Below are 72,089 nucleotides of genomic sequence, written 5' to 3'. Positions count from 1 at the left end.
GTTTGAGTTTGATTACCAAACTAAAGTGGATGGTGAGATTTTGCTCCATCTGTACGACCGCTTTGGCATCGGGAAGATGGCCTCTCTTCTGGATGGTGTGTTTGCTTTCATTTTACTGGACACTGCCAACAGAAAAGTCTTTTTGGGGAGGGATACATATGGTGTCCGTCCTCTGTTCAAACTCCTCACTGATGATGGATTCCTCGCGGTGTGTTCAGAGTCCAAAGGTACTAGGGTAGTCTATCACCCCTCAGTGAATCTGGGTCTGATTTTGTTAACAGAAATGTTCAGCATTGCTCATTTTGTCCTTCTGTCTGCAGGCCTTATAAACATTACCCATGCTATGAGCACTCCAGCCAACATTGTCCCCTTTCTCCCTGGACACTATGAGGTCTTTGACTTGAAGCAGAACGGCAAAGTTCAGTCTCTCACAATGGAGCAGTTCCACTGCTGCACACAGGAACCTGCCCACGCTACCTACGACACTATGGAGAGACTATCTACAAGTACCAAACTAAGCCAAGTTCATTCAGACATTTTCGTATGTTTTTGTATGGCATTTAAAAAAACACACACATCTCCACAGGTTTCGATGAAGAAACTGTAAAAAGCAACATAAGAACCCTGTTTGAGAACGCTGTGAGGAAGCGCCTCATGGCTCACAGGAGAATTGGCTGTCTGCTGTCAGGTAACTTGAAACTCTGTCGTCTGTGTACTGAAGCAGTTGTTGTGGTTGTTTGATACAGTGATAACAAACCCTGTCCAATGTAAAAGAAAATAACATTTCTTATTTTATAGCTTCAATATGTAACTACCGAACAACTCTAAAATAGAGAATTTTGAAGGTTTAAACCCCCTCCTCATCCAGTCAGCATTTGTGGTGCGAACACTGAAGTGGTTCCAGCCTACAAATATCTAGGTGTGAACCTGGACAATAAGTTGGACTGGTCACTGATGAACAATATAAAATAGGACAGAGGCGTCTTCTCCTCCTAACGTAGCTTAGGTCGTTAGGCATCTGCAGGAAGATGCTACCAATGTTTTATTAAACTACAGTAGCACATTTGCTGTTTATGCTGCAGTTTGCTTGGGAGGCAACAAACCACAATTTAGAATCACAGTTAAATATGTTTGATTGTACAGATATTAACAAACTAATTTTGGTCTGAATTGTCACTGAAATGCTGGTTGTTCAGTTGAATTAGTTGATCCCATCAAACACACACAGTAACCACAAGACAACTATTGAATGCGATACAGGGAGAGGATGATGCTAGGATCAAACAGTTTAGAACTATTTGTAGTTTGTGTCAGTGGTTCTCTTTGTGTCTGTTCTTCAGGTGGTCTGGACTCAAGCTTGGTTGCTGCTACACTGGTGAAACTGGCCAAAGAAGAGAAGCTGCAGTATCCCATCCAGACATTTGCAATCGGGTCAGATGACAGTCCAGACGTCATAGCTGCTCGCAAGGTCAGTTCAATTGAAATTCTTGTGACAGACGCCTCGTCATGTTATAACGTGTGGCAGCAGTGATTCTTGGTACAGTGTGAACTCATTTCAGCTTCTTAAAATGTAACTAGCCAAATAATGTTTGACTACGTTCTGGTACAGTGTGTAATATGAATAGTTTGTGTTGCTTCTTGGAAACATTGAGAATTTTCAGTGGTGGTTTGGTGTTTGTCAGGTTGCAGCACACATTGGCAGTGAACACCATGAGGTGAACTTCACTGCAGAAGAGGGCATCCAGGCAGTAGAGCAAGTCATCTTACACCTGGAGTCCTATGACATCACCACCATACGTGCCTCTGTTGGTGAGTCCAAAATGAAGTTGGAATAAACTACAAAAAGATGAGCTGTTGTTCAATGGTTTGAACAACAGTTTTGTTTCCTTTTGACATTTGGGGAAAAATAAATCTACAGTTTGCACTTTTTATTCTAATGGGTTTAATAAAAAGGCAAAACAGAGCCACAGTTGTACAGGTTGTAGCAACACTACACACTACTACACTACGCAAATGATTTAATTACTGGAAAACATTTATGAAGTTGTAATGTAATAAGATGGTGGAATTATTTAGCGCTGCTTTTTTAATTACTGTGGTTAAATTCTGATCAGGGCAGTTCAGTAGCCAGAGGCTCCCTGTTTCTCTCAGAATGGGTGCTCACCAGTAAGTGGTAAATGAGGTTTCCATGCAATCATCACGTAGACTGTCCATGTGAAACTTTGCATCCCTCCATTTATGCTAATGGATGTGCTCAGTGATGTTTCTCAGTGTGCTGAATCACTACATTCCTTTTCCTGCTCATCGGTCTGTGTCATTCACAGTGGAATCTATTGGGATTAGTGGTCAAAAAGGTCGCGGGGGCAACAGACCACATACTGACCCAATCAACCAGTGATCATGTCTAATAATACAAGTGAATCATTCCCTCAAATGATCGAGCATTTAGGAATTTTTCCTTATTCTGCTTAATTCTTATTTCTGCAGTAGTTTCCTTTTTGCTCCTCTGTAGGGATGTACTTGGTTTCAAAGTACATCAGGGAGAAGACAGACAGTGTGGTGATCTTCTCTGGAGAGGGTTCTGATGAGCTGACACAGGGATACATTTACTTCCACAAGGCAAGTCCCATCCTAGTAATGAGTCAGTCAAATAAAAGTTTGAATAATGATGCTGTTTTTATTTATATTTGGTTTCTCGCATTCTGGAGAGCATGAGATCTCAGAAACACCTGGAGAGAATATCTTCACATCTGGAACAAACATTGAAAAGCACAAACTAATAAGAATATGAGTCTGGAAATACATGAGTATCAAACTGATACTTGACTGGTTAGCAGAGGCAACCGACCGCGAGACAGTTTTTCAAGTCAAAATGTTCTAATTTACTTCATTGGCATTGGCTAATAGTTACTGCAGCAGCAGTAGTAGTAGCAGTAGCAGTAGCAGTAGTAGCAGCAGTAGTAGTAGTAGCAGTAGTAGTAGCAGCAGTAGTAGTAGCAGTAGCAGCAGCAGCAGCAGCAGTAGTAGTAGTAGCAGCAGTAGCAGTAGCAGCAGTAGTAGCAGCAGTAGTAGTAGCAGCAGTAGTAGTAGCAGCAGTAGTAGCAGCAGTAGTAGTAGTAGCAGCAGCAGTAGTAGCAGCAGCAGTAGTAGTAGCAGCAGCAGTAGTAGTAGCAGCAGCAGCAGTAGTAGTAGCAGCAGTAGTAGTAGCAGCAGTAGTAGCAGCAGTAGTAGTAGCAGCAGTAGTAGTAGCAGCAGCAGCAGCAGCAGTAGTAGCAGCAGCAGTAGTAGCAGCAGCAGTAGTAGTAGCAGCAGTAGTAGTAGCAGCAGCAGTAGTAGCAGTAGCAGTAGCAGTAGTAGCAGCAGCAGTAGCAGTAGCAGCAGTAGTAGTAGCAGCAGCAGCAGTAGCAGTAGTAGCAGCAGCAGTAGTAGCAGCAGTAGTAGTAGCAGTAGCAGTAGTAGCAGTAGCAGTAGTAGCAGCAGTAGTAGTAGTAGCAGCAGCAGTAGTAGCAGCAGTAGTAGTAGTAGCAGCAGCAGTAGTAGCAGCAGTAGTAGTAGTAGCAGCAGCAGTAGTAGCAGCAGTAGTAGTAGCAGCAGTAGCAGTAGCAGCAGTAGCAGCAGTAGTAGTAGCAGCAGTAGTAGCAGCAGCAGTAGTAGCAGCAGCAGTAGTAGCAGCAGTAGTAGTAGCAGCAGCAGTAGTAGCAGCAGTAGTAGCAGTAGCAGCAGCAGTGCTACCCTCTGCCGAGCCTTTCAGGTTTGACCTGTTTGCTGTAAATAAGAAAGCTCCAGTCCAGTTTAGTTCTGTATCTGTCATCATTTGTCTGCTTTCCCTTGTGTCGGTGTTTAATAGTTGTATTTCGCCACGTGGTGTTTTCAACAGGCACTCTGCATTATATGAACAGGTGTTTCTAATGTTTTGGCCACTCTATTAACATTAATGAGGCAGCCAGAACTTTTGAACTTCATATGACCCTCCAGGACTGCTCCACCACCCATTATGACCTCGATAATAAACCTGTAGTACGACTTTAAAAACAGACTTTGGCTTCCATTCAATTGTTCAGGTGTATCTAATGAAGTGTTCACTGAGTGTATGTATGTACTACTATGATTTTCATAGAGATGCATATTTAATCCTCATACATTTTTAACCTCGTGCTGCCGTGGTCTTCATGTTAAAGACTGCTGTGTGTTGAAGTTGATAGAGAACAGTTATTAGGTCCAAACCAGTAAGATCGTCTCTGCATTTAGTTTATTCAATAATTCTTTGTGCTAAATCAGATCTGTGTTTAACTTCCAGGCTCCAACTCCGAGAGCAGCAGCAGAGGACAGTGTTCGACTGATGAAGGAACTCTATATGTTTGATGTTCTCCGTGCTGATCGCACCACTGCTGCACATGGGTAACACCTTTTATTTCCTGAACTCCCACTGGCCTCACTACACCTCTGTTGTTAAAAACATTGATGAACGTCCAGAGCATCTCTTTAGGATTGTGGTCTTGGCCACATTTAACCACTTTGAAGAACAATGATGACACTTGTCCTGGTCCACAGGCAGCATAGGAGGAGATGATGATACTGCCACCGCTATGTTTCAAGTTGGGATCAGGTTGTTAAGCTGGACTGTTGAGTTTAATTATCTTCAAACATAACACATTAACATGTTCTGCTTTGGCCTCATTGATCCAAAGAACATTCTTCCAGTAACAGTCTGGTTTATCTACATACATACTTCCTCCTACAACTCTGCCATTAGTCCTGAGCGTTACCATAAGGTTACTTGAACTGTTACACATCTGCTCTTGGTACCATCTTTGTTGGATGACCACTCTTGAGGAGGTTTGAATGTGCTCCATTTGTGCTCCATCTTTCTTAGAGTTGTCCTTTTCTGTGTTTTGGTATGGACTTGGTGCACAGTGTTATAAATGAGGCCCCTCGTGTGCCTTTTTATTTTTCAGACTGGAGCTCAGAGTGCCGTTTCTGGACCACAGATTCACAGCATACTACCTCTCCCTGCCTGAGGAGATGAGGATTCCAAAGGTCCGTTAGGCCTGATGTTGTGTCGTCCGTCTCAGCACAGTTCAAATCATGTGCACTCATGTGTTGTATGTCCTGTGTAAGCAGCACGGAGTGGAGAAGCACCTGCTGAGGGAATCCTTTAAAGGTCTCAACTTGATCCCTGATGAGATTCTGTGGAGACGCAAGGAAGCCTTCAGTGATGGGGTGATGTCTGTGAAGAAGTCCTGGTACACGTGCCTGCAGGAGCATGTAGACTCTATGGTATGTAAAACCATATACTGTAATAACACAGTATAATACAGCAGCTGATACGAACGTTCGTACGAACGAAGGTTTGTTAGGACGAAAAAGACTTCTGAAAGATCTCTGAGGCAGTAGTGGGATATTGAAACCTGAAATCATTCACACCACTAGTGATACAGAGTTACAGTGTTGGTGAAAGTGAAAACAGGTCTTTACAAAGTCATCTAAAATAAATCCCTGTGAATTATGGGTAACGCAGTGAGCCACATCTGGAGTCAGCACATTTGCAACTGGGCCCTTTGACAAGTCCAAGTATGTGTTAGAGAAAAGCTAACAGCTGTAGCATTTTTTAACTAGACGTTAACACTATGCTTTAACGCTAATGCTACCTGTTGTTGAGTCTCCAAGTAGAGCAAAGTCCAGACCTTTAGATTCAGTGTCCACCCTCTGGATGTCATGTCCAGTCAGGGAGGCTGCTTATCAGGCTGTTGGGGGGAAAAGTGCAGAACAGTGCACTCTGTGAGACAGTAAGAGCAGGAGCGAGTCAAATGATGAGACATTAACTGAACAATTCAATTAGTCTGTTGGCTTCTTAAACAACAGACGCTGGAAAAAAGGGTTTCACACCTCACACATTTACATTCAGTCATTTATCAGACGCTTTTATCCAAAGCGACTTACAAAGGTAGGCAGGGTAAGCATAAGGAGGTCTTGCCTAAGGACCCCTACTGGAGGTAGACCACAGCTGGGATTCAAACCCCAGTCTCCCACATGGAAGGTGGTGATCTTACTACTACACTAACCAGCTGCTTACACCCCTAACCCTAACCTGCTCCTTGTGGACAGGACTGGGGATTTGAACTGCAGCAGGCATCCCAGACTAGATGGATATATCATCCTTAGATTTTTGTATCATGTTCAGTTTGGTAATTTAATGTGAAGGTCCTCTTATCACACGATCTTTAGTGTTGGGAGTTAAGTTCAGTTCTATATTGTTACCATTACGTTATTATTCTATTTATTCTGTTCTTTTTAACCTTTCATGTCAGTTTTACTCTGCTGCTGTGACTCGTGAATTTCCCTTTCAGTGGATCATTAAATATAGATATTTTTCTTAACTATCTAATCTAATCTAGTTGTTGCACCGTAGACCTCCAAATCTCAGTTCTAGACACTTTAAATGACTCATGGTCCGCTGGTCAAGATGTGATGTGGTGAGCTACTATTTGGACCATGTTTTCATACAGCGTACACTTGTTAGACAGTACAGTGCAGCCTTTCTGTTTAGAGGCTCCTGTGTATCCACAGTGTTTGACCTGCTCTGTCTTCTCTCAGGTGAATGATGACCAGATGGAGAAGGCTCATAAGACTTTCCCACACAACCCTCCACCCACCAAAGAGGGCTACTACTTCAGACAGGTGTTTGAGAAGCACTACCCGGGCCGAGCTCAGTGGATCTGCCATTACTGGATGCCGCGCTGGATTAACGCTGTCGACCCATCGGCCCGCACCCTGTCTATCTATAAGCCTGACAAAGACCAGTGATCGACTGGACCAGCATGTGTGTGACAGTAATACTGTTATTTGCCTTCTTGGTATATTTTCTACTGTATGTGTCAGGCTTTAGGATTGGTCTGGTAAATTTAAATGGAATTAGTTACAGTAATATAGAGAGAGAGAGAGAGAGTGTGTTTCTATCCAGTTCATCACTTATAATGTATGATCATGCTGTGAAAACAGTCCTCAGTACTAATATTAGTATTTGATAAAACCTAATACTGTTGAACCAAGACTTCTATTGTTTAGGTCAGTTAGCTTTTGAGAAGTAAAGTGTGTTAGATGGTCTTTATCTATTTAATCCAAATTTTAATAAGATTCGAATCTTATCTTTGGATCAGAATCTTTCTCACCACATACAAAACATTAAAGAGCTGATTTGTCTGATATGAATTTGACCAATTCCAGCTTCACAGTAAGTAGATATGTTACACACAGTGAAGGTGACCCATGGTAACCAAAAGAGCTTAAAACAGCGGCAGCTTCCTTCCAGTACTAAAAATAAAAGCACTCTTTAGGCAGCCTGGCTTACTTCAGAGCAGTATAAAGTATTATATTATTGAATAATTATGGTTGATTAATGATGTGTAGACACCATCATGTTGCAGTTGGTAGAGGCGGGGCAAGACACATTTAGTCCATGAGAATATAGCAGCGTTTATTATTAAGAATATGTGAAACCAAAGCTGTCAGATACATCCAACACCACCAGGTGGTGGTAATGTGGTGGCTGATGAGTGTGTTTCCTCAAAACTCTTTTTAAGTACAGTACTTTTATGTACTTCAAGTACCATACTTAGTTACTTTCCACCACTGAACTTAACAAGCACCTCTAAGGGCTGTTCTCAGTTTTCTGCAGGAGAATCTAACACATTCAGAGCTCATTTGTCTTTATTCTTATTTCTTTACTAGATTCCAGCTCTACTGGAAGCACTTGTGCAGTTTGTGTGTCTTTCCATTGATCTGTGAGAGTTGCCACCAAGGCCTATGTGGTCGCTAAAAGAATCAAGCTGAAGCTTTTGAGCTGAACTTAATATGTTGATGTGTCAAGTCTACATGTGCATTGTACTGAAACACTCTGCTGCTGTTTCTGTGTGTTACTGTCCAGAGAATTTATCACAACACAACACAAACCAACCTTTAATGTTGTGTCTGGATTAATGAGAATAATCCAGTACTGTAGTGATATCATTATGGTTAAAGTCTTGTACCACATTTGACTGCAGACTGTGATCTAACTACTGTTTCAGCTTCTCTTGTTCCGTGTTTCTGTGGTTTAGATGTTTGTGATGATCTGTTTTTTACTGGTGAACAACGGTGGTAGCTGCTGTGGCATCATATTTCATTTAAAAATCCCCATGGTGTGTAGGGCGTGTTTTCGCGGTGGTGGTTTGACCTGAAGCAGCACTTTACTTTCCTGCTGTTATTCCTCAGGCTTTATAAAGGAGCACGATGATAAAAGTATTTTTATAGCTTCACACTGTACCGACCTTTGCAACTGGGCCTTTTAATCCTGTCAGTGGATGACTGCAAAATAAACCTGTTTCACCTCTCAGCATTAAAATGTGTTGTTATCTGTATGAGTGTGTATTGACTCCGTGTCTACCACCAGAGTGCGCCCTTTCCTCACAGTTACTAATTCACCAGTAACTCATACTGTGTGTATCACAAGGAATCCACGACTTGCAAGCTGCACTTGAACCAGTAAAGAAAATAATTTTAATATTTGTCAAATGACTATTACACACATTTATCCTGTCATATCAAACCGTATGTGCAGGTGGACAACAAGACTGCTCCTCTGAACCCAAACTGAGGATCTGTCCAAGAGTGTTGTATTTACAGAACAATCTGTTGCAGTGAAACAGTTATGAGGCACTATAGAGTGACTTTGGCAGTGCAGTTTTCAGCATACCCGAGGGTATAAGCCTTGCTTTGATGGTCCACAACAACATTTAGTCTTTGTGGCATGGCAGATGGTTGAAAAGCTCACAGAAACAACTAACATTGATAAAGACTCCATTTGTCCCTCATCCTTCCCCAGTATAACCTTCTGGAGGGACAAATAAAAGTGGCAAAGGTACAGCACTGCTACATCATTACAATGTGGAAACTGAATCATTTTATTTTACTAACAACTATACACAGTTTGGAGAAAACAAAACCAGTGTCAGGTTCCCCTCCCAAGAATGAGGAATGGCTCAATGAGACACGAGGTGAAGGGGTGAGCGCTTAGCGGCGCTTGTCATACGTCTGTATTGTGCTCCACTCGTAGGACTCTGGAAATGAAGACACTGAGTTAGCTTCACTACACATTTTACTGTGGCTGCTACTTTTCAGTTAAATAAAACTTACCTGGCTCCTCCTGGCTTCTTTTCCCCATCAGTCCAACAAATGAGTTGACTTTATGCCCTTCAAAGAAAAGAGATTTGGGTTTGAAACACAGACCATGTGGGACCGAGCTGATCAGAATCAGGACCACAACCAGGATTTTATAAAGTCTAATCCTTTATTTTCTGACCAGATTTGATTTAGTTTATCTTTATTATTCATGGTTTTATTAATTACATGTGGTGTCTGTAAATTGTAACTTCCCACAATGATCAATAACCTGTTCACTTGAACAAACAAGTGATCAGGTTAACATCTACCACCCTGAACACGTGGGGACTAAGCCCTTCAGGTAACCCCCCTGACCGCCAGCGTGAAAACCAAATGGTACCAGAATCAGCCTCCCACAGCCACCACTCCTGGATATGCTGTCTGTCCTGTCTGTGCACATCACATTCGACAGCTTTTATTTTTCAGGTTTGCTCAAACCTAAACAGAACTCCAGGGAGACCCCCCCCCCCCCCCCCCCCTGTCAGGTTTGCTGTGTACATTTGATGGACAGTTGGGCTCCCATCAGTTATTGTAATGGACTGTAACACATGGTGGGGAAATCAGGACATAACACTATGGAGAGGACGGGGTACGAGTCAACACTTTGCTTCCATGATTGACAGGTGTAAGAACACCGCAGCACTGACATCACCAAGTGTTAGGTGGTCTTAATGTTGTGGCTTATGTGGCAGTGAATAACAAAATACTGTAAAACATAGCTGCGTCTTGGATCAGTGTTTGGGCCCCTGTGTTAATGTGTAGGAGTATACGGGTTGGAAACATCCTTGTTCTAAGTGAAGCGTGACATGTAAAGCTCCCACTATCCATCACAAGCGTAAACAATCCAATTTAACTCTCAGATGTCCTTGGGGTATTGATCCCGCCGCGCTCCCTCTCCCTAATGATGAGTGACTGAAAGTCATGCCTGCATAAGAGGAATAATTTAGGTGTGTACTTAATTATGCTGCCTCGCTGAGTGGGTGAATCATTTAGAAAAATAAAAAAGACAGAAAAGAAAACACAACAAAGAAAAGGGAAAATCCCTTCCTCCTCATTCCTTTTGCCTCTTTATCTATTTCCTCTCCACACAGACATCTGCTCTGCACCACCAACAAATTAATGTGGTCCACAGTTCAAAAGCACACTAAAAAAACACGGACGTCAAACAATCTGTTCTTGCTGTCAATTAATTAAAGCCTGGGAAACCGTTTGCTCCCTCAATGTGCCACGTTTTCTTAACTACGGACACAGAAATAAAAACAGCAGCTCCATTAGTTTTGTTCTCGTCGTGTTTACAATAATGAATCGAAATGACCCAGTCCACTCTAACTGTAACTTGGTGTCTACAGAGCATCCAGAGCTAAACAGCTGCTGGCTCCTGGTGTAGTGTTGCTGCCTTTAGTCTTACATTTACAACACAGATGAGACAGCAGAGCATCTACAGCATCACTCTCAGTCCTGGTTTCTGCTCTCATGTAACACAACAGCTGAGATTATTCAGTGGGTTTAACTGAAGCGTAGTTTTCACTGAGGACACTGACGTCACGTTTTAGCAGCCTACCGGGAGTTTGGATACGGACTCCAGCCCTGTTTTTTATTCCTTCTTCTGATAGGAAAGCATCATTTCCTAAATTCTTCTAGTTAATAGAAAATCTACAAATGAACAACATCACTTTCTACTGGACAGTGGGAAGATAAAAAATGAGGTGATACGGACAAGTAGTTCACACCAACGTGTTAGTCCTCCACCTGTCCCACTTACATTTGAATGATTTTCATGTGGCAGACATGGACACTCAGAGCTGGGGGGGGGGGATCCCATTCATAATGATCTAGGACTACAATGAAATCAATGAAAGATGTAACTTACTTTTGCGGGTGATCTGTGCGTTTGCTGTGGGAGGAACGACGGGACACAATTTTAAAAACAGGCAGACAGAAGGAGACAGGATCAGTGTGGTACCGAGAATGAGCTCTCACCCATGGAACGCTTCCCCATCAGGCCGATGAACTGATGCGGGCGTGGCTTTCTTGTCATCCTCAGGAGGATTTCTCTGAATGGGTCGTTGGAAAGCCAGCCGTCCTGAGGGGGACAAGGAATGTCAATGAATGTTCAGGCAGATGAATCACTGTACAAATGATTAAATCATCTCCATATAGAGACAGACACCTGGAGAATAACTGCAAAGTAGTGATGATGAGTCTTAATGTGGCATGTTTTACTATTGTTCCTTACTCTCCCTCCCCACCTACTGTACACCACCCCCCAGTCACCATCATACATGCTCATATAAGCCGCACTGACTAATAGGGCACACCGGCCTTAAATTTAGACCTTCCATTAAGTGATTCCATTTCAGGATCTAATTCTAAGTGTGCATTAGTCTGACGGACATGTGGTTCTGGAGGCCACTGCAGCCCGGCCGTCTCCTCATTCATCTGCAGGATGGCCCCAGCCCACAGTCTCCAGGGAACCTGGATCCTCTCCAGCTCACAGGACGTGATCTTCATGTCAATGGATCAGCGGCACACTTAAGAATTCATTTAAATCATTTAATTTAATTTCTCTGCAACCAGCTCCACCTTCATGATGGATGTTTCTTACTGTTTAAGCATTTACTAAAACCTACATTGAAAAAGAACTCATCAGTCAGGTATACAGATACAAACCAGATATGAGCATCAAGACAATCAAACGAACACTGAAGACAGTAAGCTCATATTTGAACCTACTGGTCCACGACAGGTTCAGCTTTAAGGTTATTTCTACCTGTCTGTGGTGAAGCAGTGCACACAGACAGCTGTCTCACCGTCTGTCTGTTCTCCACTAACCTGCTGCTCCAGCTAACTGTCAGCAGGTCAAACACTAAAACACCATCCTCCACCCTGAGTTAACGAGTTAACGAGTTAATGAGTTAATGAGTTAATGAGTTAATGAGTTAATGAGCCGGACTCACCTGGAGCTGCTGACTGCTGGTCCAGTAGTCCACTTCTTCTTTGGGGTCGTTTTCCTCGGAACAAACTCGGGCGACGGCACAAAAAGCCACTAAAAGTGGGAAAAGCAGGAGCTTCATGGCGCCACTCGAGCTTCTCTGGGCTTTTCTTCGATTCTCTGACTTTATTCGAACTCTTCAAACCTCCGTCGACAACTCACTAGTATGAAGGTGGAGGCGCGAGCTGCAGCTGTGGTGTGCGCGCTCTGCTGGTCTCGAGCTCAGCAGCTGTCCATAACGGGTGCGTGCTTCCCGCCACTGTCTCCAAAGCTCCGCGCGCTCTCCGTCTGCTGCAACTTGGTCGGTCTCGTGCGTCGTCCTGTCCGCGGCGGCTCGCTCGCGCTCCTATATAGCAGTGAGACAGCGTTGCTTAGTAACGGGATTACAGTAGTGGGATTACCTGTGTAGTGGAGTACTGGTGGTGCAGCGACAGGTGTGAAGCACGAGCTGTGACTTCGTGTGTGATTTAATGTAGTTTAATTTACTCAGTTACTCACTGTCGTTACATCCAGACTGGAGATTAACGAGAGTTATATATAAATAATAAATAAATGGAACAGAATATATAAATAATATGATAATAAAGTACACAGTATACTGCAGTGTACACAGTAGTACTCTAGTAATATAATAATACTGCAGTGTACACAGTAGTAATCTAGTAATATAATAATACTACAGTGTACACAGTAGTACTCTAGTAATATAATAAAGTACTCTAGTAATATAATAATACTGCAGTGTACACAGTAGTAATCTAGTAATATAATAATCTAGTAATATAATAATACTGCAGTGTACACAGTAGTAATCTAGTAATATAATAATACTGCAGTGTACACAGTAGTAATCTAGTAATATAATAATCTAGTAATATAATAATACTGCAGTGTACACAGTAGTACTCTAGTAATATAATAATACTGCAGTGTACACAGTAGTAATCTAGTAATATAATAAAGTAATCTAGTAATATAATAATACTGCAGTGTACACAGTAGTAATCTAGTAATATAGTAATCTAAGTAGTACTCTAGTAATATAATAATACTGCGGTGTACACTGTAGTAATCTAGTAATATAATAATACTGCAGTGTACACAGTAGTAATCTAGTAATATAATAAAGTAATCTAGTAATATAATAATACTGCAGTGTACACAGTAGTAATCTAGTAATATAGTAATCTAAGTAGTACTCTAGTAATATAATAATACTGCGGTGTACACTGTAGTACTCTAGTAATATAATAATACTGCAGTGTACACAGTAGTAATCTAGTAATATAATAAAGTACTCTAGTAATATAACAATACTGCGGTGTACACAGTAGTACTCTAGTAATATAATAATACTGCAGTGTACACAGTAGTAATCTAGTAATATAATAATACTGCGGTGTACACAGTAGTAATCTAGTAATATAATAATACTGCAGTGTACACAGTAGTAATCTAGTAATATAATAATACTGCAGTGTACACAGTAGTAATCTAGTAATATAATAATACTGCGGTGTACACAGTAGTACTCTAGTCTGGAGCTCGTGATTTCCAGTGACTTCCAGCTGTCCTCAGTGGACGCCCTGTTTCCTGGCTCACAGGTGACCTGTACATCTACATAATGACGTCAAATCTGAGATGACGCACTCAGTTGAACTTGTAAATCATTTTAACTGATAGAAATCTTTTGTAATTGTGTTATTTCATATTGACTTTGGTGATTTCTAATAGCAAAGAAATAATGAATAGAAACGAATCAGTGTGACTTTAAATAAGAGTCATTTGTCTTAAATGCTGTATGTTCAGGATGATCAGAGGATTCACTGTCACTAAACACCTTAGTGAGTGCGTCGTCTACAGTTCTTCCCATTAAACCACTGTGACAGTGGGTAAACTCTGTGTTTTCTGACCACTTTACATTAACCAGAGTATTATTTTAGTTAAGGATATTTTACATTGACTGACTCTAAATGAATCAACATGCTTCCTGTCATGGTTGTGAAATTCATGTTACACATCAAGTGTTGAGATTGTAGAATTTTTTGTTCCGATTTAGGGAATCTGGACACTAACGTTCATTATTTCTCTCATGGGGGGCGTGGGGGTTCCATGGTCAGAGCGCCACTTCGGACTGGAATTTAATCATCCTCACAACTGTGACAGCTCATCCAATTAACAGACGGAAGGGGGAGGTGAGGAGAGAGAGCTGGAGAGAGAGAGAGGTGACGGAGCCGTTGGAACCAAGGGAGGGAGTCACCACGGAGGAGGAGGATTGAAAAGGAAGACGTAGGAGGTAAAGAGAGCAGGGCGCCATTGAAGTTGGGACACAAAGATAAGCAGTTATGCAGATTATGTGGGGAAATGTGGACCGATGTGGCATCAGTCCACTGCCACTGAGAGGCACTTTCAGTCATTACTGCTGCATGGGTAAGGCATCCGGCAGCAAAACATGCTCCTATAAACCATGAATATATTAAAACTTAAGGTGATTTGGTGCATGGAATGAATCCAGAACAGATCATTTGTTACAAGACAAAGAAACTCTGTGCCAACACTTAATGCACAAGCTTGAATGAGAAACTCTTGGTTCCCTGGTTTATTCTCAGTGAACATTTACACAGAACATCGTCCCAGTTTAGTTTTGTGATGAAATTAAAATACTTGATGTGTAATATTTTAACATAAGAGGGGAAGTAATTAAACGACCTGTAATTACATCTTCTGGTAATGCATATGGTAATTTATGGATTCAAAAAACTGTAAGATTTGATAGAAGAACTCTGAGTGAACCATCATGTTTTCATTCTTTCAAATTACAGATGCTGTGCTAATTGAACTGGGCCAGTCACAGTCTGTCGGAGACTTCACAACAGGAGGGCATGCACTTCATTTTCCAGCTTGACAACTTGATGGCATCAGCAGATGTAAGCTGAAACAACTTAGCCGTAGATATATATATATATATATATATATATATATATATATATATATATATATATATATATATATATATATATATATATATATATATATATATATATATGCCCTGTATAAAAATAAAGTACTCTATACCAGCTGGAACCAGTCCTCCAAACTCAATGACAAAGCCAAAGCCAATCATTTGTAACTGCCTGGCCACTGTTTACCAGAGAGTTAGTGCCTTTCAAAACACATTTGACAGTACACACACACACACAAACACACACACACACACACACACACACACACACACACACACACACACACACACACACACACAAATATGTGGAAGAAGTACATGTGCTCTATTTGAAGAGGTCTATTTACAGGGTGGGACCACTCGGAACCCCAGAGGTCTTTTCCCTGTTTAAGGTAGTTTTGGTCAGGTAGGTTAAATAGTCATAATTACAGCTCATAACAAATACATAGAGAGGTGAAGCACTTAAATGTCTGCTTCAATTAATGGTCGGGAGACTGACGTGTCACCCTTTAAGTAATCCTCCGAGTGAAGCAAAGGGACACATGAGGGCCATACTAGAACAACACAACAGAGACTCTGCTGTGTGAGGCGTGGGTGGGTTCTCTACTATGGGTTCTTTTATTCTACTATAGTCTACAGTAAAATATACTTGCACCTTGTTTTATTCTTTTCAGAGGTCGAATCTGAACTTCTTAAATAGAATCGTTTCAATAACGAAGCAGAAATGTGTTTTTTCTTCTAGCTCCCGTACTCACCACTTGGATATGAAAAGGTCAGATGGGGATCACTGCAAGAAACTGCAGGCCTCTCTCACCTAACCCAGGTTCTATCATCATCTGATCACTATCTCTGGGTAGAAATGGCCACAGTGGGAGTGTGGCAAGGAGAAAACCATTTTTACTCTTCTTGCTGTCTCCCAGTTGTTGTTAACTTAGAAAGCAAAGTTTCTCTAAACACGTTTGATACAATCAGCACTGTCTGATTGAACTGGATCCTGAAATTATAAGACCTGAAATAATATTAGTGAGTAAATTAGGCACCAAGCTACTAATGCACTTTGCTCCTCCATTTAATCCAGTCTAGTCTTACAATGACACCACTAACACACTATAGCCTGTATGGTGTTAGGCTGTGGTTACTGAGTTTGAGTTGATACTCATTAAAACTACCTTAGAGCCTCAGTTCATCCCATAAAGGCCAAAATATAATTGTCACATAAGTTATAGGTTTGCTTAGCACACACACTGTGTTCCAGTGTCATCACTTTTATTTTACATTCATAAAAGTACCTATGTTCACTTTCCTGTTGGTTTTTTACTCCCGTGGTTTGAACATTGGTTTCCAGGGGTGACTAGGGGTCATTAATAAGTCTCCCAGCAAACAACTAATTAAATCTCACCACTATTTCATTCCCTAGATGTTTGATTGAATTACATCCAGAGGAACAGAAATATCAGATAAATGCCAGATATGAGCTGTTTCAGGACCACAGTGAGAATGTGTTTCGTTTACTGGTCTGGACTGATTAAATTAGTGCTCTGATGCCACTGAGGCCTGGTGTTGGTCTGTTTCTTCGACACCTCGCGGGCCACAACACTGTACTCAGTACAACACTCAGTACATGATACAGACTCTGGTGGTTGCTGTGAAACACTACAGTCAGTACCAGCATTAAATACTGAACAACACTACTCTATATACAGTCATGCTCACATGCAGAGTCATGCAGAGAACTTCTCTTCATTTAGTGCTATCTGCACGCTCTGGCTGTATGAGCTAGTGAGCTCAGCTGAACCTGATGGAGAACTGCTGCAGCTAGCGAAGTGCATTCTAGCATGATGAAATGAACATTATCAAGTCTGTCACAGCAGAAATTAGCCTGACAAGTTAAATGTGCAGTGTCCTAAAACAGAAATCAAGCTTTTTTCAGGTAACACTATGACATGTCCTCTGGAACTGTTGCTGGCCTCATGTTTTGTTCATCTAATAGTTGTTTTCACAGTATCTTAGTATATTTGCTCTGGTCTAAGTCACTTTTTGATATTTTTCTAGTGACAACAAAAAAGAAAAAACAGGAAGAAGATCCTGTGCTGTTGAATTCTCTCTGTTTCTGTGACGTTGGAGATACAGTTACAAACTGTCTGCTAACACCGGTGCACTGGTCATTCCCCAGATGATTGTACTACTACATTATATTCTCTGAGGAACTGCACCTCCTTACAACTCCATAATTAATCCTGCAGTAGGTTTTGAGTGTGCAAACGAAATCAATTCAAACCTAGATATAATCTAATGCCCTTAAATCTTATGATTCATAGCTTTTAGTCCTTGTTTTGGTTTGGTGTGCTTCCTTACCAGGAGGACCACACCAGAGTTCGCTAAATTAGTTTAATGAACTAGTTTCAGTGTTCACACCAGATAGAACAAACTGCACCAAGAGGGAAAAGCCTGGAGGTGTGAAAGTACCAAAAGAACCAAACGCTGTCCGTTTCATGTGGACGGGCGATTCTATGACAAATCTATGTCCACGTAAAAATCGAACTCTCAAGTCAAGAGGTGCATGATAAACAGGCTCATGGAGCTTATCCCAGCGGTGACTGAATGAGATCCTGGACAGGTCGCCAGTCTATCACAGGACTGACATATAGAGTTTATGTCACTGGCCCAGACAAGGAAAGACTGCTGTAACAAAAAGGTTTTGATGTCAAGCTTCTCCCTGAAAAACAGGTGAAAAGTTCAAAGGAATGAAGACATGAGCTGCCAGCCTATGTTCCCAAAGTCCTTCTGAGGAGAAGACACAAACCCACACCTGTAGAAATCTGGGCACACAAAGCTTCTGCTTCTGTTTCCTGAAAACTAAGGCTATTTTTCCCTTTTTAAAATGTAAATGAAATAGATTATAATGTCTGTTTATAGGCTGCAGAGTGTTTTAAATATATACTGTATATCCTCTTAGGACCTGGCGTACACATACGTGTACAACACATATTGGGTTCTTGTGCGTTCTAGCTGATTGCAACTGTTACACAGCCTTTCACAAATAGGTGTGTAAAGAAAAGGGCAGTGCTAGTTTTGAATGCAAAATGTTGTTATATGTGTGTTATGTGTTGATAAAAATGTGTTATAATTAGGTTAAAATGTAAGCATATGATGTCTTTTCTGAAAATGTTTGTGAAAAGATGATGCTTAGTTTTTATACTTATCGGGTTCCAATAAGTCCAAATAGAAAAAAGAATTTAAAAATGCATATCAAATTAGAGCTGGGTCTTAAGAGGTTAAATATAAATAAATCTTTTCTCTCTATTCTTATGAAATGGACCTTGATGAGTTAAAAAAAAGAAATTCTAAAACAAAACCAAATCACACACTCACACGTTCCCACTCCCATTCACACAAAGAGGCAATTTATAGTTAACCCAATTAACCCTTAACTGCATGTCTGTGGACAGTGGGAGGGAGCCGGAGAGAAACCCACATAGGCACGGGGAGAGTTGGGTGGAGAGTGGATGTAAACTCCACACACACCATGGCGCCATCCTACGATCTGTTCACTCCAGTTCTCCCTGGTGTCTCCATCCAAAACTCGGGGTAACAGGGGCGTCAGTTGCACGCATCATTGTTCTGTCAAAATTTTGCCAGAGAGTCAGAGCTACACTGCAGTACAGGTAGATTTGTTGAATTTATGTAGTGAGAGACATGTTTGGGTTCAGTTCTCTATATGTTAATAACAGATTATTACAAATTATTACAATAAAAATAAATGATTTTACATGTAAACATGTCAAATGTCAAACATATCACAGTCACTATTCAGAATATTAATATGGCACAACTGATAAACTATACAAACATTCATCCATGTGCATGTAAACCACAATGCACTTCAAGGTCTTAGACCTTTGACCCCCCAGGTTTATGCAGTTTTCGTCAGCTTGTTTAAAAAAAAGCAAGATAACATGGAATATTTATATGTACATAAATATACATATAAATATGTATATTATAAAAATTACTAGAAAATGCCCGTGTGCTCAAATGTGTAGCAAAACAATAGAGACACACAAACAGGACAGTGCTGTAGATCACAGTAGGTTTTCACTGTGCTGTAACTCTGTCAGCTCATCCAACACAGCAAACGTGTTACTTTGTGAGGAAACAGTATTATAGTTTTAAAACACACCTTTCAGCACATTCAGAACATTTTCTGGAAGCTTCTGCTAGTACATCTAAAAAAAGGCCTATAATTAAGTTTGGATTCTGATCAAAACCTGCTCTTTTCCTTTGCTGCTAAATTGCTTTTTGTGCTGAGAGTTTGGTGCCATGAACAATGCTGTGACCTTCTGATGGAGTTGGTCCCCTGGGTTCCATCTGGATAATGGATCCTCTCCTGTGGGTGGCTGGCTGATGTGGATGGAATATTGATAACTGACTGTCTGTAATAAGGAGGAAACAAGCTTCACCATAAACAGTGCTGTTAAGGACAGGTATCAGCTACTTTATGATTCGAATGACGAGCAGAGAAAACAGGAAACGAGGATCTTTTACAGAGGAGCATAATAACGGTTCAAAAATCAAAAAGTGATGAGTGACACCTCTGGCCTGAATCACACTGCAGATTTAACAGGGCATCAGGTTTCTACTTTTCTCTCTAGACAGCCAATCAGCTGATTGGTTGTGTAGCTATCCCATGCTAGCAGCTGTACAGCTTCACTCCAATCATGGTCCATCAACAGTGTGTCCACTCATTTACATGTTTAGTTGAGAAGAGTGTAGCAAAAGTCAAAAAACGTGCAGTTCTTCCCTGCAGTCTAATTACTATTGCAAAACTATGCACATTTTTTGAGTCCATCCATCATTTTTTCACCTCTTATCTTGGTGTAGGTCACAGTGGCAGTAGACTAAGAAAGGTAGACCAGACATCCCTCCCACCACAAGCTTCAGCTCTTCCTTGGGGATCTCAGAGCTTTTCCAAGCAAGATAATATTTAATCTTTCCAGTGTGTGGGTTAGACCCAGGATCTGCTCCCAACTGGATGGGAAATTCTCCAGAGGGAGGCAGCCAGAGGGCATCTTTGTCAGGGAATCCAAAGGAGGCACAGTTCTAATTTGAGCTCCATCAAAATGTCTCCTTAACCTGTCTCTGAGGGTGAGGGAAACTCATTTCAGCCACTTCAGTTCACAACCTCATTCTTTTAAGTCAAGAGTGAGTAGTGAGAGTTGGAACATAATCAACTTTGGATAGAGTTCTCTGTCCCTGTGGTAGAACTGTGTCTTCCAACGCAACGACATGACAGATTCAGCGCTGCTGTGCGCTTCATGTGAAGGGTTTGTCTGGAAACAGTTTAGACAGGTGTTGTACTAATGCACTGTACTAGAGAAAGGTTTGAGAGATTGCATTGGTGCAGTTTTGGGATCACATTAATAATACAAAATGAACTATAATTATAGTAGTTTACTGATCGCTGGTATGAAATTCAACAAACCACCCTGCAGCATAAAAGGTCATTCAAATAACTTCAAACCACTGTCCTGTGGGCCCACCTCCTCATAGGCATGGGTTGTATGATGTGCTTACCCATCTCTGTCTGCAAATAGTGCTGGAAATGTGAAAAGGACACATTTCCGTATACTTCCACACATTTAACATTTCTTCGTAACAGATCCTTCTGACTCAGGTCCACAACTCTCCACACACATTTAGCCACAATCCAGTACTGTCCCCCATACACCCAAAAACTCCCACAAGTCCTGACTTTGGTTAGAGTGAAGTGAAGTAGCCACTTCACTTCAGTGCTTGGCCATCAAGCACTCAGGAGCATCAACAATGGGGTTTGCTTCCACTGTGAGAGGCGTTTAAACACATCAATGACCAACTGTCATGTGTACTTCACACCATCAACTTCAATTTGCTATTGTTACCCACTAAATGTCAAGTGCACCTATGGAATAGTAGGAGGAAGACACTAGTGGGGGGATGAAAGCAGGGTGCTATAGTAAGAAAAACAATAGGATGTTTTTTGGTTTTATTCTTTGTTACAAGCTCTGTAACAAGTGAACACACACACACACACACACACACACACACACACACACACACACACACACACACACACACACACACACACACACACACACACACACACATATTTTTGTATGGCATTCAGGGTGAGGACACTTATTGACATAATACATTCCCTAGCCCCCTACTTTCACATGCTAGTCTACTCTGTTTTAATTTTTATTTTATCACATGTACTGTCTTACTCTAACCCTAACCACCACAAACGAGGAAACTTAAAATGTCTTATGCTGTTAACTACTCCTTTCGGAGAGCAGCACAAACTGGCTCTAACAGAAAAGGGAGTGGGAGGTGCCGATGCACAACTGTGCAAGAATCAAATATCTGAGAGTGTGTTGGTTTGGTGGTGCTTTGGAGGTGGTAAAATAGGAGGTTTGTACTCTGTGGGAGGGACCTTGAGGAAGGAAAGATATGTTTTCCTATTCAAACTAATTTCATATGTGTTTCCTTGGAAAACAGAGACATTCAAGTCCTGATGTGATGGGAGGCTGCAGCCGATCACCTTCTCAGCAGAGTGGATGATGCGGTGAAGCTTGGTCTTGTCCCTGGCCATGGCTGCAGCAAACCAGACTCTGATGGTGGAAGTGAAGCGATTTGATGATGGCAGTGTAGAATTTGACCAACAGCCTCACAGGGAGGTGGAGCTTCTTCAGCTGCTGGAAGACGTACAGCCTCTGCTGAGCCTTCTTGGTGAGGGAGCTGATGTTGATAGTGGTTCCCAGGAAGTGGAAGGAGGTTGTTGATGCTGCACCATGACACCAGACCATGAGAAAAGCAAACAGACTAAAGAAACGTAGTTCACAGAACATCAAGGTTTCTTCCACAGTAATTCTAACTCTACAGTTGTTACATTTTTTAAAGGAGCAAAAGAATAAAAAAGAACTAAAAGACTCTTGGTCTCTAAACTCAAAAGTTGTTCTGCAGTTACTGTCCTCACCAAGCAGTGGGTGCTGGTGTGAGCCCCTCCCCTGTTCCGAAGCACCCCCAGGTGGTCATTGTCGCAGTAGAGGTCGCAGCTGCTAAAAAAAACAGTATTAAGTATAACTTTTATCTTTCTGTCTGTTTGTTTTAGTGATTTGAACAGTTTATATTATTTATTGTCTAGTTGCAGCTTTAAGAAGAACACTTGGCATGGGACTTATTGAGAGCACCTATGCCCCCCCGCCCTTGGTAGAGTAGATCCCTCCTCTCTGAGTGGCAGAAAGCAGCATGTGAATCTGGAGAAGCTTACAGCCAACATCTGTACAGCACTTGTCTCACTGGTCTTCTGACTGTGCACTAAACTGAGCAACTGATTAAAGTGTTTTAAGAAGATGTGGAGTCGCACACAGAGAGCCGACACTGTGCTGCAGTCACTGGCAGATTTATTGTAGCAGCAGGTTCCCCTGAGTCATTTCCAGAATGGTAATAATAATATTAAATAAGAATTATTATTACGGTCACTTGTGGTGGTGTGAAACTCTTTACTAATGTAAACATGTATAACGGGTTCATATGCATCAAATTAGAGAGATGACTGAATCTGAAGATGTGGAGTCTGCGTTCAGAATAAATCTTATTGACATGTTGATCTGTTTTGGAACAGTCTACTTCTCGTACAAATCAATACTGGGCATCAAGTCAGCTAATGTGACTCAGTCTTCTCTGGATATTCCCAGCCAACCTAAATAGCTGCACCACTCAGTGAAGTCACTCGGTTGTTTCCAAGATCAATGACGAAGAGGACAAGGCCTAGACATTATCAGTCACACTCAGACAGGGGAACACGCCGGGCTTCATTGGCATCAGTACCACTACAGTGTGGACACAGAGTAAGAGGGAGGGTGTGGTCCACACGAAAGCTCCTGCTTCACAATGTCTGCATGTTCCCGTAACTATATTTGACAAGCAGCTTTTTCCCTAACTTCCTTAAATAAAGCCTGTTTTCTTTACTGTTTTACCTCCTGATGCTTTCATCCTGTCAGGTCAGTTTGAAACAGAGGCTGAAGAATTCTAGTCCACGCTGAACCACAGTTAATGACTCATCCTCTCTGCAATACGTGTAAAGTTGTTCCACTTTGGGTCTGCAGAACTGTGACTCATAAGATAGAACAGGGGCCGGACAAAATATCAGAAACATGGATGGAGGTCGCTCCAAAGGAAACAAGGACAGCTCATATATAGAGACTATCAATGAAAATTAAAAGTGATTACTGCCAATTAAATATGTTGCTTTTAATTCCACACATAGCAGGCATCCATCCTGCTGCCATTGATCATTGATCCCTCCTATAACATAGTTCGATATGTTTTTGGTGATACATGCTGTCTTCAGCTTGCCCTTTTCTTTGTACCTACACAGGAGAAGGTTTCCCTCAGGAGTATTTCACCTTGAACAGTGAAGAGATTTTTGTCAATACCTGATTAAAGATGCTGCCAGTCTCTGCCTCCAGGTTTATGCCACCTCCAGGTGTTTCTGTCTAGGCCTCATGTTCACATTCAAAGGAAAATACCATTTGCTAAAGGCCACAGCATGACTGCAATTTCTAGAGGTGACATTCCACAGGACGGTTTATAGTTTGAAGCATATGGTATCTCTGCATGTACGCCATTCACTGTCTTATGTGAACTCTTTGCTTTTTCATGTCAAAATATACATAGGTCAGTTTTATAAGCAAATCATTTCTAACACACTTAGCCACACGGTTAGAATTCTGTATATAAACAGTTCAATTCAATTCAGTTTTAACAGAAGTCATCTCTCTTTACAGTGTCAGGTTTAAGACCTACAAAAGTATAACTGCATACAGAATTATGTTTAGGGGTCAACCAGTAATTCATTCCAAGGGTTCACATACTTTTTTGTTCTCAATAAAGACATAAAAAATCTGAATTTTGTTTGTGTTATTTTTTTTGGCACATTATTTTTGCTCTTGACTGAGATAAATCAGATCACAATTTATGACAAATGAATGCAGAAAACCATTAAATCAAACCATAAAGGTTCACATACCTTGCCACTGTACAAGGAGTTACTACCTCTATCGTAATATTTAAGGTGGGCGGCTAAACAATTGTTTTTATTGCAATCATTCATTTTGTTTGTAAGTTTATGAAGCTTGAACTAGTGCTGCTTCAAAATCAACTTTATTCATGAGTCCATTGTTGTCAATCATTGTTGTTTGGTCTATAAGTGGGAAGTCAAATATGACAGTGTTATACTTCAAAGCAGGTTGCACAGGACAAACTCTTCAGACATACAGTATTTTACTTTTTAGTGTTCTTACTCTTCTGTCTGGCTAGTTTGTTACCAAGCTTTAGTGTTTGTAAGTGCATGTTCTAGGTGTGTTACACCAGTCATTCATTATGTATTACCTTTTTTTAGTTCGTAAACCATGCACTGCCCTAAACCAACTGCTCTTACGAGCTCCCAGAGTAAGCGCTCATGCACTGATTTAAGTCAGGTTATTTGTGCATTTAACCCAGTTGGTGTCACTTTCAGTCATTCTGTATATTATATAGTATATGGTAATGACAGTAGAATCCATGTGTTCTGAGACCAAGTACTTCATTTGTAGTTCATTTGTTAATATTATAACAAATCAACAATTAAAAATGACAAAGACAAGAACCAACAGTATGTCTCCCTGGTGTATTTTACTGCTTAACCCTAACCCCCCGAAACAGGCAGGATCCAACTGATACATCTATGTCTACTAAATAATTTAGAGGACTTTGCATCCAACATCCAATGATGACTGGAGACCAGTGTCTCTAACCAAGACCTGAGTCTAACCAACACTGCTAAATGAGCCTCTGGTCTACCTGCTGCTTAGGCTACGTCCACATTACACATCTGATCTTTTAATACTAATGGTTGACGTTAATGTTTGTAAGTGCTAACTGTGATGCATGTGAGGTCATTTAGGTGAAATATGAGCCACATATCAACAATAACATCATTATTACTTGTTTGACAGCCAAACTGTGCAGATTTCTCAAAAATAGAAGCTTGGTCACATACAGAATATTATTTCCAGCTTGTCTTGAACATGATATTCTACAAATGCTCATCAAATGTGATCTCTCCATGTTCATGTTCAATGTGTACTTTTACTAGACTGTGAGGAGCTGAATAAAGGCTGAACTGAATGATGATCACACAATAACCCAAATGTAAACTGAGTTACATGTTCTGACAGGAGTAGCACTGTAAGAGATGGAATGAATCAGATCAGGCCCAGATTTGATTAAAAAACAAAACAAAACAAAACAAAACAAAAAAAACACTTCCTTGAAAAAGTCAAGAGTCAAAAGATGACATTATTGCCACTTGAGCATGTAATTCGAATATAGCGTTAATGATTTTAGTGTCCCCTTGTAATCACAAGTAAAACATTTGACCTTTGTCGCTTGAGAAAATGTTAGCACTGCTCGCACTTTTTAAATATGAGAGTTAAGAAAGCCCAGGTGGAAAGAGACAGACAGCAGCAGACAAACACATTTGATTTATGTGGAGTGATAAGCAGAAACAAGTAGCTCAGAATGAAAATGCTTCACTTGAAATTCACATCTCCTTAGAAAAAATATAGTTTTGAACTCGACCTCTGGGCTTTGATCCACCATCTGAAAAAAGTGAAGCTTTCGGAAACTGCCTCTGGTTACAATTACTCTTAAGTTGTTTCAACCTAATAGTCAAGTAGACAAAAAGGCAAAAGGGCCCAGAGGCCTCACTGACAATTAAATGTTTAAATTTTTATTCTAATGTGCATGAACTGATGAATCAGCATGTAAACATAAACAGGTGTATAAGTATCTTTGCATGATTCCAAGACTGTAGAAGTGATATTAAAGGGAACTTTTAACAATACGGTCTCTCTTGAATACAGCGAAAAGATGAATATTTAGCAATCCATCACAGAATCTTCCATCAGTGGAATAGAAGAGGCCGCATCAAGATGATCATGATCCGAAGTTGTTCAACAGCACTAACCTGCTGCTATAATTAATTAGCACCGCCTCCTCAAGGTCACAAGATCAGTTCAATTTCCAGAGGAGCTATGTCGCTTGCTGTTGAGTACTTTATATTTCTCAGTTTCATTTAACACAATAAAAATCAGTCAATTACTGGGCAATATTACATTATATGCTAAATCTACACTTAGTGGTTTGTTAAATGGAGGCGTGACGTTTACAATGCTAATTCTTTTCCTGACACCACTTGGTTGAATTGGTTGGTAAAAGTGAATCTGACATCTTCTATCATGTCCATAATCTCTCATTTCAGGTGAGTTGTCAGCGCCTTTTTTGACAAAGTTGGAGATGTTCTGACCTTGAGTCGCCCCCTTTTTTTTAATTTACACTAAACTCAGAAAAGCTAAGAAAATGCTGTATAACACATGCTCGTTTTCACATTTACAACATTATTAGTTGTATGTCAAGTACAGCATGACCAGAAATGATTTGATCCTGTAGCAATCAATGACTTTGTGTGATTAGATGTAGAGGAGAACTGGGGGCACTGAGAACCATGACAGCATGCAGCCTGGGAGCAGAGGAAGCTGTTTAGGGCAAAGACTGGGGTCAGATTAAACATTACAACACACTGTCTTGGACAGCTACCTTTTGGAAACCTAAAACATAGTTGATCACTGTCTTCTGCTGCCTTCATCCAACATCAGACCCTTCTGTGCTTATGTTTCTGCAGTAGACATGTTCTAAAGTGGGGCTGAACGGGAGCACACACTGCAGGCCTATCCAGTGTAATAGACAGGAAATTAATAACATGATATAATTAACAGTCTAATAATAATATGTCTTCATTTATATTAACAATACAACTGTATGTATCCTGAAAATGTGACAATTCTTTTAAATAAATAGTAATGATCAATGATCAATATGAATATACATTAATAATCACATACGTTTTTGATCCCATTGAGGACAGCTGCAGTAGATGACAGTGGTACGGTGGGGTTTTGTGTCTTCTCCAAACAAGAGGAGCACATAATAACAGCTAGCTCTTGGTTTGAATCTGATGATCAGCGTCTTTAATGTGTCATGGCAGCCAAAAGTATTTACCTGGAGTGTTCAGGTAAAGATACAACGCCTGATACTGGATTACTGATCTAATTCATTCTAATGAATACATCATAAAATATTTATAAGAGAGAGAGAGAGAGAGCAGGAGTTGTTTTCAAGCCCGAGTGGATTTCATTATTGAAATGCAGTAAATTCAATAGAACTTGACTGAATACATCATGTTGACCAGATGGGGTATTAGTTTCCATGGATGGCAAGTCTGAAACCTACTGGGCATCATAATGACCCATCAGATAAATATATAATTGAACAAGGACAGTAATTTCCGTTGTTAAGTGATAAACTTTTATGGGTAATAGAAATCTTCATTTAAATGGTGGCTCTACGTCACCCCTCACCCGACTTCATGTCTCTTGGATATAGTTTTGCAGGTTCTAGACTAAACTATAAACTCAGACAGCTTTATTTGGTTAGTAGGCCTGTGCTGCTTCCTTCTGCTAAATCATTGTCCAACCAGGAAATGAACTTTTTTATGTCAACACAGAAAGGAATAGCCCACAAGCCAACAGCAGCTCAGACAGTGTGTCTGGAGCCTCCACTGAAGGGCCACTGTTTACGCCACTCATCCAGTTTACCTACTGAAAACTCATTTCCTATTGTTACTGTTGAATGGATGGCGAAATTCTTTAGGTCATCTTATGAATTACAAAATGATTATGAAGTGCTATCCAGCACACAACACAGCAGAGAACTGATTGGAAATTAACATCATAGACACGCCATCATAAAAACTAATGGAACTGCAGAGAACTCTAACATCAACAAGACTCATACAGCACAGATTCTCTGTCCTGTCTTAATATACAAGAGGAAATAAAACTGTCAGGCAGAGTTTGCACGTGTGTAAAAGTGAAAAGTTCTACATTACTTTCAGAAATATGTGTTCCCACTGGTTATTTGTGAGTTTACAACATAAAACTATGGAGGATCCCCTAATCCCAGCCAGCTGGATGACTGAGTATTCATTACTTAATGCATACTGCACTTCCTCATCCCCATGTACCCAAGCTAAATGACTCCCTGCTCTCTGAAGAGTTCATTTCTGATAAAGAACTTGCTTTTATCCATTCCACCTTGCTTTTCATTCAAATCACACACAGAGGTTTATTATATGCAAATATTTACTCTGAGGATGATGAGACCACTGGTAGAGACAAAAATGATGACATGACTCAAAGCCATTATAAAGACAAACAGATCATTTGCATCATTGTGTTACTGACGCTGAGATCAGATTCAGAGCAAAGATACTGTAATTTCTGCAGTTGAGCTCCACGAAATTTATTGCAATTACAACCCTTATAGACTGTCAGTACACATTGTGCACTGACAGTATAAGAGCTGTTAAGAGCTGTGCTCTCACTTCAACAGGATAATTACTGTGACAAGAAAACATAGAGCCCTTGCTATTTCTGGCACTTTTGTCTACAAAAACATTTTCAGGGATGTCACAAGGTCTGCATTAGATTGCATCAAACATTAGTCAACGACAAAATACTTTTTTAACCTAGAAATTCTATTGTTTTGTGATCCTTTAAGCCACATGAACTATTGTTAGGGTGTTAAGCACCATTAATAGGTAGGCATCCTACTGCATCTGACACTCAACTCAATTCAAAACTTGACATAACTTCAGAAATTGGATTTTTCAAATTTAGGTGAGGGCAAATCTGTATGCCCAAATGATGTGGTCAGAAAAACATGTTGTTTGTTTTCTGCGATTGCCCCCATTATGAGTCATCAGCATAATACATTCAAACTATGTTTTACAGAGATTATGTCTCTGTGGTGGCTCTAAAACTGATTGTATGTTTGGTCTCACATATGGGTGAGGTGTGCACATTCTAACATTAATTAGAACTACATAGTTATGGGACTAAATTTGCAGGAATGTGCTCACAAAGCAAAGTGCTAAGTAAATTTAAAGTTTAAATTTTTGGGTTATGGAACTTGACAGACTCTGCACTATGCTGTTCTCAAATCTAAAAGCAGGCACCAACTCTTGTTCTACTATATATAAAGAGTAATAATAGTTGAATGAATAAATATAAAAAATATATATTTTAATTATATATACATATATACAATCTATGAAGATCTAAACAGTGACAGATTTTCATGTGGTTGTCTGCACTTGGTTTACAAAAATCTAAATGTCCAAATCTAAAAGTCACCTGTGGCCCACCTTCAGTCACACAGTTTTTGATAATCTGTGTGCACATGGCTATTTAATTATTTATTGAAAACATCAATTGTTCAACACAGAAATAGGCTTTTAGCAGTACATATGGTTCGTACTTGGCTACGAGTTAGACTATTTGAACCACCAAATGCTTCTGTTGCATTACTAAAGCTTATTTCTGCATGTACTCTCAACAGATTTAATTTATTTCTGTTTAAAACATTCGACCAACCTGAGAAGCGACTCTGGATGTTTTTGATACGGCTCTTTTCACTTTGCGAAAGCTGGTGTCAAGGCTGCGTGGCCTTCATAAAAAGCCAGTATGGAAGGGTTCTGTTCAGTAGGTGTGTAGGGCTGACACAGTAAGTGTGGAACACATCAAGGTTACGCTGATGGAAGGAGCACAGCCTTGAACAAGCACTGACAATACAAAACAAAACCAATGGAGATGGCACGAGAGATTCGCTTGCCAGACGGAATGCTGCTTGTGTCTTAATGAAATTGAAAAATGTTTCATACCATTCCATTTTTAATGTCACTGTGTCAGCAACCACCCTTTAGTGTGGGGATTAGAGTGGTGCTTTACACCTGAATGGCTCTGTACTTCTTAGTGCTGTGCCCTATTTTGATGTTGGTTTTGCACAAGTCTTTTTAAAGAAACTGGAAACCAACAGAGCGGGTTGTGGATGTAAGAAGAACCAGGAGCAGAACATACGGTAGAAAGGCAGTGAGCGTCCTCTAGTCATCTAAAACATTGCTGCAATGATACAGATTTATTAGCTGTGACCACCATCATTTGATGGTCAAAACCACCAGCTGAAATAGCATTTTATTATCCGCCATGCTACTGTGTCATCTAGACCTTACAAAATATAACTGCATACAGAATTAATCAAGTCCTAGCAAGGTAGGTGGGATGTGTGTAATTTTGAGGCCTACCCTGTCTTCCTCTGTTGGCTGTTTGTGGACTCCCATCATCCCTAGTAGACTGGAGGCTTTGCACAGTGCACATTAAACTAGGTTTTGCTATATAACCACTGTTTCCTGTTATACCCCAACTGTGATAAAGCTTCCAAGAAATAACCTGCAACCTCTGATGCTGAATGGAATCTGGCATTTGGTCCGGTCAAATGAGTAGTTCATTTTTTGTAAACAACCATGAGTGAAATATCTTTTAACTGTTTGATACCACAGCAAAAAAAAAAAAAAAAAAGCAAAAACTCAAATTGACTACTGGTTCACATGCAGACTGAGTGGTTTCTGGGGACAGAATGCACCTAATTCATAGTGTTTATGTATTAAAAGAGGCATATAGGAGCCCCTGTCAAACCTGAGTCACACTGGTGTATCCACCTCTTCTTTAGTTCTTTGGAGAATAAAGAAAAAGAAAGAAAAAAGTAAAAAACAACTGTCATTTTAGATGAAGTAATTATCAGCTCTGAATTTTCACCAACCCAACATTAAGAAGTGTATTTAGAGGTAGAGTAATCCACATCAGAGAACATTCAGAAAGAAAAAGACAAAAACTCATCAGACACCATTACAACTAATGTGTCTCTACTGAAAGTTTGCACTGCTCAGGAGCAAAGCTGTTAAGGTGAAGATGACATGAAGAAGCAATGGCTCATTTTCAGATTGACATCAATCATTCCACCTGTCACACCTGACATTAGGTCAAGGACCAGCAGACAAACTGATCAGTCAGTGGGTGACTGTTTTCTACTACAGTACTGTTGCTGCATGTTTTTCAGATATTGTATTCCTTTTCATGTCTCCTTGCACACAGCATCTCAAAAATCGGAACTATTTTTTTTAGTGCGTAAACTTTTGTTGCTTACTGTTCTTTTCTCTCTCCTCTTTCCACTTATCCCAACCGTTCGTGGTAGATGGCCGCCCACCCTGAGCCTGGTCCTCCAGGACGTTTCTTCAGGTGAAGGGAGTTTTTCCTCTTCGCTGTTGCCTAAAACTTGCTCTAATGAAATTGTTGGGGTTTCTATATAATTCTTTATGCTATTATACTCTGTAAAGTCTTAAACCTTTACACTGTAAAGTACCTTCAGATGACTTCTATTGTGATTTGGCTGTATACAAATAAAACTGAATTGAAATGAACTTGCATTCTGTAACTGGTAATTTCTCACATACAAATACAGAATTAGATTAATAAAGTCCTTTCTTATATCAAATAAGTCAGGATATAAAGGTCCACAAGTTCAACTGGCAGTGAGCTTTTTGAAGCTATTTTGCATTTTGGATTGTTTATCTGGATTTTAATTTAAACCAAAAGGAAGAATTCACTTCCCATTTGCACAGGTTACAATGATGCTTTAATGACTAGTGAAGATTTATCAGTTAAAAGCATTATTATATTGCAATGATGAGTATTGTGTAAAATAATGACCTGTCCACCTGACATTTCTGCGTATCTGGCTTTTTTTTTTTTTTGGACAACATTTAATGATGGTTGATTTAATTAAACCTTACACTGATCTATACAAAGTTATCTTAAGTGATTCAGTTGTAAACCAAATGGGTGTAAACTAATTACATAAATATTTTCAGATTTTCTTCTAGTCTATTTGGCAACACTCCAGGAGATATACAGTGACTTTCAGTTCAGGGACAAGTTGATTGGTGTGATCTTCATGATGCAGCATAGTGATTCCAATACTGAGTCCACAAAATAATGCAACCACACTGGAAAACAGTGTAACAAACCTTTGAAGAGACCTCACTTGTCTCATCTGAGGATCCAGGTCTTTTATGAGGAATGTGTGATCCATGTATGCTTTCATTGCCCAGGAAAATGTTGGTTTCAAGTAGAGTGGAGTAGAAGCAACCTTTGACAGCAAGCTTACCAATCTGGGAGAAGTCAAAGCTTGACTGCTGGGAGGAAAGGCTTTTTAAAGATTGAATGAACTCCTGCTGTGCACAAGCGCAGACACCACAAGTACTATGTACGATTGAAGAGGCAGAAGATTCTCAACGGGAAAAACATTTAGTGAGTCATGTGAACAATGCACAGTTTGCAGAGTTGCAGTTACAGTGCAGGTTTGGCCACTTTGCCAAAATCGCTTCCCAGGCCAGAGCAGTTTGCATTTACCTAGGGTATCCCAGAATGCACCGCATGTGAACCAGTGGCCATGGCAGGGAGTAAGGCAGACTTGTTTAATCAAATAAGTCAACGATTCCTGTGACTCACAGAACAGCACTGGCAGTAACTGATAGATAGATAGTTTTGAGACCGTGTCAGTAATTGATCCCCTGGGTGGATTGATTTTGACTCTTGTGCTACAGCTTGCTTGATTCCCAAAGGTTGCATAGTGTAGGTGTAAAAGAACTGGCCAGTTCACCATCATCCCAGGGGGGGAACATTCACATCTTGGCAAGCCAAGTGGTAATGTGCCACTGAACTCTGAGAAGATAAAAGCTAGTATCACAGTTAAAATACCAGTTGTTGGTAGTTTTCCTGAAGAAAAAATTAAAAATGCACATCTCCAGGTATTGTTTGTAACAATTGTAGGGAAAATTGAAAATAAAACTATTAGCCCATAACATACCTGACCAATCAATCAGGTTTCAAAACATACCTAATCAGTCAACATTGAACTTTACCTACGGGACTGCAAACACCAGGGATGTAATCTCAAAGTTTTGGTTAGAAGCAATTCCACCATGCCAAAAAGTACAGTAAAGAAACCAGTCTGGAACTCAGAAAGAAGGTCATGGAGGTTGGTAGGTTACCTTGTCATTACCATTACCGTGTCTACAGCTGCATGTTGCACCATTGCAAAGCACAAGGAAACACATTTTGTGGAGAAGAAAATAGTCACGGATGTCAACAACAATCCTCAGATCTCTAGAAAGGTGATTGCTGCTGAACTGGTCTCTTCTGTATGTTAGAAAGGCGACTACTTCAAGGTGATTGTCCAAGAAAAGATTGTTCACACAGCAGCACATCAAAGCCAGACTGAAGTTTGCCCATAATCAATGGAAACACTGGGATCAGTCTAAACTTCATTTTCAAGGATAATGTCAAAAAAATCTGCTGCAATCTAATCAGGTTAGGTCACCACTGGGTCTTCCTGTAAGACATTGTCCTGAAACATACAGCCATGTTCCTAGAGTGGCCAGAAATAATAATAAATAATAATGATAAAATCCAGTCCTATTGAGAATCTGTGGCAGGAGATTGGAAACCACATAATAGTAAGGAGCTGAAACAATTTGTCATGGAAGAATGGGCTTCATGAGACATGTCTCAGCATAGTTAGGAATTACTATAAGAGTATGAATGCATTGTGTCAATTTCTGTGTGTTATGAATACTAAGAATCTGATAAATCTAAATGTTACAGTCATTGCTTTTACTTGAGCATTACACTGTTTAAACGCTACTGTTTGCTAATGTCACTGGTCATATCATCTCTCTGCAGTGTCCATGTTTACACTGTCTCTGAGTGGGCAGAATTCAATTAGTGCAGGTTTTTAGGAGGCAGTGGATGATTCCAATACTTGTAGAAATGTAGGATGACAAATTCAACTTTTGAGTGTACAAGACAGCGTCATCAGTCCAACAGTCGAGAATGGGAAGTAACAAACATTACTGTTATTTATTCAGCATCATTGAAAAGAACTCTTGCAGTTTTTCAGCGTTACTTCAGACACTCCGAGGTCTGAGGACATCTCTACACTCCTTGGTTCACAGGATGCTTCACTCTGCTGTTTAGTCACACTGCATCATGCTGAGAAGGTGACAGTGTAATTACAGCTACACTGCACAGAGTGGGCGAATGCTTAGAAACTTTCTCTTTCCTGTGTCCTCTGTGTAAAACTGTCTATTTAGCCTTCCTGCTCCCCTACTGCACACGAAACTGAAATGGAGTGATCTAGTGACAGATACTGTGAGCACCACACAGACATACCCTAAGCTCTGCATGCTTTGATGCTAGAAATACTCCTCATTCATCCTTAGCAGCTTTTAGCTCAGCTCAGTCTGTTGAGAGGCTAAAGTGTGCCAAAGAACAAATGAAAACCATTCCCAGACATGTACAGATGGATTTTAATCATCAGAAGCAGAAATAAAGAACACAGTGGGAATAAATGATAGTAGTCCACAAAGCCTGCGTTAGATTTGACTAGCTTCCAGAGGTTCCCTCTGGAGTCTTAACCTCCTGATTCTCAGGTAGTTGCAGAATGTCATATTTCTGTCTTCCAATTTATGTATTTATATATTTATGACATTATTTGAAATCAGATTATGTCACAACAAGCAAACGAGTACTTAATCACTTATACAGCAAATAGGAATCAGAAGAGCAGCCCTCCATCTCTGAGCAATGTCAAGTGCTCTTTACTTCTGGAGCTTTGCAGATCTTTACTAAGAGTCTCAGATGGAAACCTGCATTCTTACACCCTGACACCACCCTGGTCATATATCACTATTCAATTTCCCTGGAATAAACATATGTTCTTTTCTTTGGAATGTGTCACACATCACACAGAGTTTGTCTGTTGTTGCACAAAGAATGCATCTGGAAAATGATTGTTTACATCAGGATTTTAGCTGTTGCTCCTGTCCCATTGCAGTATTACAATTCACTGATAGGCCACACGATTAACACCACCTGGTGGTTTTAATGTTGTGGTGGACAGGGGTGATAAAGACTAGTGAGCCCCATTCACAGCAGGCTGTGACGCACTGTGTGGCATAAAATGCATTTTCAATTTTCAAAGAGTACAAATAAAATCTCACCTCAAGGTCTCAGCAGCTTTTCATTTCATGTGATCTTCCTCAGTTGTTGTGGTGCAACAGCTGTTCACATCGAAACATTTCAGAGCAGGTGAAGGACTCGAAGTCCAATTTAAAACTGCAAATTTAAAAGTCCCTGTTGGTTTGTTAGCACATTACACATAGTCATTTAACCCCAAACTGGTAGAATATTGATCCATGCTCATTATATGATGGATAGTTTAGTATAAATTTGATATTTTTACTACGTCATGTTTTATGTAAAAATCTGAATCAAAGACCAGTTAAAAAGCAGCAAAATTGTGTTTGAATGATTGTAAGTGAAGAAAGACAGAGCGGTCTTTATCTGTTGTATGATGTCACTGAAATAAAGAAGACTAAAATGAACGTTGTTAGCTGTTACAAACACATTACCACACAAACCTTAAATTAGTCGAGAGGCCAGTCGTCTTTTATCGTTCCAGTGGTGCTGTACATCAGTGTGAGCAGCCTAATGTTCCTCTCTAATCTCTGATCAGTAAGATACAAACACACAACTGATATTAAAGATTCAGATGGCTAAAGCTTCTTGTGGGACACAGAGCTTTTTATCTACATTTTAAGCCTCTATTTGTAGGACAGAAGATTAAATCTGACCTTTGCATGGATCTCATCCTGCTTCTCGTGAAAACACAGCACCTGTGGGAATTGAGCAATTATCATTGCGATACCAACGAGGTCCAGTGTGAATGTGCGACTCCTGCTGAAATATTGAACACAAATCAATTGGTAGATGCTGCCCTGCATCCACGATCAAACTGGAAAGAAGGACTTGAAAACTGAACTAACAACTGCAACTTACTACTTTTAATATTTCGATTTTTACATAAATGTTAAAAGCTGTACTTTTTCCTTTTCGTCCTTTCTCCATCATTTCTTCTTTACCAGCACATTTTCTGTACATTAGTCAGTATAATGGGGTTAAACTGAACACATCCCAGGTAGATGCTCATTACTACATGAATCATAGTACAAACGGTACATTTAAGTAAACTCAGAAAGCATTTAGACAGACACTGCAGTATCATAAACAATTAGAGTCATAGATCACATTTTGTGCAGTAATGTGTTAATGCACTGGTTAAACTGAGTCCTAACATACTGTGTTATGTGTGTGTGTAATAAAACGTGTGCGTTGTACAGGGACATTTCAAATTTCCAAGATGTGGTCGGAGCTTTTACATTTTCTGATTTGGGAGAGATAAGAAACATTTATTTTACCAGCTGCAGTGTTTTTTTGGTTTCTTATTCAAAATGTGAATTTTTGTTTAAAGAGCAGGTGGGTCCTACTCATGTTAGCTAGCTGACATCAGCTCTAGCTCAAAGCCATTTTAGCTACATGATCTAAGTAGTTGGACTTTAAGTTATTCCTGCCGAGCTGTTCACACATACTGACAGAACAGAATAGACATTACTGTACGTCTAAGAATTTTCTAACTTAATGTACAGTGACAATGAACTGCAAACCAAGCTGCCGCTGTGAAAAGCTGTCAGTTAATTACATCATCTCCCTTTTGCAGGTGGAGACATATACTGGAGACGTATAGTTTGATGGAGGAATGACCTGCGGTAGCGCTCCTTCTTACAGGTCTAACAGTCTCGTGCTGAAGGAGCTGGTCAGAGCCTCTACAGTTTGGTGCAGGGGATGAGAGGGGTTATCCATGATGGATGTTAGTTTAGCCAACATCCTCCTGTCCGCCACCTCCTCGATGGACTCCAGGGTGCAGCCCCGGACAGAGTCGGCTTTCTTAACCAGTTTGTTAAGTCTCTTCCTGTCTCTGCCTGTACTGCCCCCTGCCCAGCACACGACTCCATAAAGGACTACTGAGGCCACCAGAGTGTCGTAAAAAGTCCTTAGCAGCTGTCTGCACACACCAAGAGACCTCAGTCTCCTCAGCAGGTGAAGGAGACTCTGGCCCTTCTTGTACAGAGCGTCCGTGTTGCTAGACCAGTCTAGTTTGTTGTTAAGGTGAACACCCAGGTATTTAAATGTGTCTCAGTGTCTGAGCCCTGGATGTTCACCAGTGTGTGTGGTGGAGGGGACCTCCTGAAGTCAAGAACTAGCTTCGTCGTTTTGCTGGTGTTTAGGATCAGGTGGTTATTTTCACACCAGCCCACGAAGTCAGAGATGACCGCCTGTACTCCTGCTCGTCCCCCCCGGATACACAGCCAACAATGGCGCTGTCATCTGAGAACTTCTGTAGGTGACAGTGGTGGGAGTTGTATTTAAAGTCAGATGTGTACAGTGTGAACAGAAAAGGGGCGAGCACAGTCCCTTGAGGTTTCCCCCCGTGTTGCAGACTACCACATCAGACACACAGTCACGCAGCCTCACAAACTGTGGCCTGTCTGTGAGGTAGTTGAGGGTCCAAGCAGTCAGATGTTGGTCCACGCCTGCCACCTCCAGCTTCCTCCTCAGCAGTGATGGCTGGATGGTGTTGAAAGCACTGGAGAAATCACACATGACTCTCACAGTGCTCCCAGGGGACTCCAGGTGAGACAGGGCCCGATGCTGCAGGTAGATGACGGCGTCATCCACCCCAATGCCTGGTCGATATGCAAACTGCAGCGGGTCCAGTACTGAGCTCACCTGGGAGCGGAGGTGGCTGAGGACGATCCTCTCCATAGCCTTCATCAGGTGGGAGGTTAAGGCGATGGGTCTGAAGTGGTTCGGCTCCTTAGGATGAGGTACTTTTGAAACTGAAACCAGGCAGGAAGTCCTCCAGAGTACTGGTACTTCCTCCAGGCAAAGGCTCATGTTAAATATGGACAAGACCACCTCACAGAGCTGGTCTGCACTCTCCCTGAGGAGCCTGGGGCTGATGTTGTCAGGGCCTGTTGCCTTCCTGGCCTTTATCCCCCTCAACTCCCTCCTAACCTGGTTCAGAGTGAGGTAGAGGGGGGTGGGCGGTGGCTGGTCTGGAGCTGTGGGTTGTTGGGGGGGTCCCTTTGTTGTGGTCGGAGGAAGGGCAGAGTGGACTGCTTGGTGCTGAGGTGTGAACAGCTGCAGCTGGGAGGAGACGTCTGGACTGGAAAGGTGTGTAGAGGCGGCCGTGTGGATGGAGACTGGGGGCTGGGCAGAATCAAATCTGTTAAAGAACAGGTTCAGTTCATTTGCCCAGGCTTGGTCACCTGTGATGTTGCGAGCATTTCCAGCCTCACCATGGCCTGGGATGTGTTTTAGACCTCTCCACACATCACAGACGTTGTTCTGTTCCAGGCGATGCTCCAACTTCTTCTTGTAGCTGTCTTTGCACCTTCTGATTTTGTATTTGAAATCCCGCAGTTCCTCCTTGTCCCTCGAGAGAAAGGCCCTCTTCTTCTCATTTAGTAGGGCCTTCAGCTCAGGAGTGACCCAGGGCTTATGTTGGAGAAACACAGCACTGTCTTTGTTGGCACACAAAAATGTATATAGTCCGTGATGCAGTTTGTGAGACTGTCAATGTTTTTTATATATTCTATGAAGTGGCTATTTCATTCCAGTATTGTCTTTTGTTTAAGGATGCCACATTTTTGCTAACTAATGAAATGCTGCAGTATACTTTGATCCTGCTATATTGGTAGAGACCAAAAACAAACATATTTGCATCTTCGTGGAACCAATGGCACAGGTATGTTTTGCTACTTGTACAACTAGAAGTTGACTAGTCTGTGTAATGTGCTGGTAAAATGTTACAAACCAACAATATATATAAATAGGGTTTAAATATATATAGAAAATGACACTTTAAGTGTGTGGAAGCTATTGACAAAATAAAATGAACTAAAGTCAGTGTTTGATTTTTTTGAGTGAGTGTAGTGTCTTCTGATCACTCAAACACATTGATTGAACAAATCCTGATGAAACATATTTAACATACCATTTACCGATATCACGGAGCAGCCTTGAATGCAGTGCTGTGAAAATGCTGTCAGTGATAGGGTCTTGGCAACACATAGCTCAACCCTATCATGCTATTAGCCTAGACCTAGACGCTCTGAAGCAAACTGTTAACTGCAAACTGAGCTGGTCTGAAGGATTTAGCTGATATTGTGAACTATAACTTAGTCAGTCAACCAATAACAACTTCATTGACACCAGATAAAAGAAAATGGGACACTTGATGAAACATCTGTATAACAATGTTGTTCTGTCACAGTGACACCTGGCCAGGCAGTAACAAGTATGTGTTTAAAGCACTCCACTGTTTCTATCAAGTGGCTATTTAATGCAGACAGAACCTAAAATCAATACACATATCACAAAAGTGGGAAGAACAACAAGTGCAGTGATCACCAGGTTCAGAACAACAACAAAAATCACTGCAATCAAGCAGGCGAGAAATCACAGGAGTGCAGAGGTGCCAAGGTCCATATTCCAGGGCAGGGTCCATTGTCTAGTCCAGGTACATTATCCAAGTTAACAGGGTCAGTTGAGACAGAGCACAGGTCTAAAACATGAAAAGGATTTCACTGGGTTAAAGCAGAGCCAAGGTCTCAGCCAAGATTCAGGGCAAGAAAAGCAAAGGTTGAAAAGCAGAACAAGGTCCCACAGTTGGGTAAGGCAAGAATGAACTGGAGGTAGCTTATAAAGGAACAAAGAGGGCCATATGAAAATAATCAGATGTAATTAACTGTAGCTGGAGACAGGAAGGACAAGAAAGTGAAACAAAATAAAAGCATTCCATTTAATAAATAATGACGCAAGATAACAGTGATGTTTTATTTGTTTGAAAAATTACATCCAGCGCGGTGCCCAATATTTCAAAATGTAAATATAAAAAAATAATTTTACATTTTAGTTCCACGGGACCTGTAGGTGTTGGATAGTCCACACGCTGTTTCTTCCTTACACTGTACTTATGACAGCACTTGAAGAAGAGCTCTAACCCTTTCTTTGCTGACATCCTTTGCTCATCACATTTTCATTCAGATTTAATTTTTCAATCAAGTCTTCCAATCGCAATGATTGTCTTAGAGTAACAAGCTGCTGTGTGACATGCTGCCTGTCAACCTGACTGACAGCCATCAGGAAAACTTTTGCCCGTCAATTTTTGGAGACGTCGAGTGGGAGCTGCCTGTGTTTGTGAAGTCTGTGGCCCCTACCTCCCCCGATCTCTGAGCTCATTATAAATCAAATAGATTGGACATGAAATGAAAGAAAAGCCTTCACTTCACTGATGGTAATCAGTTCCATCGCAGTACGTGCAGAATAATGCCACAGTGAGCCTCAATGTGCAAAACAAAAATGTTGGTTATTTCTGGAGACTAATTTAGTTTGAGTTTATTCTGTGTATGTGAATGATGACAATGCAGTGATGGACATGTTCTGTAACTATTTATGCAACTGTGATTGCTTATGTAAGACATTAGGTGGCAGGTGTTTGTGAGCGAGTTACTCCCATGGCATTTGTCAGAATACAGGAGAACCAGAAAGCTGCCTGGTGTCTAAGAGTTAATTAGTCTCTATGGGTTTCCAGTAGCTGCTTAGATACCAGGGTGAGCCTTTTTGATGGGCTCAGTTCCCACTGAGACCTGACCTTTGACTTGGTTTCAGTCTACATAAGGTGGTACAATTAATCTTCAAAGCTGTTGCATGCTGTTTTATCTGTCATTGTCCATTGATGAGGGAAATAATGGATTTTCTACATAAAGGTTATTTTAACATAAATTATACTTACAGGTGTAAGTGCTATAACTACAGCACATTTTACCTGTGAGCATATATATATATAAATATAATAAAATCCGTTATTCCTCTCATCAGTGGACAATGAAAGAAAATACAGCATGTTCTTTTTAGAGAAGACTAACCAATGCAGAAAACTTCTTAACCAGCTTTGGTTAAAGGATTGTTATGTCTACAGAAACAGAGAATGGAAAACAGTTTCCTTAATCCCTCAGTAGACTCAGAGGGAGGAGTGGCTCCATCTTAACAGAACCTGACCTCCGCCTTTACTCACATTATAACTCCAATTTAGGGCATCTGGGTACAGGTTGATAATCACCTGACAGATCAAGACACTGAAGTGATGAGAAATCTGCTAAATAAGTTCCAGTAAGTCCAGAGTTTAATTTCCTGGTTCAACTACTGGTTCACTTCAGTTAGTTCAGCAGAAAATAACAATCCAAAAAATCCCAGTCAGGTTTAACATCCCTTCCAAAAAGAGTCGATCACTGGAGGAATAATCACACTACAAACACAAACTCTCCATGTGGACCATAACTAATGCCTCACTAGCCATTGTCATGTCCACCGGCACAAGATTGTTGCTTTCTGTTTCCTATCAACATGTTACACTGAACCAAGTTACCAAAACCTTGAATATTTATTTTTGATGGATGTAAGTTTCTAAGGCTTGGGAGTAGTGACATCATGTCACATGATCGATCAAGGTGCATTCTTTACCTTGCGTGCAGTATATCTGTACAGCAAGCTCATGTTTTGCCTGCTAGTATCAGAACAAGTTTAAAAAACTATATATAAATTTGTGAACGTCTCCAGTATCCAAAATATTGGTGAAGATTCTCAGTGATCCAGGGAAAGTTATCTGGAAGTAGAGTCATGGCAACTTGACTTCCTTCTTGTTAGGTCGGCACGTTTCGTTTGTTTGTTTACCTGATATGATGGACAGCATCATGTGTGATATAAGGGTGATAATAATACTAATCATTTATTTACACTGTGATATAAGTGGAAGTTAGTTTAGAAAAATGAAAATTTTAAGAGAGGAAGGTTATTACAGAGTTATTGCAGAGTTACGGAGCCTTTCTTGAAAGTGCTCTGCTACTGTGTGTCTCAAGCATTTTCATGGGGACAAACTTGTGGTGGACAGTTCTGAGAGAATGCTTAGGTGTGTAAAGAATGAAAAGGTCGACAATGTAAGATGGAACAAGTCTGACAGGTGCCTTAAAGACAAGAGGTAGAGATTTAAAATCAATTTGGAATACCACAGTGCAAGGAGATCAGAATAGGGGAGATGTGTGTTATTTCTAGTTCATGTAGAAACCCTCACAGCTATACTGTGAACAAGCAGAGTTTTGTAGTTAGAATGTGATTATTTACTGTAAAAGTATACACATATTTAAAGCTTTAACATACGGGCAAATGACAACTGGCTCACATTTACAACAGTGTAAAAAAGAAAGTGTAGGAAGGTGCAAGCCGTTTTTTTAGTTGTAGTTAGAGAATACAAAATGTCTTAAGGGCTAAATGAGTAATCCTGCGTGGTGCACTTTCCCACCTGGACTAGTTTCTGGAAGGCTGGTGTTTGACTGGTGGACATTGCTTACAGAACCAAAGCTGACATTGTGACTTTTTTGTACATGTGTTTGATGTAATTTTGTAATACATGTATAATGTCAAGAAGATAAGTTTGAACAGCTTTTTTTAAAGGTCACTTTACTATGTTAGACTTTTTCCAGTGTAAAGTAGTTGATAGCTTGCAAAGATCAAAAATGTGACTAGCATATACCAATTTGACATAATATACTGTAAATACATACAGTAGCTTTAACAAGGTCCTATTATACAAAATCCACTTTTTGGGCATTTTGGTACATTGACATATGAGTCTAGGGTGCATGTAGACAGACACAGAGTATATTAAGTGCACATTTTCCTGTTTAGTCTGATTGTCTCCCAGGACGGTCCATTCAGAATCCTTCACATTGTTGATGTAGATTGAGGTTGATGTCACACAGTCCCATCTGAGGCTTGGTCCACACTGCCCACGTAAAAATAATGGCAGCGGGGCCTGCCACAGTTGCTGGATTCACTTCAAGACTGAGACAAAGATGTATTTATTTTAACTGCTTAAAGCTGTAAGTGTTACCACGTGAAAGTGTTTTGTCCTGCTAGTTTGCAGTTAGTGTAGTCAATAATGCTATAAGTATATTCATAAAATGTCATTAGTTGTTTAAATTGAATCAGTATATACTAACTAGCTGCACTGCTGGCATACACAGACAAAAGTATTTGATGTGGAGTGCATTTTGAAAGAACTAGTGAATTGTCTAGAGTTTTCACCTCCTGAAGGTTCCCAGCAACATCCCTGACAGACATTGGTGAAGGAGTAGATTTGAGGAAGACTGAGGTTTTGACAGAAGATGATTACCAAGAAAATCAAACTAGACATGGACGTGCATCACACTCTGTGTGCTGATGAATTGGAGGTGGCCATATCAATTGAGCATTGACCGAAATCATATCAACAAAGCAGCTGTGGTGTCTATTACTATCTCTACTGAAACAATGCATTAAACAGTTACATTTAATATCACTAGCCTCCCATATGTCTTGTTAGTTCATGAAATCTGACTTTATAAAATGACTCTGCATGCATTCTCAGCATTTCACGCCTGTGAAGCGAATTTTCTCTGGGATGAGGACACCTCCTTTTAAATCGTCTAAATACACTGCTCGTCCAAAAAAAAGTCACAAACACCAATATTTTATTAGACCTCCTTTAGCTTTGATTATGGCACACATTTGCCATGGCATTGTTTCAATGTTTCGATTATTCCTGTCCAGAGTTTTGTTATTTTTTTTTTTTTTAAGATCTTGTATTGATGATGTGAAAGTTGGACCACTGCACATCCCAAAGTTTCTCTTTGGGGTTAAGGTCTGGACTCTGTGGTGGCCAATCCATGTGTGAAGATGATGTGTCCTGGTCTTTTACAATTTGAATCCTGGTACTGTCTTCTTGGAATATGTTTGTGACGGGAAGGAAACGTCCATTGATTAATAACTTGGTCATTCAGTATATTCAGGTAGTCAGCTGACCTAATTCTTTGGACACATAAAGTTGCTGAACCTAGACCTGACCAACCGCAGCAACCCCAGATCATAGCACTGACCCCACAGGCTTTCACGGTAGGGACTAGGTATGATAGGTGCATCGCATTTCAATTGGCGCTATACAAATGAAATTGAATTGAATCACTTCACCTGCCTCTCGTCTCACCATGATGCGCCATCTCTCTGGAACAGGGTAAATCTGGACTCATCAGATAACATCAGACCTTCTTCCATTGAACAGTTCATAACCCAGTTTTAGGAGTTTCATCAATCTCCTTACATGTTTCCTTTCCTTGATGCGCTCCAATAATTTGACCCTTCTGAAACAGATTAACATCTTCTCCACGGCCACAGGATGTGTCTTAAGACATGGTTGTTTAAGAAATGAGAACTATTTGCTTTGTTAAATCAAGGTGATGACTTTTTTATTTGGACGGGCAGTGTACATTCCCCTTTTTTAATTGTTTAGTTGGACCTGGGATGTTATCTAGCTGTGGAAGGAGCATTTTGAGGAATTTCTGACACCAACTTTCCTAAAAGGATCACTACCTTGTAGTGGTTTAGAGGCTTGCACATCTCAATGACCCTAAGAGCTATGCTGGCTGGAGCATTGAGCTCCTGGGATGGCGACCCATGCCCGACAGGTCAAAGGCTGGAGACTGGAGTGATTCTTGGTCTTCCAGGTTGGGGGTTGGACATTGGGCTAACAAACCAGTTCTGTAAAAACATAGATTGTTATGGAGAGAAGAAACTAGGACTTTTTATGTTGCCCATAACTAAACTAAATAAACTAGCATACACTCTGAAGAGGAGGCAGAATTTGAAGACTCAGCATTTACATACTGGCAGAAGTATGTGAGGTAGTTAAGGAGCTCCTCAGCAGCTAGGCACCAATCTCTTAACCTTACATTATTTTTTAAAGTGTTAGAGAGAGTTTTTTTCTCAGAGGCTTTTAGCCAAAATGTGGGCTGTGACAGTGATCTTTTCAAACCGTTTTCTGCTTTCAGGGCCCAACAACTCACTGAAAATACACTTTCTAAAGTGCTAAGTGTGTTCTTTTATAGATGATTTAACGATATTCCTCCTCCACAGGTTTTTGTCTACACCCAGATCATGTGGAAAATAACCTCTCTGAAATTTAGAGTGCCCCAGGGCTCTGTTTCTGCCCCTCCTATTTTACCTCTTGGTCAAATTATGCACAGTCATGAAGTAAATTTTCTCTTGCTATGCTGATGATATTGTATCCTTCCAGGTCAAATTGAAAATAGTATTATTGTTTTATTGTTTATTGTATTTGTATTACTGTTCTATTCTGTATTTTGAACTTTTAATGGTATACTGTATCACCCTAGAGGATAATACTAACATAAAGAGGCTAATAGTATTAGCTTATCCTTGGTATTCAATTTTTTTTCGTTCAATGTTATTTGTATAGTGCTTTTAACAATTGTCATTGTCGTAAAGCCGCTTTACACAACCAAAGAAACAATGGAAGTTTATATGAACAGTGAATATTTATGAATCAGATTGTCCCTGATGAGCAAGCCGAGGGCGACAGTATGTGTTTGTGAAGGCTGATATGCTAATCTAGTCATTCTGACTGACCATCATGTAAACACAGTAGTTGGTAATTGTTTCTAAGGAGTCTTGCATATGTTTCTATTTTAATAGTTTGTGCTTTCCAAATTCAAGAGCTAAAGAGAGAGAATGTTGTTTCCTGTACATTTTGTAAAGGCGATTTAAGAACTTGTGCTACACACTCCTCACCAAAATTATTGGACCAGTGAGGACAGTGGTCAGTTTGGATTTGACATTAATAAATGAATAAATAAAAATCAGCTTTTATTTCCATGTGTTTATGTCTAGATCTGATACATAACTTAGATGATAGAACCTTTTGTTTGAACCCACTCAATTTTATATGAGCAAAAGTATTGGAACACATGACTGGCAGGGGTGTCCTATTACATTGATCATTCAAACAATAAACAGCACTGAATATCTAAGCTCAGTTTCACATTTGGGTTTTGCTTGTTCAGACTGCATTCATAGTTATGAGGTGTAACCAACTTAAAACCAGAGAGCTGTCTATAGGTGAAAAAAGAGGAATTGTGCAGCTGATCAATCAGAGCCATTGCACAAACATTGGCCATAACTCTGCCTAAAGAACAAAAGAGTTCATCAGGGGAAAGAAGTGGATGGTTTTAGACTGGCCAAGCCAATCTGCAGATCTAAACCCTATAAAGCATACATTTTTACCTGCTTAAGAGGAGATTAAAAGGGAGTAACCACACATAACAAACAACAAGTGAAAGAGGCTGCAGTACAAGCCTGGAAAATCACAAAAGAAGAATGCTAAAGTTTGGTGATGTCAGTGTGCCACAGGATTGATGCAGGTATTACAAAAAAAGGATTGCAAGTAAACACTAACTAAATATTAGTTAGTATACTAGTAATATAAGTTGTATTCACTTTAATCTATTTCAAGTATCTGCTCCAATACTTTTCTCACATAAAAATGGTGGGTTCTAACAAAAGGTGCTGTCTTCTAAGTTATGTATCGTAACCAGATGTAAACACCTGGAAATAAAAGCTGAAATATTGATCTTTTGTGTCATATTCATCTTTTGATGTCAAACCCAAATGTTTTCAATCTACAGCAAAAATAAATAAACTGGCCTCACTGTTCCAATACTTTTGGAGGGCAGTGTTACTGTTCTTGAGCTTTGTGGAACAAAGAAAGTTATGAGAGCTATTAGTTTTTGAAACCAAAATTTGTGACATCTTCTTGTGATAGAATCATCAAGGCTCACTGTAAAAACATCCTTTTCTCTAAAGCCCGAATGAATCTTTTTCTGATGAGAAATACCATAGGTAATCACAACCTATGTCCTTGAGAATCCACAGCACACACGAAAACCACGGTTAATTCGGATGAAATGTTAACAATAGTTGATCCGTCCTCACAGCAAGAATTCCAGATAGCATGCAGGCAGGACAAGAAATTGGAATGCAGAGTTGACCTATACTGTACTTCAGCAGAGACCGGCTTTGAAAAAGTGAGTAAAGAAAAACATGATTCCTCACATCAGATTAGCACTGATTGTGTTTTTTTATAATATTATGTTTTTTATTTAGCTTTTTTTACACTGATCAACAGATTATTTTATGTCTATGTTTCCAATGCCATTTCATCAAAAATAACATAAGTATAAGTATAAATGCACCCTTGGCAGGAATTGTTGCATTTAGCTTGTGCTGATAAATCTCAATCAGCTTTGCACTTCTGGACACTGCATCTTTTCCCATTCTTCCCATTCTTTATATGCAAAACAGCTCAAGCTCTGTCAGTTCACACTGAGTCCAGCCAAAAAGTCTATATTGGATTGAGGTCTAAGTTCTCACTCTAGAATATTTACATTGCTGTTAAAAACTCTAGTGTGGAGCTTTGCCTGTGTGCTTGGGGTCTTGTTTTGCTGGACAACAATCGTTCCTAGTCACAGTTCTCTCAGAGACTGCATCAGATTTTCCTCCAGGAAATTTGTCCCTATGCTCTGCCTTTTACTTACAGGTCTTCAGCTCAGTGATCCCACGAGGGTGTAATGAGCTGCCAAACGCTCACTTCACTTTTAATATTCAAAAAACTGCTTAAAAAAAAAACAAAACACGTTTCTACTCTCTTGTACTCACTTCTTAGCACTTTGATGTTTTTCTCCTTGACATAGATTTTTCGTTGCCTTGTTCCTCACTTGCAAGTTGCTTTGGATAGAAGTGTCTGCCAAATGACTAAATGTAAACGTAAATGTGTTTGTCTTCATGTTGTAGTGTCTGGCCAGGATACTGATTCACCAGTAAGTGGAGCTTCCAAATCCAGGTATATACACTCAGCTCATGCCCATTTTGCTAATTATGTGATTTCTTAAACCCTCTGGGAATGATCCTTTAGGCGAGTCAGTATAAATTGGGTTATTACACTGCCTGCCAAAAAAAAGAGTCACCAACTGGATTTAAATATAAGAGCCTCCCATTGGATAATAACTGCTTGGATGATTTTGTTTCAGCTGGCAACAAGTTATTTACCCCTAACTGATGCAGTGAGTAGCTTCTCTTCTCTTAAACAACCACATCCTGTGGTCGTGGAAAAGAAGCTAGTCTGTTTCAGATTTCTTCAAATTAGTGGATATGCAAGGAAAACATCAGAGGAGATTGCTGGAACTACTAAATTGGGACAGCAGTTAGCATTTGGTAGCGCAGTCTTCCAAGGATAAGTGGTTCCCCCTGGCTATTTGTTGAGGTTTCTTTGAACAAGACACAGAAACCCTGTCGTAGCTCTGACATGTGCTGTCTCGCAACTGTCCAACCAAAATTTTCCCCAAAGGGATCAATGAACTATGTCATTATTAATAATTGGGTTAAGAACTGTCCAACACATAATTCAAAACTGAAAGGATAATGGGGAACCACCATCTCCAAGGAAGAAATGTCTTATGACTGAAAAAAATCTCTTGCTGCAGTTGATCAGGTCTAGGTTCAGCATTGCCCAATGCCCAAACGAATGAGGTCAGCTGAACAGAAATTATCTTAATCAGGTTGTGAAATGGTGAAATAAATTAATAGCTGAGTCACAACTGAATCCAGCATTCCTGTATAGTAAACAGTTAGAGCAGGTATCTAAGGCTAAGTGAAAAACTGCACCCTTTGCACACTCCCTTTTAGCTTCTTCCCTGTAGACAGGGTTTTTATGTTCTAGGAAAAACAGACTATGCTATCAGTTTGTTTTTATACTGGGGTTGTAATACATATATTGTACCAATACGATTAGCTTTGGGGCACTTTTATTTATTACTAGAAATGTACTTATTATTGTAGCATTCTGTTTTTGTGTGTTCTGTTTGTATTTTAGACAACTAAAACAACTGCTAAACAAATGTATCTATGAGTACAAATGAAGTAACATGAACCTCAGCCTGAATATCAAATGGTGAAACTGAAAAAATATGTTGTTTGAAAAATGTCTGCTCATTTAGACTTAGGACAGCTGTTTATGGAAAAAGTGGCTGTAATACTGTCAAATTTATTGTCATTTCCATTCATATTTTATGTTAAAATATGAGTGGATGAGGGGTAGGATCAGGTGTCAAAGTAATACTGATACACTCATATGGGTCTGTTTTTATTATATAAAATCTAAGAATCTGCGCCCTGTCGATTTCATGAATTCAGAGACATGTCTCTCCAGAAGGAAGAACACATGATGCCATACTCATCCATAGACAGTGTCCTTCCACATCTGCTTCCTTCCCTATTAAACTTCTGTCCTCGGATGACCTTTGTCCTGTGTCAATGTGATCTCTTAAAGATCATTTCGGCGATAATTTGTTCTGAAACTCTTTGTCCTCCGACTTAGCTCCAATCAATAGTGTGAGGCAGTAAGAGATGTGGTATAACACCAAAGAAGAATTTAGCTGAAACTAACACGTTATGTCACATCAGTGTGTAGCTTTAAAGCTCACTAATGATGTGATGTGGTGTGTGTCAGTATGTGAACTGGTTGCTGCCGGGCGCTCGGTTGCAGTGCGTTATTGTGGTAAGCTGGCGGAAACATGCCCAGATGAAATGTCATGCCTTTTCATGGAAGTGTCACTCAAAGGAGTGACTCTATTCTCTCCGCTGCCTCTTTGCATTAGGCTCCTGATACTGTTACACTGACTGACCCTTCCTGCTGTTGTGGCCAATCTCAATATCACAGCCTCTCTTTGTATTTTCTATCACTTCAGGGAAAGGGCTCATCCACAAATCAATAACAATGGCACTTACAGGTTTTTGTAATCAGGGTGTGTCGTGTTCCCCAATCTGGCGATCAGGACAGACTCAATATTGTCTGCTTAGAAAACCTGTCACTGTTCGCTCTAGTCTGAGCACACATAGTTGCTGACTGAGAGGTGCTGATAAGGCTAGTGGTAATGGACAAGAAGATGTGACTAGTTAAATATAATGATTGGTATGAATATATATGTATAACCTCCATCAGGACTTTTCCTGTAGGCAGTTTTGATAAGCAAAGTTAATCTCAGCATTAAGATCTACTGATGTAATCTACACAGTGAAATATGATTTGAAAGAGAAAAAGTCTCTGATTGTTAAACTGGTTAATTCAAAGAATAAATGAAATGGTTTAGTACATAAAATATAACACATTACAAAGTGGATCATTACGGTGGCAACAAAAAATATATGAACCATTTGAAATTTCATGATTTTCTGCATTAATTTGTCAAAAAATGTGATCTGATCTTCTTCAGTCTTAAAAAAATATAATATGTCTAAAGTAATAACACACAAAAAAATCTGATCCTTTATGTTTTGTATTGACAACAACCATAAAAACCTCAGTGAGAGTGGAAAAAGTATGTGAACCCTTGAAATAATTACCCAAAAAAGCCAGTCAGGTGTTAGCATAAGTTAAGAAAATCATTCAATTTTCCATCTGCCTCGGCCAGTTGGGCTGAATGGACAGAGGTGAGAGAAAAGAACAGCAGGCAACAAAAACAACAACAAGGAGCAGCAAAAACACTGGACACGTAGGGCCAGTAACTGCACTCTGGAGATATACAGCTCCAGGCTGAGGATACCTGCAAAGGAGAACAGAGAGAGGGAGACAAAGAGGAGGAAACACAACTACAGGAGAGAGAAAAGAAAGTTAATGGTAGCATTTGAATAGATAAAGAGGAGAGGAGAGAGGAGCTCAGTGTATCTTTATAGGTCTCCCAGCCGACTAACCTATATCAGCAGAACTAAGAGATGGTTCAGAGTCACCTGATCCATCTCTAACTGTAAATGTTGAGAGGGTGTCTGCCTCCAGAACCTGAACTGGGAGCTGGTTCCACAGGAGAGGAGCTTGATAAATAAAGACTCTGCCTCCCATTCTACATCTGGAAACTCTAGGAACCACAAATAATTTTCATTCTGAGTGTTCTGCATATAAAATATGGAACTATGAGGTCTTTAAGATATAATGGGACTGTGGCTACTCTACCAAATAGTGGGTGCCCAGTCAAAATGACCCTAGGAGCACAACAAACACCTATTAATGAGGTTAAAAGGCAACCCAGAGTGACAACAAAAGATTTATAGGCATCACTGGAACTGGCCAACATCTGTGTTCATAATTCGACAGTACATAAAACATTGAACAAATAGCAGGTGTCTATGGCAGGACACCATGAAGGAAGCTGCTGCTTACTAAAAACTCCACAGCAGTGTTGGCAAAATGATTTTTGGACTGATGAAACTATATTGAACTATTTAGAAAGAACACACAGCACGACATCTGGTGGCAGCATCATCCCAACTGTAAAGTATGGTGGAGGATCTTGATTTGGGCCTGGCCAACTTGCAGTGGTTGGGGGGGGGGAGATGAATTCCCAAGTTATGTCATCCTAAATTCTGTAGATGTTGGGGGATGCAACAGGACAGTGACCCAAAACATACAACAGATGGCTTCAGAAAAACAAAATCTGCCTTTTGGAGTGGCCAAGTCAGAGCCCAGACCTCAACCCTGAAGTGTTGCTATGGAACAACTTGAAGAGAGCCACACACGAGACATTCAAAGAATATGACAGACATAGAGCAGTTGTGCCTGAAAGAATGGGCTAAAATTCGCCTTGAAGAACGTACAGGTGTGATCCACAGCTACAGAGAGAACCTGGTTGAGGTTAGCTGCCAAGGCAGAGGGTCAAGCAGCAATTAATTCCAAGGGTTCACATACTTTTTCCACTATAACTATATGACTTTTAGGGTTGTTCTCAATAAAGACATGAAAGATCAGATTTTTTGTGTTATTACTTTAGGCAAAATATGTTTGTTAATACACTTGACTTAGATGAACATCAGATCACACTGTATGACAAATGAATGCAGAAAACCAGGAAAATTCCAAAAGGTTCACAAAAAGTTCACTTTTTCTTGCCACTGTCTTTTTTCTGAAGCCAGGTGAACTTTGGCTTCGTTGTTCAGGACGGCATGGTGAACAAAATACTTGTATAAACTGATACTTTAGGTCTGTTTAGTCACAACCATGATGTTGGTAGTGGTAACTACTGTTAACATTTTATTTACCACCATTTTCCACTGTGTACAGAATAAACCTCACTGGCATATCGAGTACACACAGTTCTCAACTTTGTGAACAGATCTATTAACATCCTGATGACAATGTCTTCTGCATTTCTGGAGATGTGAAAATCCAATAGGCTTCATGTTATAGTACTAATTTTCCCACAATACCACACCTTTGTGGGTGCTGGGAGTACGTAGTACTACAGGTATGTGGTTGACACCTTATTACATTCTTCAGTTTGAACTTCTCTCTGAAGCTTCTGTTTTTAAGTCTGGATGGATGACTTTGTGCTTGGAGGGATGGGAAGGAGACATTTTTAGAAGTGTCAAAATAATAAAAATGTTAGTTTGAAAATAAACTTCTTTTCAGTGAACAGATGACATCTGTGATAAAAATGATGATGAAAGACCTTGAGGCTTCAGATATCAAAGTGGGGACAGGAGCTTTGAGCTTCTCTTGCCAGACACTATGGCACTGTGGGGTTTTGCTGGTGAACAGCATGTTTTGACTCATATTTAAGACTAAAGACCAGTAAGATTGCTTCCCTCCATTCGAGAGACTGGGTTTCAAATCCCAGCTGTGGCCTACCTCCAGTAGGGGTCCTTTGGCGAGACCTTACACCTACTCTGCCTGCATTTGTACTTTGTACCTCGATTTTAAGTTGCTTTGGATAAAAGCATCTGTCAAATGGCTAAATGTAAATTTTAATTCAAAAAAGAAAGGTGTTGACAGAACAAAACAAAAGCAAAGTGAGGGTTTCTTATTGATTTCCAAATCACTTATCATAAGGCATGGATATCCAGCTTGATAACATCCTAAAAATACCTCTGAAGTTGGCTGCAGACATCATCCACTGTGTCCCAGAAAAAAATGACTTTGAATAATTGATGCTCTCACAGGCTCTTCATTCATTTTCATTAAGGCTGGGGAGAATGTTCAGAAGGGAAGAGATTAGGAAGAGAGGTTGGTTTTATCACTGCTCAGTCTGAGGAAGTAGCAAGACAGTGATTATAATGAAGTAACTGCAAATCTATAGCATTCTCCAGTGTGTGGTGTCAGAGCAGCTTGGACAAGGTAAAACAGAAAACATAATTTTATTTTAAAACTGTCAGGAGCAATAATACTTCTCCAGACTCAAGAAAGTGAAAAAGCAAAAAAACTTAAGTTTAAATAGTGGACATCATCAAAATAGCCTTTTGTCATGTCTGTTCCTGAGTCAGTCTGAGGAGTTCAGCCTAAAATCATCTGCTAATTGCCTCATGCAGCAGAACAAAGTCAAAAGACAGAAACTGGAAGGAAACATACTCAGAGGTCAGAATGCCCAATTCACTTTCCATTCCATAAAATGAAGTGCAATCACATTACCTCTACCACATGGTGCATTACGTATTGTCCAACATAATGAGCATATGCTGGTTAATTAGGGTAAATCGCAAACATGTTGATAGAAATACAACACATTTTTTGTCTGCAAATAAATTATCCAACCTATGTCCACGTTTCTGCAGTACAACATCTGGTTTGACTGACTGAAAAATGAAACACATTGATTACACTTTAAATAAAACCACAATCTTTCTTTCACTGACCTTTACTAAAGTGCTTTTCTTGACTAAAGCTAAATTCACACAGGAGTCTTATTACACCCAACCGCCTTGTTGTGTCTTTAGTTTTTATATTTGTTATTTTGTAGTGGTTGTGTATAAATGTGTAAAACAATTTGGGTTAATAAGAGCCCTACTGAATAATTGCATTAATGCCCATTTTTTACTTTTCATACTAGTTTGAAATAGACAGGTAGTGAACAGGAAATATCCTTGGCCCAAGCACATAACCCTGTGGAACTCCTCAACTAACTTTTGAGTGCATGGAAGACTGACGATTAACATGCACAAACTGGAATCTATCTGACAGATACAATTTAAACCATCCTAGTTAAATAGTAAACATAAGTAAAATAAAAATTGTCTGGCTACTGAAGTGGTAAAAACATTCTAGTGGATATGGATCGTCTATATAAACACATCATTTAAACCACCTGCCTAATAATGTATAAGTCCCCACCTGCCAAGGCCTGGACTCCACAAGCCCCATGTGCTTCATGAGACCAGGTTACCTTCTTCCATTGCCCCATGGTCAAGTTCTGAAGCTCATATGATCATTATAGATGCCTTTGGTGGTGAAAGAAGTCAGCATAGGCACTCTGTCAATTCTGTCAAGAATTGACAGGATTCAATCTTTCAGCAGTCTGTGCTACTGTGGCTCTTCTGTGGTATCAGACTTGATCCCTGTGCACATCAGTGAGCTTTGGTATGATCAAAGTTGCTCAAATCCTTAGGCTTGCCCATTTTTCCTGCTTCCAATATATAAACTTCTAGAACTGACTGTTCACCTGCTGCCTAATACATCCCATCTGATGACAGGTGCCACTGTGACAAGATCAGCGATATTAACTTCACTTATCACTGGTTATTGATGTTGATGGTCCATGTGTACTACATACAATATCCCACAGGATGACACTATTCTCCTTTGAGTTGTCAGTATGTAGTGTAGAAAAATGCAGCGCAGTAAATGCAGCAGCATTTAGGGAAAATGCTGTTCGGTATGAATTGTAGCTGTTACTGAAGACTACGAGCTGATTCGTAGAGGAGGAGGTGAAACAAACACACACACAGCTGTTGAGCCTACACATTTTTTGTTTTTCTGAACAGGGAGGCTGAGTGAGTCACTGCTGACCATATGGACCTGTGATCCTTCAAGTCAACATGGAATGCGTCAAAAATAGTACAGGTCTGTGCTACAGCCAAGACCCTTTCTATTGTAAATGTAATTGGAACACTTTTTTTCTTCAACATTTTCAAAGTGGTGTGGACAGCCTCAATTCAACCGAGCTCTGAGAGCAGGACACCACCTAACTTGACTTAACTTTCAACTTTCAGTTTTCAACTCAGTTTTTAAATTGGGATTAAAACGAGTTTAGACTGCAGGTACTGTAATACAGTAGATGAGGTACAGTATAACTAATGACATCAAATGAATTCCCAAAGAGGTCAGTGCATTTTGTATTTCAAATAAATGTCATTTATGTTTACACATGTATCTACAACCTACAATGTGACACTCGTCAGAATGACGGTTTGATGAAGAGCTGGAAAACAACCAAAGCCTGCTGGATTCTCATTGCTGTGATTCCTGTTACACATTATTATCACACAGTGTTTGTTCTCCAACACTAATGTCATACTTATACACACAATATTAACCAGTATAATAAGTGCAACTGCACTGATGATTGTCTCATCAGTAGATAACTCTGCTTGAGTTGTGCTGACCCCCATACCATGGAAAGAAAGCATTACAAACTGTATTTTATTTTCAATATTCATATTTAAATGATATTATCAAATGTAGCACAGGCAATTTCAGCCCATGATTTCAAGTGTAAAGGTTGTATTATGGATGTCTATGAGGTACTAATAAAATACTCACTACCCTCTACTTGTATGGGGACAGAGGCAGTAAGAGTACTCTGTCCAGTCTCCTCTCTCTCTCTATGCTTTGATACAGTTATGGTTCATTCTTGACACAAAATAAAATACACAAAAATACTATCAAACTAATCAAATCTTGCTATTCTCTGACTGGTTAGAAGATGGCCTTGCTCTGTTCTGTGAACCTGTGAAACAGGAGGCTGTAACAGCTCCTTTCCAATAATATCTAATAATAATTTGATAATACTGAAAGACTAAAAGGAGATATTTTAATGATCAGAGATAGAAAGTGTATTTAAATGAACAGGATCTTATAAGTAAATCAGCAACAATCATAAAAGCAGTTACTGGGAAATGTCTGTTAGCTTAAAGTGTATCCTTCTAGACATTAGGAAATCTGGGAGTCCTGTCATCCCTCTCTTTATACAGGGGGAGGAGGTGGAGGTCGTATCTGAGTACAAATACAGAGTGTACTTAGACAACAAACTGGTTTGAAACTAAGAACTCAGCAGCATGGTACAAAAGGCTCAGAGCCGGATGTACTTCCTGAGGAGACTCAGGTCCTCCAACGTCTGCAGCACCATGCTGAGGATGTTTTATGAGTCTGTGGTTCCAGTGTCATCTTTTATGCTGTGGTCTGCTGGGGCGGCAACATGAAGGTGGCAGACACTAACAGACTAAACAAACTGATTAGGAGGACTGGCTCTGTTCTGGGGGTGGAGCTGGACCCTCTACATGTTGTAGCTGAGAGGATGCTGTCCAAACTCCTCTCAATCCTGGACAATCCCTTCCACCCACTGCACAGTGTGTTGGTTGGACAGAGGAGCACGTTCAGCCAAAGACTTATTATCATTAAATGCTCCACAGAGAACAACAGGAGATCCTTTCTACCTGTGGCCATCAATCAAGTCCTCGCCCCTCTGTAAGGGGAGGAGGAAGTGACAATTTCTGTCATATAACTACTGTCGTTCCACCCTGAACTCTAAACATTGACCCCTTTTCATTCATCTCACATATTCTGTATGTATAGTTCTCTGTATTTGTGGATCCTGGTTGTGGCTCCATTTCTTTCTGTAATAAGACAAAACAATTTTCTGCTGGGATTAATAAAGTTTTTTGAATCTTGAATCCCACAGTCTGGTTAGTGTGGACTGTTATGTGTTAACACTTCAGAAATAAACTCCCACCTGTGGGTATAGAGTACATGTGTTTAATAAAGAAGCTATACAATACGATGCTACTGTATAAGGGTGTGTCAGATAAAGATACACCTCCAAACAGCAACTTTAAATCATTTTAAAGTAGTGAAAATACTCATATGCTATCACTGACATAGTGGAAACATGTTTTCTGCCCCCTGGATGCGTGCACATTTAACAGTTAGCAAACAGGGAATAGGGCTGTAAACATTAAAGTTTATAATGTTTAACTCTCTTTAATAGCATCTCAAACACAGGTGCACATTTAATTTTCTGTACTTAATAACTGACATGAGCAAAAGGAAGAGGCATTTGTTTTTACTCTAGTCCATTAATTGCTGTAATCAACTGCACATACACTGTAGTGAGTACAAAACACACACACACACGAGCTAGTGTGATAAATTGACTACGGAGTACTTCCTACACCAAAATACCCAAGTATTTAAGAATAACCTGATAATGTAACCTGAGTTGAAATATGTGTTTATGAATTTGTATTTAAGGCCAATGTCCGAAGAACTGGAACATATAGGAGCCAAGTGTGAATATCAATAACGAGTTATTAACACAGTTATGAGTTTGAATAAACAAGTGTATTAAACACAATAACAGCACCAACACAGGCTGAAATATTGGCACTAACCTCAGGGAACTTCCCCCAAAACAACTGGAAAAAAAGAACTAAAATAAAACAATATTATCTACAAATGTCCTCTTCCATTAACCTGAGCTCAGGATTTATTAATAGATCTTTTTCTGTCTCTATACCTCTGCTCGCCACCAGTCCACTTGAAAATCTGCTGTCTTCAATGGATGCTGTCCTTCGTTCAGGTCAGGTTTCTTACATTAGAGGGAGTTTTTTCTCTCCACTGTTGCCTAAAGTTGCTCGGATGGGATTGTTGGGTTTTCTATGTCATTTTCTATACAGTTAAACTCTGTAAGGTCTTAAACACAGTAAAGTACCTTGAGATGACTTCTGTTGTGCGCTATACAAATAAAACTAAATTGAATTGAATTCAAGGTATCAGTGGTTTAAAATTAACAGTTGCACATACTTTAAATGATATATTCCTACACACATTTGACTGGTTTCTTAGCAGGAGCTACAGAAACATAACCCCTATACTTCATATTTGTAATAAACCCTCTATCTGCATTCCTACAGATTTTTGGGGGCAGCTGGGGGAAATCTGACCGAAGAGCCCTACACATCTGGCCCTGCCACGACTTTTACAGCAGTTCTTTTATGCAGCACTTTGGTACTTAAAGTGATATTATTCCTTAGTTGTTACAAAAAGTGTGAAATAATCTCTTTAAATGCTTTTATTAGTACTGGGGCTATAAACATGCACCGTTAATGTTGTAGTCACAAATGTTGGTATACAGAGCTCAGCACGGGAACAATGTAAGACTGCCATGACTGATAGGAGACAGAACACTTGCTGTGTATGGGGCTGAGTAGCTGCAGAGTGCTCCCAGTGTCCATGCTGAGCCCTGTCCACCAACACTACAACCCCCAGGTGGGTGGGTCTTCACGGTAAATATCTACAGTGATTTGTTCACCACTGCTGCCAACAAGACCTCTTGAGTGTCAAACTGATTTCAATTGATTAGATGGGGATTATTTCTCCAAGTGAATTCAGCTCTCACAATGCTGCAAATGAAGTTAATGTGGAGTATAGATTTTTTCTCCCAGTCATACTACACACACTAAGAGTAGGGTGCCTTGCTAAAAAAACGTTTTGACTGTTCACAGAGCCTGTCACAGAAGGCTTCAACGGCGCCTCTCACCTCTGTGCATTGACATATATTAGCATCTGGAATTAGCATACTTTATGGCTTACTGAGTACAGGTCTTTATACATTTATCCCCAAAATGAATCTACAACTCATAAAGTGATACACATAGCAGTCAAAGGTTTGCAACACTAAACAGGATTCCTAAGAAATAAAATTAAGTGAATGTGTACCGCCCTTAAATAGGGAAAATATTTATAAATGTTATTTCAGCAAAATGCAAAACTAATAAAAATGCACTTTAACCACAGATGATTTTTTATATATCTCAAACATAAATGGATAAAGAATGGGTCCCAAGCTTTATGGAGATCACTGCATGTTTGCTATTTAAGCTGGAATGTGCACACATGTGACTACACCTGTCACTTTTGATTACAAAACATAACTGCAACCACTTCCTCAGCTGTTAAAAACACAATGCATTATGCAAGAGGTGGAGGAACTGAAGAGCTGAAATTTGAATTTTAATAACAGGGCCCTGACACTATAGCTGCCTCCTCCTATACTTGTCAGGCCTTATAAAGGAGACATGAGCTGCTCAATTCACAAAAAACAACAGAAATTGAGAAGTCAGCAGAATGAATAGATATTAAGCAGCACTTTATTTGGAACAGATGCAGGACAAAGACTCTCAGCAGCTGTCGGAGCAAGTACATGGTGCATGACTTAAAAAATCACTGCAATGTCAGAACTCAACTGTCTGAGCATTAACAAGTGTGACTGGACCCGGGCTCCTCCCACTTAAGACACAACTCATGGCCTTTGTGTCTGTGTGGGGTCAACTGTTCATATCTCCACATGGATAATTAGGATTTTACCCCAAAACAGCAACATCACCACTGAGGCTGAAGGAGGCATAACTGCTGTGAGCTCTCAGTGCATCTGCAGAGGAGACACATCTCAGCACCTTTCCTTCACAACAATAAGCTAACAACTGTATTAATGTGAAAAAGGAGACAAAAGAAACAAAGTAATGCTACCTTAATGGATCTGTTGAGGAGCAGGAGCACTTGCTTTTTTATTACTGTAAAAGTGACAAACGCAGGAACACACAGTTATTACACAGCACTTTAATACAACCAAATATTCTTAAAAGCCTGAACAGGGTCTTTGAGTACCACGCAGCACTTAAAGGTAATATGTTAGTAGTCTGAATCACAGCAGCGTGGGGGTTTTCTGTGGCCAGCTGCTTCACTTGCTGTCCTCGCGGATGTCAAATTGTCTGTTGGGTTTGGTGGACTCCAGCATGAGTTCGTAAAGCTGGCCGATCTGTTCGTCCTGGAAGTGTTTGAGTTTCTCTTCTGACAGGCTGGCTCCGAACTTGACTGAGCTGTGCCGCTCCCCTGCTGATTCCAGTAACTGAGTCTGCAGGGTGTTCTTGTAGATCTGTGGGGTAGAGGCAACAATACAGACCACTTGAAACAGATCGGAATAGCAGCAGCATTTAGCACCTGGACTCCCACACTGCTGCTCCTTCATTAGCATGAACACACGCACCCGGTACTTATTCTGACTCAATGGCCTGAGAGGCACACAGGCATCAGCCACACACCTATTTTCCAATACTAAGGCTGCTTTGAGGCTGCTACCTAATTCCAAACCAGTCGGCCCTCGATTCCAAAACGGCATCAACTCTTTGCTGGTCACTGCTTATGTCAGGGACATAATTAATCATTATCATGACCAACAAGATCAACTAACGCTTTGTTGAAAAGATAGAAATCTGTGTCTTATTTAGAAGATTTGATTAACTGCAATGTGACTGATACCAGCATGGCTGATGTTAGGCAGATAGCTGAAGATAACAAAGGCTAACAAAGATTAGCATTAGCAACCTCTGCCTAGTGCTGAGAATCAAAACATGTTAGGTAATTAATTTAATATCGAACACTATTGTTGTGTATAGTGATGACTGTGAGCAGAGCAATGCATTGGACCCATGGTGTTTGGATGTTGCTGTGAAAAGTGGAAGAACACTAAAACCAATCTTGGCATTACGAAGGGGGGGTCAGCCAAAACTACCAAAACAATAAGACTATAAACCTGTAATTATTACTTAACCTAAACTGCATGTAACTTTAAGAAATACAGTATAGTACCCAACAATGGTGTTTGTCAAGCTTCACAAATCTAACAGTTACAACTATCACACTTCCACAGTCAACACAATGTTATGTTTTGCAATTTACAGCACTGATATCTGACACAACTGTCTACGTAACCTTAGCTCATGTTAGTCAAAGACGTCAGGGGTGTGTGTTAATCATCCTGAGCAGATCCACGGACACCTGCAAGTGTTACATTTCTAAAAAGCTATTCATCATGTGGAAAAAGAGCACACTGTCAGTGTCTGCTGTCAGTCCATTCATAAAGCCGTAAGCAATAACAAGCTCTTTATGCGGGAGGCTTTTTCCAGCACATCATGTAATTGGCAAGGAGAGAAATGTCTTCCTTGAATACGAGGGCTAATGTCGAAAGGAATACAACAGTTTGATAAACATATGTGCTCAAAAATTTTGCTTTAATATCCGATTTGTGGAAATTGTCAAGTTTTACTGTTTTCAATGGACTTTAACTGTTACAGCAAGAAGACAGCTATGACCTCATCCCCACTACAAACAGGCTGTTGGGAAAACGACAATTGAACAATGACTGAGTCCGTTTCCTAGATACTAAATAACTACATGCAGTTAAATATAGTAGTCTAGTGGATGGACACACACGTTTATATGGAGCAACAATTCCAAAGGGCTGTAACAAAAAACAGGACTCACATACAAACTGTGATGAGGCATACTGTGGGTTATAAAACTAAATACCCAAACCAAAATGAAAAAGAAAATGTTCAGAACCACCAGGTCTCTTCACAAATGTACATAAACTACTGCACAACCTCTGTTAAAGGCACAAATAGTCACTGGCTGCAAAGCTTTAACTTTTTGGCTCTGTTGGTCTCAGTATTCAACACATGCAGGTGAATGGTAAATACACTGCAATAGTGCACGTAGCATTTTATGATGTGCTTCTCATTCAAACACACAACAAAGCTGGAGTTGCTAAGTCGTTGGGCTGCCTATTGGGAATAATCTGAGGTTCAATGCCAAAAGAAACTTCAACACATGGACAGAAAAAGCCAAGAACCAACTTGTATGTTATGATTAGTGTATGATCTGCTCTAACTCCTGGACCACAGCTGGTGTATTCTACAAACACTGGCCCACACTTATTTTTTTCCTTTCTCTTCTTCCTTACTGTCACTTTTCTCAGAGCTGGCCCTCTGGAAGCGATTTATTAGGATCATAGAACTCCCATGGGTGCCTCTGAAATAAACGTATTACACACTGAACAATCGGTGCTTGTAATCTTATATCCATTCCCATGCTTTGCCTGCTCCTACTGCTCTGAATGGAATTTTACCTCCTTCAGAAAGAATGGACAGAGAGGTGGAATAGGGTTAGGGAGAAAGTCAAGAAAGAGAATTAGCTGTGCTCACTACATAACAGAATTTTGTGTGTTCCCAACAGCTGTCAAATATAGTGCTCTGGCCTAAACGCTTACTGGTGTTCAGTTTTGTTGTTGACTTACTAAGAGTATCTCGTGCTTTGCCGTATTAGAAACAAATAAAATGTTTGGATCTGCATCTAACTAAAAATCTCCTGCCTGCCACCACTGCATCTGGACTTCACTGAGAAATACCTATTTTACAGTGAGGGGAAAAAAGTATTTGATTCCTTGATGATTTTGTACGTTTGCCCTCTGAAAAATAAATGATCAGTTTATAATTTTAATGGTAGGTTTATTTTTGTAAGAGACAAAATAACAACAAAAAAATCCAGAAAACCCATTTTAAAGTTAAAGATTTGCATTTTAATGAGTGAGGTAAGTATGTGAACCCCTATCAATCAGCAAGATTTGTGACTCCAAGGGGTCTTTTAGGCAGATAACGAGCTGAGATTAGGAGCAATCTCTTCAAGACAGTGCTTCTAAAAGTAAAAAGACAGCTGTTCACGGAATTTCAATTCAATTTTATTTGTATAGCACCAAATCACAACAGTAGTCATTTTAAGGCTCTTTACAGTGTTTAAGGTTTAAGACCTTACAAAATATAACTGCATACAGAATCATATAGAAAACCCAACAACCTCACTTGTGCAAGCACTAGGTGACAGTGTAGAGGGAAAAACTCCCTTTAGATGAAGAAACCTCCAGCAGAACCAGGCTCAGGGTGGGGGGGCATCTGTTGTCTACAACATTGTAGACCTGCACAAGGCTGGGAAGGGCTGCAAAACCATCGCCAAGCAGCTTGGTGAGGCTGTCCATCTCCCTCGGTCTGGGGCTTCATGCAAGATCTTAACTCGCTGAGTTTCAATGATCATGAGATCGATGTGGAACCAGCCCAGAACTACATGGGAGGATCTTGTCAATGATCTCAAGGCAGCTGGGACCACAGTCACCAAGAAAACTATTGGTAACACACTACACTGTGAACTGAAATCCTGCAGCTTCCCCCTGCTCAAGAAGGCACATGTACATGCCTATCTGAAGCTTACAAAGAACAGCTGAATGATTCATAGGAGAACCCAAAAACCAAAATCAAGCTCTTTGGCATCAACCCAAATCGCTGTGTTTAAAGGACCCCAAGGACACCATCCCCGCTGTCAAACATGGAGGTGGAGACATTCTGCTTTGAGGGTGTTTTTCTGCTAAGAGGACAGGACACTGCATCAAAGGGGCGATGGACGGGGCCATTAACTCTCAAATCATGGGGAAGGAAACCTCCTTCCCAGGGAAACGGGTTGTGGATGGGTATTCCAGCAAGACAATGACCCAAAACACACGGGCGAGGCTACAAACGAGTGGCTTAAGAAAGAGCATGTTAAGGTCCTGGAGGGGCCCAGCCAGTCTCCAGACCTTAATGCCATAGAAAGTCTGTGGAGGGGGCTGAAGGTTTGAGTTGCCTCGAAACAAAATCCCTCCTGAGATGTGTTTTTTTTTGTTGTTGTTGTTTTTGTTATTGTGTCTTTCACAGTTAAAATGAACACACCAATAAAATTATAGACTGATAGATTTTAGTTCAGCAGAAATGGAAAATCACCACATGCACTGCTTTAATGCTCCTGGGGTAAATAAAACTGGTGTGACGCAGAACATAAAAAACACAGACTCAGAGAGTTAGTTCTCTCCAACTGACTAACAAATTTATGTTTTTACATTTTTTTAACTGACTTTACAGACACAACAAAACTCTTTCATCTTAGTAGTGAGCAAGAGAGAGAGAGTAGGCGAAAAGTAAAGGAGGGTGGGAGACAAGCAATAAAACCTCTGTTCAGTGTCCTGCTGCTCTCTGTGTGTTAATGCGGCCACACAGAGAATGTAGTTGTTCTTATTTACATATTTTTTATTTGCATGTATTTACATATTTAGGCAATAAATATCTGTTTTTTGGACTTTCTCTGTAAGACCTGGGTTTTTACAGGTATGAATGAGGAAGAAGTTGATATTTACAACCGACATCACAGAAGCATAAATTAAGTTCCTATAAAAAAAACAAATGAAATAGTGACATCTGCATTAAAATATTTTTGAAGTGATATTCTTACATAAAAGCCTGAAGCCACCATAAGAGAGTTTTCTGAGGGGACAATAAGTCCATGCATACACACTAATAACAGCGTTTGAGCAGTAATCCAAAGAAGAATGGAGAAAAACTGCAGTCTCCAGATGTTCAGAGCTGAATGAGACGCAGCCTGACAGGTTCAAATATGTCACTGCTGCCAAAGGAGCAGCTACGTTCTGTTTTATGTGATTTAGTAATTTAGATTAATTTGTAAAGATCTGTTTTTCACTTTAATGTCTTCTGTTGATTTGTGAAAAAGGGCATAGCAATTTTCAAATATTTCTAAATATTGATGTGAGGCTGAGAATGTGCTGTAAAAGCTCAGGGTTTATTATTAGTCTTACTGAATGCACATTTTTTGTATTTTTCTCTGTGACAAACTATTCAGAATATTTGATGCACATAGAAAGTGATATCAGACTAAAATGTTCATTAACAGTATGACCATAGCAAATATTTAAGTGTGTTAGTTATTTTTCTAACAAAAAGCATCAGAGAGGTTAGTTTAGATTCCAAACATCACAGTCTCCTCATGTAAATTTGGTGCAACAGTGCAGTGTAAAAGAGTGTGTACATGTTAGAAACTGGCAGGAATCCTGTCAAGAACAATTAAGATGAAGCTCCGCTACTCATTACATAATTATTTAGTGATCAACTCTTCTTCTGTTGGTTAGAACAACAGTGAAGGTGATGCACTAAGAAATGACCTGTAAATAGCTGGGGGTTGATTCATGCTACTAATGCTAACTGAACTACAGTAAGTACATTTCTGTAAGGATCTATTGACCAATTTGTCAACTATGCACTCTAACACCCTAAACCTACTGTACTGTATGTACACTCGGATTCAAGTCATTGTTACCTCAAGCACATTTCAGTAATACTACTGAAAGCATAGGATTACTTATGTAATAAGGTTATGGATTTTTTTATGTATCCCTAATGGCTGCTAATCCTTCTGTAGCCTCTTTCACGTTTCAGCTCAGGATCAAAGGTAGAAAGGGATTTAATTGGCACGTTTCTATCTGCACTGCGCCAACAGTCAATAGACAACTCTAGCTTTTGTTGTCTTGGTTTGGTCAGAATGAGAGACCTTATTCTTCCTCTGTACATGTACAATCACATCAATCACATACTCCCTGTGGTAAGTAAGTATGTATGTTTCCCTAGAAATGTTCTCATCTGAAAACAGTCAACACAGTAGGTAAATATGCGAACAGCCACCCGTTCCCTGACTGGGACCAACTCAGATGGAAACACAAAAACACAAAACAATACATACTGATATAGTGAGGCATTATGAAAATTACTGCTTCCTCCCTGGTGGCTTCACAGCTACTGCAATGACAAAGAGACCTCTCAGGATTCCAGCTGCAATGACCATTTACTTCATTAGAGAAATTACCTGCAGATGGGTGATTTACTGTCCCCCAGCAGCGCATAATTGTGTGGGAAAACACTGGCTCTGATTTTAGGGACATAAAAAAACACCTGGCACACTCTCATGGATAAGATTATTTTGGGACTAAGTGGATGTGTGGCAAATGTACTGATCCCCAGTCAGCCACTGAAGGCAGAGAGGTCTTCTGGGGCCAGTATCGGGTTTATAGGAGTTTAGCAATTTACACTCACTGTGGTCTATTCAATATGACTAAGGTTTCTCCCAGACTACAGATAACTTTGACATCAGCCCAGGCCTGGATTAAGAATTGAAAAACATAAAAATTAAATATGAAATGCTACTTTTACTAAAAACAAAGCTGGGAAGAAGCTATGATGAACCGTACTGATGAGTCTCTGTAATCCATCCATCACAGCATGTGTGTAGTTCAGTGTTGTGTTACTGTAACTGACAACCTGTGTTTAATGAAGCTACGCAGTTCTTTTTATTATGAATTGCAATTCATTCATAAAATGTCTTTTTAAAGCTTTTAGTGTAGTGTAGTGTAATTATTAGTCAAATCATTATTCTATTAAAAAACCCACAAGGAGCAGATTGACCAAGACTACAATTTTATTATTATTTTTTAAAATACTTTATTTATCTCCTTGCGGAAATTGTTGTTTGGACAGCTGCAGTAGATGACACTGCTTCTGTGGGACAAAGACACCCTGACATATAGCCAGGAGGAATCAGGAATCGAACCAGTAACCCCTTATGTTTCTTAACGTATAATTACAAAGAATTCTGAAATGTTATCCTACATGCACGGTGTTAATATTATATGCCATGTGTGAAAAAAAGAAAAAAAGAAATTTAAAATCTTTCATTCTAAGGCCTAAACTGATGCTACCTATATACTTGTCAATGCTTATTGGTGAGAACAAAATTAAATGTAAACTAGGCGTAATGAGAAAATGTTCTCTAAAGCTACTCTGCCATCATGTGGTGATGGACTGACATTACACTTGGTGTTCTCAAATACAGTGCTACTAACGACAGGACTAAATAAAGTGTGTTGAATGCAGGCAGCAGAGTTTTCCTTACTGCTTCTCAGTGAGTGGAGCCACAGTGTCTGCCTGAAATGAAAATATTCACCACAGAATGTCATTTACTTCCTCTTGGAGGTCGAGAGGAGCCAGCTTAGGTGGCTTGGACATCTGTTTCGGACGCCTCAGGGACGCCTCAACTTGCCTGGGAATGCCTAAGTATTCCCCGGAAGAGTTGGATGAGGTGTCTAGGGAGCAGAAAGTCTGGGCATCTTTACTTACACTGCTGCCCCAGATAAGCAGAAGAAGATGGATGGATAGATGAATGTCATTTACTTATTTATACTGTGAACACTGTTTAGGCGTTTACCTTTATATCATTTGTATATAATACTGTAATTTCTCACTTTTTGCTGAAGCTGTCAGAAAGATGGTCACTCGACTATGTGTTTATTATTAGGGTTATTGAGGGTAGTATAGTTGTACCGGAGGGCTCCATATTAATAGGTGACTGGAAATGCAAGTATGTATGTAGCAAAAGAGTAATCTAACTTCTCCTCTGACTGGGGCTAATTTGGGAAGTACGGGGACAGAAAAGAAGCTCACCAATCACACCCCATATACTTTATGATGTTATGAAACTAATATGATATGATATTTTAATATTTAGCCTTTTTTAGACAGTTTCTTCCTAGAAAGAGAGAAACTGAATTCTTTCAACAGTGCCTGACTTCATTAAGTAAAGTCTTTACTCTTATTTAAGTCAGTGACAGCGTGTGTGCAGATTGTCTGGGTCACAGTTAAAGCTCAGGTGATACTCTGAGTAGCAGTGAATTCAGGTACAAGCAGCTGGATGGTGCAGAGGTAAGATCGAGGTTAATCCTAACAAATAAAACCGAAGTGTGAGCCTCTACTTTACAGGTCTGTAGCTTCAGTTAATACTCTCCTAGTCGACGGTTCTACGTAGATGTAGTTTAAAGGATCTTTTACCTCCCACTCCGCCATGAAGCTCTCCACCTCCTCAGGTGAAGCACCTTTATGTCTTCTGAACTCGTCCTTCACATACTGGTCACCAAGGGCTCGTAAATCTATCGGTAAAAACCGATGCAGGACCAGAATTCTCTTATACAACGAGCGGACTTTGGAGACGTGGCAAGAAGCCGCCATGAAATAAAGAAACACCGGCTGAAAGAGTAGAAAACTGATCTCATACAACGTCAAACAGACAAACTAGAGTCAGAAACCAGCATCACACGGTTGTTTGTTATTTAACGCGGAAGTCGGTCTTCTTCCTCTGTCTCTAACAGGTGCAGTACAGCCACCTGCTGGACTGGAGCGGTAATAATAATAATAATAATAATAATAATAATAATAATAAAATAATAATAAAATAATAATAATAATAATAATAATAATAATAATAATAATAATAATAATAATAATAATAATAATAATAATAATAATAATAAAATAAAATAATAATAATAATAATAATAATAATAATAATAATAATAATAAAATAATAATAATAATAATAATAATAAAATAATAATAATAATAATAATAATAATAATAAAAATAAAATAATAATAATAATAATAATAATAAAATAATAATAATAATAATAATAAAAATAAAATAAAATAATAATAATAATAATAATAATAATAATAAAAATAATAATAATAATAATAATAATAATAGAATTCCGTTCCGTTTATTTATTCTCATGTAGACTGGAATTCACTGAATAACAAATATTTTCAGTTTAGTAATTACAGTTTCAGTTTTATTAGAATTTCCACACCAACATTTATGCTATTGACCATTTATGGCACCAAATTCTATCAGTTTTTTTTTGTAATATTAATAATTAGTCTTTACAGCTTATCTTTTTTATTATTTATTATTTAAGATATACATGGCTAGAATAAACCTATATATTCTTAACACTTCACATGATGTACTTTATAAATTACTTGATGTATTAAGTAAAAAAATAAAAAAGAAATCTGCCAATGGGGCAAATTTTACTTCTTAATCTTAAAACTATTACTACTAAAATGTTTAGCCACTAAAATGCCATAAAGTACCTTCAAACTAGACAAAAATGCCAGAATTTTACCAATTTTACCAAGTACCGTAAAATTACCTGGAAAGGTGAAAGTATTTGCAGCAGGAGATGCTCACCAAGAAAACAGTCTCTGGAGCATTGTTGTGAAAGGGCTGGGAATTCAAAATGTCTTTTTACAGCATAAATCCCCAGACGTGTCGTCAGGGCCAGCTTGCTGAGGCTTTCACTGACATTTTTTAACCTTTCTCTTTCCCAAACAGTTGTGCCTACATGCTTTAAATCCTCCTTAATTGTGCCACTTCCAAAACACTCCACCCTAAAGTGCCTGTAGCACTCACACTCAGTTTTATGAAGTGCTTTGACTGACTGGTCCTGGCATACCTGAAGGACAGCATCCTCACTGGAACCCTACTAATTTGCGTACCGCAGCAATAGGAGCACAGAGGAGTCTTTACAGCACAATACTCTGTGCTCACACATCTGGATAATTACAACACATATGCAAGAATGCTGTTTGCTGACTTCAGCTCAGCGTTCCACACAGTCATACTCTCCACGTTGTCCACTAAACTTGGAAATCTGAGCTTCAGCACCTCCCTCTGTAACTGGTTACTAGACTTTCTGTCTAGCAGACCTCAGCATGTCAGGTCAGGCCATGCATGCTCCACAAGCATCACCCTCAACACTGTTGTACCACAGGGTGGTGCAGATTTGTGCATGGATCCAACTCCATTAACAAGTTTGAAGAAGACACTACAGTGTTTGGCCTAAGTCGAGCTTGCATCATTCTCAAGGACTCCTCTCACCCTTCCTATAGAATGTTTAACCTCCTGCTTTCCAGGAGGAGCTGAAGGAGTAAGGACTAAGACTACCAGACTCAGGAACAGCTTCTATCCTATAGCTGTTACATTACTCAACTCTGCTCGCCACTGCCCTACATACATATCTCCCCTCCTTTTATCTCCTGCACATACAAACACATCTTGGTGATTCTGTGTATAAATAAGAAATGTTTTTTTTTCACCTAGGATTACTAGATTATGGACGTAAATTAATTCGAGCTACTGGGCTGGATCCCCTTCATTTTCTCAACGTGCCCGCCATTACCTACTCCTCGAACTACAATTCCCATCACCTGGAGCTACGCCATCATACTCACCTTGAAACGTGTGCTTCCTCCCAATGCTGCCATGCCATGCTCACATGCTCTGTTTTCCCCTAGTCCTCTTAGGTAAACATACCGTGTGTCTGACAACCTTACCATTTGATATTTGTCCATTTTTCTGAACCTCTCTAATTGTATCACCCTGAAGAGTTTCCCCAGTTCTGGTGCCAGAGCAGTTTCTGCTTCCTGCTCCCCTCAATCAGTTGTCTCTTTGAGCCCGACGAGCCTAAACATTACACAATCTGTATATTAGTCAATTGTACTTCCACATATACATTATGTCCATTATAGTGCTTGTACAAACTGTGGACACTGTATAATCTGCAATTTACTGCTTATTGCACTTCTGGTCAGATGCTAAACTGCATTTTGTTGCCTTATGGTGGTACATGTGTAATGACAATAAAGTTGAATCTAATATAAAGCACTTAATAATAATAATCAAGCTCCATCATATCTTAAAGACCTCATAATACCATATTGTCCCAGTGGAACACTTCGCTCTTAGAGGTCAGGTCCCAGGTCTACTTGTGGTTCCTAGAGGTTCCAAATGCAGAAGAGGAGGCAGAGCCTTTAACTTTCAAGGGGCAGACACCCATTGTTTCACGTTGTTGTTCTTTTGTTGCCTTTGATCTGTTCTCTCCTTTTTCCACTCACCCAAACTGGTAATGTTAATTATGTTTGTTGGTTTGCAGTACATAGTCCTGCATGTTCTGCCCAGACACTTCTACCTTAGTTTCGTCTGTCTGCAAGAAATTTCTTCAGTAGTGTTGTGGAGAGTCAAAGTGGTCTTTGGCAAACTTTAAGTTGTAATTTCTTTTCTGAAGAGCAATAGTGCTCCAATTGTCTCCCATGAATACCACACATGTTCAGTATTTTACGTACCCCTGACTCATGAACAGAAATGCAATGAAAAAATACATGCAAATCTGACTGAATTTAGCCTTTTGTTATACAAAAGCAGGATAAATTAAACCAAGTCAAGCCACAATGGAAATTTATTACAGGGCCTAAAAAAGTATTGACTCCCTTGGATGTTTCATCCTTCTATTGACATTAAAAATCATTAATGGTCAATAAAAGGTGGTGACTTTGACAAAAAAAATTCAGAAAAATGCCTTAATGTCAAAGTGAAAACAGGAAAAGTAATGTCAGTTTAATCAGTGTTTGCATTAATGTTCACTCCCTTTAAAATTACTGACCTAATCCAACAGAGGTCCAGATATTTGGTGATAGTAGTTCCACAATTAGTGAAATGGGGATCACCTGAGTGCAGTGAATGTGTCTCAAGTGATTGCAGTATAAAGAAACTTGTGTCTGGAAGGTCCACACGAACTGAGTGAAGGAGACTAGTAAGAGAGGCCACTAACACACTGATGACTACTCTGAGGGAGTTACAAGCTTCAGCAACTGAGATAGGAGAGACTGTACATACAACAACTAAGGACAAATAACATAAAGACACTTGTGTCTGGAAGGTCCAGTCACTGGTTATTCAGTATTTTCAATGTCATGAAAATCAGACATTGCTTTTGGGTTGTGGATCATCAGTAGAATTTAAAAAACAAACTAATAAAACTGACCTCTAAAAAACGAATGAAACAAAAATGATGGTACCCCTAGAAAAGATCTAAAATAATTTGACCATAGGGACATCTTACACCAAAGTGTGTGCCGGTATTAGCATGACAGCATGAAGGTGTCTTCAAACTTATATTTAAATAGTCTGCCTATATAATGGTTTCAAAGTAGTCACTGTGCTGTTTCATGGTGTTCTGTATCATGGTGTGTACCACACTGAACACAGACCACAGAATGCTAAGGACAGAGTTGTCTCTTATAGACAACCATGTAAATGTAAACGCTATAAGACCATCTCAGAGCAGCTTGTTGTTTCTTTGACTACAGTATACATATTATTTAGTCCAGGGGACTGTAGTCAACTTCCTTGGGCATTCCAAGAGGAAAAATGATGACAAATTAAAGAGAGAGATAATATGAATGGTAACCACAGAGGTCAGAACAACTTTCAAAGAGAATACAGGTGAACTCCATGGTCAAGGTACATCAGTGTCAGAGTGCAGAAGTGCTATAAGTGCAGATCATTTACCATTTATCACTAT

The 72,089-nt window shown here is 39.8% G+C and overlaps 3 protein-coding genes across 3 annotated transcripts in view; 1 reads left to right on the top strand and 2 right to left on the bottom strand.

The window, feature by feature from the left end:
- Window positions 1-8,371, top strand: part of asns (asparagine synthetase) — a 14,034-nt gene extending 5,663 nt beyond the window's left edge. The window contains exons 3-12 of the mRNA XM_026349434.1: window positions 1-227; window positions 321-506; window positions 587-688; window positions 1,341-1,468; window positions 1,683-1,809; window positions 2,513-2,619; window positions 4,298-4,398; window positions 4,956-5,037; window positions 5,122-5,277; window positions 6,595-8,371. The exon at window positions 1-227 is cut by the window's left edge and continues 11 nt beyond it. Of these exons, the coding sequence (XP_026205219.1) occupies window positions 1-227; window positions 321-506; window positions 587-688; window positions 1,341-1,468; window positions 1,683-1,809; window positions 2,513-2,619; window positions 4,298-4,398; window positions 4,956-5,037; window positions 5,122-5,277; window positions 6,595-6,804 (1,426 nt within the window). The 3' untranslated portion in view covers window positions 6,805-8,371. The remainder of the gene's footprint in view (window positions 228-320; window positions 507-586; window positions 689-1,340; window positions 1,469-1,682; window positions 1,810-2,512; window positions 2,620-4,297; window positions 4,399-4,955; window positions 5,038-5,121; window positions 5,278-6,594) is intronic.
- Window positions 8,372-8,525: 154 nt separating this feature from the next.
- Window positions 8,526-12,493, bottom strand: tac1 (tachykinin precursor 1). Its single transcript, XM_026349075.1, has 5 exons — window positions 12,156-12,493; window positions 11,179-11,281; window positions 11,069-11,092; window positions 9,172-9,228; window positions 8,526-9,095 (listed from the first exon to the last, which is right to left on the bottom strand). The coding sequence occupies exons 1-5, from the start codon at window positions 12,270-12,272 to the stop codon at window positions 9,049-9,051; spliced, it is 348 nt and encodes a 115-aa protein (XP_026204860.1). The 5' UTR covers window positions 12,273-12,493; the 3' UTR covers window positions 8,526-9,048.
- Window positions 12,494-59,263: 46,770 nt separating this feature from the next.
- On the bottom strand, window positions 59,264-68,011 carry sdhaf3 (succinate dehydrogenase complex assembly factor 3). Its single transcript, XM_026349924.1, has 2 exons — window positions 67,718-68,011; window positions 59,264-60,066 (listed from the first exon to the last, which is right to left on the bottom strand). The coding sequence occupies exons 1-2, from the start codon at window positions 67,892-67,894 to the stop codon at window positions 59,872-59,874; spliced, it is 372 nt and encodes a 123-aa protein (XP_026205709.1). The 5' UTR covers window positions 67,895-68,011; the 3' UTR covers window positions 59,264-59,871.
- Window positions 68,012-72,089: the final 4,078 nt, after the last annotated feature.

The sequence above is a fragment of the Anabas testudineus genome, chromosome 11 (genome assembly GCF_900324465.2).
Source record: "Anabas testudineus chromosome 11, fAnaTes1.2, whole genome shotgun sequence".
Taxonomy (NCBI): domain Eukaryota; kingdom Metazoa; phylum Chordata; class Actinopteri; order Anabantiformes; family Anabantidae; genus Anabas; species Anabas testudineus.
This window is presented reverse-complemented; position numbering and strand designations above follow the sequence as displayed.

What these genes read in the sequence shown, in the direction of transcription:
- tac1 (XM_026349075.1), bottom strand. Translation starts at nt 12,272, where the DNA reads ATGAAGCTCCTGCTTTTCCCACTTTTAGTGGCTTTTTGTGCCGTCGCC. An exon ending in CGCACAGATCACCCGCAAAA is followed by an intron (nt 9,229 to 11,068) that starts GTAAGTTACATC and finishes TTTTCTTTGAAG; the next exon opens with GGCATAAAGTCAACTCATTT. An exon ending in AAGAAGCCAGGAGGAGCCAG is followed by an intron (nt 9,096 to 9,171) that starts GTAAGTTTTATT and finishes CTTCATTTCCAG; the next exon opens with AGTCCTACGAGTGGAGCACA.
- sdhaf3 (XM_026349924.1), bottom strand. Translation starts at nt 67,894, where the DNA reads ATGGCGGCTTCTTGCCACGTCTCCAAAGTCCGCTCGTTGTATAAGAGA. An exon ending in GCTTCATGGCGGAGTGGGAG is followed by an intron (nt 60,067 to 67,717) that starts GTAAAAGATCCT and finishes TCTACCCCACAG; the next exon opens with ATCTACAAGAACACCCTGCA.